Source organism: Helianthus annuus, chromosome 3, assembly GCF_002127325.2.
Source record: "Helianthus annuus cultivar XRQ/B chromosome 3, HanXRQr2.0-SUNRISE, whole genome shotgun sequence".
Classification (NCBI taxonomy): Eukaryota; Viridiplantae; Streptophyta; class Magnoliopsida; order Asterales; family Asteraceae; genus Helianthus; species Helianthus annuus.
Window position 1 is genome coordinate 66,373,061 of NC_035435.2, and position 72,089 is coordinate 66,445,149.

General features: G+C 39.0%; 3 protein-coding genes, 2 long non-coding RNA genes and 1 other non-coding gene across 6 annotated transcripts; 3 read left to right on the plus strand and 3 right to left on the minus strand.

Annotated features, from left to right (window-relative positions):
* The first annotated feature begins 4,408 nt into the window (after nt 1-4,408).
* Nucleotides 4,409-7,406, plus strand: LOC110943417 (putative kinase-like protein TMKL1). The gene is made up of 2 exons (XM_022185167.1): nt 4,409-4,940; nt 7,015-7,406. The coding sequence occupies exons 1-2, from the start codon at nt 4,409-4,411 to the stop codon at nt 7,404-7,406; spliced, it is 924 nt and encodes a 307-aa protein (XP_022040859.1).
* Nucleotides 7,407-10,508: 3,102 nt separating this feature from the next.
* On the minus strand, nt 10,509-21,136 carry LOC110940967. The gene is made up of 3 exons (XM_022182535.2): nt 20,304-21,136; nt 13,452-13,765; nt 10,509-11,106 (listed from the first exon to the last, which is right to left on the minus strand). The coding sequence occupies exons 1-3, from the start codon at nt 21,125-21,127 to the stop codon at nt 10,751-10,753; spliced, it is 1,494 nt and encodes a 497-aa protein (XP_022038227.1). The 5' UTR covers nt 21,128-21,136; the 3' UTR covers nt 10,509-10,750.
* A 1,740-nt stretch (nt 21,137-22,876) lies between these two features.
* LOC118490313 lies at nt 22,877-23,556 on the minus strand. Its single transcript, XR_004889192.1, has 3 exons — nt 23,444-23,556; nt 23,175-23,362; nt 22,877-23,054 (listed from the first exon to the last, which is right to left on the minus strand). It is a non-coding gene; the product is annotated as an uncharacterized LOC118490313 (long non-coding RNA).
* On the minus strand, nt 23,556-24,096 carry LOC110939005. The gene is made up of 3 exons (XR_002591884.2): nt 23,986-24,096; nt 23,748-23,911; nt 23,556-23,645 (listed from the first exon to the last, which is right to left on the minus strand). It is a non-coding gene; the product is annotated as an uncharacterized LOC110939005 (long non-coding RNA).
* Nucleotides 24,097-36,722: 12,626 nt separating this feature from the next.
* Nucleotides 36,723-36,829, plus strand: LOC118490817. Its single transcript, XR_004890042.1, has one exon. It is a non-coding gene; the product is annotated as a small nucleolar RNA R71 (small nucleolar RNA).
* A 16,023-nt stretch (nt 36,830-52,852) lies between these two features.
* LOC118490314 lies at nt 52,853-54,433 on the plus strand. Its single transcript, XM_035987854.1, has 2 exons — nt 52,853-53,775; nt 54,362-54,433. Exons 1-2 carry the CDS (start codon nt 52,879-52,881, stop codon nt 54,377-54,379), a joined length of 915 nt encoding a protein of 304 aa, XP_035843747.1. The 5' UTR covers nt 52,853-52,878; the 3' UTR covers nt 54,380-54,433.
* Nucleotides 54,434-72,089: the final 17,656 nt, after the last annotated feature.

The window sequence follows — 72,089 nt, forward strand, 5'->3', positions numbered from 1 at the left end:
ATTTTTTCAGAAATTTTACCACTACTCTTCCATTATTTGTTGGAAGAGCCTCGGCCTCCGCCCATTTAGACAAGTAATCGACTGCCACAAGTATATATTTGTTTCCTTTTGACGGCGGGAAAGGTCCCATAAAATCGAGTCCCCACACATCAAAGATTTCACAAACGAGAATGCCATTTTGAGGCATTTCGTTTTTGGTAGAAATATTACCTGATCTTTGGCAGGCATCACATGTCTTTACAAGGGTTTGTGCATCCTTGTAAATGGTTGGCCAATAAAACCCTGAATCAAATACCTTTCGTGCGGTACTTGCGGCACCATGATGTCCTCCGTATGGACCTTCATGACAATGACGGAGAATTCTTCGTGCTTCATTACCATGGACACACCTTCGGATAAGCTGGTCGGCACACATTTTGAAAAGATAGGGGTCTTCCCAAAAGTAATGCTTTACATCAGCAAAGAATTTCTTTCTTTGATGATGTGGCCATCCTTTGGTGACTATACCACTAGCTAGGTAATTAGCATAGTCGGCATACCATGGTTCTTGTCTACATTCCATCATCTCCAAGGATTCTGTCGGAAATTTCTCATTGATTTGCTCGTCCCTGGTTGTTTCCAAAGCTGGGTCTTCTAGGCGCGAGAGATGATCTGCAGCAGTGTTTTCTGCTCCTCTTTTGTCCTTGATTTCGATGTCGAATTCTTGGAGGAGTAGAATCCATCTGATCAAACGGGGTTTTGCGTCTTGTTTCTTGAAGAGGTACCTGATGGCTGCATGGTCTGTATAGACTACAGTTTTAGAAAGAACAAGGTAAGAACGGAATTTATCAAAAGCAAATACTACTGCTAGTAATTCTTTTTCTGTAGTTGTATAATTTTCTTGTGCATCATTAAGCGTTTTACTAGCATAATAGATTGGGTGAAAATACTTTTCTTTTCTTTGTCCCAAGACTGCTCCAACAGCAAAGTCACTTGCATCACACATGATTTCGAAAGGAAATTTCCAATCGGGCGCTATCATGATGGGTGCATTGACTAGCATTTCTTTGAGGGTTAGAAATGCTTGATTGCATTCCTTGTCAAAGATGAAGGGTGCATCTTTTTCAAGTAATTTTGTTAGAGGTCTTGAAATTTTTGAAAAGTCCTTGATAAACCTTCTATAAAATCCGGCATGTCCTAAGAAACTTCTGATTGCTCTTACGGAGGATGGTGGAGGTAATCGAGAAATAGTTTCTATTTTTGCTCGATCAACTTCCATTCCTTCGCTTGAGATTTTGTGACCGAGTACTATTCCCTCTGTTACCATGAAATGGCATTTTTCCCAGTTAAGGGCGAGGTTAGTTTCCTCACATCGGGATAGCATTCGTTCAAGATTATCGAGGCATTGGTCATATGAATCTCCAAAGATGGAAAAGTCGTCCATGAAGACTTCCATTGTCTTTTCTATCATATCATGGAAAATGGCCACCATACAACGTTGGAATGTTGCGGGCGCATTACATAGACCGAATGGCATGCGTCGATATGCGAAAGTTCCGTAGGGACATGTGAAAGTTGTTTTCTCTTGGTCTTCTGGTGCTATCGGTATTTGAAAGTAACCTGAAAAACCATCTAAGAAACAATAAAATTTATGACCGGATAGTCGTTCTAACATTTGATCAATGAAGGGTAAAGGAAAGTGGTCTTTCCTTGTTGCTTCATTTAATCGCCTATAATCTATACAAACTCTCAATCCTGTGACGGTTCTCGTTGGTATTAATTCATTTTTCTCATTAGTTATTACCGTCATACCTCCTTTCTTTGGGACTACTTGGACGGGACTTACCCACGGACTATCAGAGATAGGGTAGATTAGTCCGGCGTCAAGCAGCTTGATGACTTCATTTTTAACCACTTCTTGAACATTGGGATTCACTCTTCGTTGTGGTTGAATTACTGTTTTGTAGTCATCATTCATTAAAATTTTGTGCGTGCACATGGAAGGGCTTATTCCTTTAATATCTACAAGCTTCCAAGCGATCGCGTTTTTATGTTTTTTAAGTAGATTAACTAACTTCTCTTTTTCTATGTTACTTAATTTGGAAGAAATAATTACAGGTAAACTACCATCCTTGCCTAGGAAAGCATATTCCAAACCTTTAGGAAGTTCTTTGAGCTCAATGGGCGGGTCTTTAGAAGACACCTTATTTTGTGGCTCATCTAGATCAAGAACCTTAAAGGTTTGTTCTATAGCTATTTCTCCTCGACAAAGTGGTCATCTTCTTTAGTTGTATCGGGTGGTTCAGCTTCATCTTCAATTAGGGGGTCATTATTGCCAAAAGGATATTTCATTGAACGCTCAAGATCTATACTCCTTTTGAATGCCCCTAATTGAAGAGGTAGATTGTTGAATTTCCGGTTTTTCAATGCTTTATGAGTTTGTACAAAAGGTTTTCCCAAGACTAGAGGGGCGTCATCAAGGATGACGAAGTCGGTTGGGATTACCAATTGATTTGTGTGAACCAAAACATCTTCAACTACACCGATTGATCTTATCACTTTTCGATCGGATAGAAAAATGGGTATTTGAAGTGGAGTAAAATCACTAATACTTAATTTTTCAAAAATGTAGTTAGGCATTATGTTAACACAAAGATCTTTATCAATGGTGATATTACTAATAAATGAATTTTGAAAGAAACATGAAACCGGTGTAATGCTAATTTCAAAAGGGTCTTCTTTTATTAGCGAAGTTTGATCATTAGTTAACTTAACACTTACTAATTCTTTGATTTTAGCACTAGTGTTTAACTCTTTTAAAAACTTGGCATGAGGGGTTACTAAACAATGATTCTCGAAAGTAGGTAACAAGAGATTAATTTCTTCAAAATTAGACTCTTCTTGAATTTTAACATTATTGACTCACCTTTTTCGTTGTTTAACTCATGTGTCGGTTTTTCACTTTCTTGTTCTTCCATTTTTACATTTTCAACTATCTCTACGTTATTATTACTATTTTTACATTTTCAACTATCTCTACCTTTTTCGTTGTTTAACTCATGTGTCGGTTTTTCACTATATATATATTATTCATATAGGTGAAATTGAAGAAATTGTACTCGGTATGTGTTCGGAGATTAAGTTTACCTTGCTTTTGCTTCGTGTTTATTTACTGGTAGTTTGTTTGACTTCAAACGTATAAACAGTAATATCAAACGTACGGAAAATAAACATTTAATAAATGTTATACCTGATCAGTTGTGAACTCATTAGGTTCCTGGTCAACGTTTGGACCCTCAGGCGGTCCACCACTACCGGGAGGAGATTCAAAACTATCGAAAGGAGATTCAAAACTACCGGGAGGAGGTTGAAAACCAACGGGCGGCGGTGGATAATAACCAGCCTAATTAGGTTGAAAGTCATCCAACGCAAGGTTGAGATCGAACGGAACATTTAGATCAAGCACACCTGGATTGTTATTCTGATTGTTTTGATCACTCTCCTGATTCGACTCGTTAGCCGAGTCATTACCGAAAATGTTCCACCACGACATTGATAACGTAATATAATTTGAATACAGAGAAATATAGAAGAAACGAATAGAAGTTGAATGAAAATGAATCAGATTAGTTCGTTTATATAGACGTTTCTACGGAATATTACATCGTATCAAATGATTAACACGCGGATCGAGGAATATAACGCCGAATCAAATAACTCGCACGAATATTGAGAAATCTAACGTTTAATTCGGACGAAATTGGACATATACGGGTCGTATAACGTTATACGGCCCGTATAAATCGTCGTATACATTATATACGACCAGAAAAAAAATCTTATTCTCACATGGTGTATATGGGCCGTATAAAGTTAGACGTCCCGTATAGAACTGATAAAGGTTGTCAGCAGCTGGTGTTTGTCCTTTCGTGACTAGTGCTGGTGTTTGAATAATTATTGACCCCTCTTCATATTACTTTCTACCTAATTGAACCAATCACTAACATTCTATCATAAATAAAGGTGGTAAAATGGGTTAGTTTGGCAAGTTTAGGTAATAGGTTAGGATAGATTTCAGTTAGGATAGGTTTATTAAGAAAAATAGATTTCAGTTAGGATAGGTTTATTAAGAAAAAGAGTTAAATGCTTGGTTGGTCCCTATGGTTTGTCAAAATTGCAGACTTGGTCCTAGTGGTTTACTAATTACACGCTTGGTCCCAAAAGTTGTCAAAAATGCACTCGGTTGGTCCCCAGCCCTAACATCAGTTAAATATCTCAGTTAAGTCCATGTTAAATGACCAAAATACCCTTTCTTATTAACAAAACCCACTGCATATCACCATCATCATCTTCATCAGGTGTTTAAAAGCACACATATCTATACACACAACCACTTCACACTTCACACTCTCTCCCCCCCCCCCAATCAATGGCGGTACCTCCCTGGCTTCTTCTCACCTTCACCTTCTTCCTCACCATCACCACCACCCACTCTACCCCTTCCGACGACGTCGTTTTACTCCTCACCAAAATCAAACCCTCACTCCAAGGCCCCACCCAAAACCGCATCTTATCCTCATGGAACACCTCTGTTCCACTCTGCGAATGGCAAGGCCTCAAATGGGTTTTCACAAACGGAACCCAACTCATCTGCACACCTATTTCATCCCGAAATTGGTCAGACCTTTCTCTCTCTAAAAACCCAGCTCTCCACCTTCTCTCTCTTCAACTCCCGTCGGCGAATCTCTCTGGCAACCTCCCGCCGGAGCTCGGAGACCTCTCAAATCTCCAAAGTTTGTATCTTTCTTTCAATTCAATCATGGGTTCTATTCCTCTTGAACTTGGGTACAGTTCTTCTCTTCAAGATATTGATTTTAGTTACAATTTGTTAAACGGGTCGGTTCCGGTATCCGTTTGGAATTTGTGTGATAATAATAAACTGGTTTCTTTTAGGGTTCATGGTAATTTGTATCCGGGTCTATTCCTAAACCCGGGTTACCAATGCTAGTTGTGCTAATTTAACTGTTCTTGATTTTGGGCGTAATCTTTTTACTGGGGTTAAAAGAGTTTGATGTTAGTGAAAATAAGTTGTTTGGGTTGGTTCCTGAGGGATTAAGTAGATTAGGATTGGAAAATTTGAATCTTTCTTATAATAATTTTAGTGGGGTGTTACCTGATTTTGGTGGGTCAAGATTTGGGGTGGTTGTGTGTATCAATGTGTGTGCTTTTAAACACCTGATGAAGATGATGATGGTGATATGCAGTGGGTTTTGTTAATAAGAAAGGGTATTTTGGTCATTTAACATGGACTTAACTGAGATATTTAACTGATGTTAGGGCTGGGGACCAACCGAGTACATTTTTGACAACTTTTGGGACCAAGCGTGTAATTAGTAAACCACTAGGACCAAGTCTGCAATTTTGACAAACCACATGGACCAACCAAGTATTTAACTCTTAAGAAAAATATCAGGATAGGTATGGGTGAGTTTAGGTCAACATGAGTATCAGTCATGATAACCTAAACTAAAAGAAAACAAAACTTAAAAAAAATATTCAAAAATCTTCTTAAAAATAAAAAAAAAACTAAAAAATCAAAAAATTCAAAAAATCTAATAAACAAAAAAAATTTCTAAAAAATTTAAAATTTTTAAAAATCTATAAAATAAAAAAAAATTCTAAAATTAAAAAAATCAATAAATTCTAAAAAAATAAAAAAATTCAAAAAATTCAAAAGAATTCTAAAAAAAGTATAATAAAAAATTCAAAAAAATCAAAAATTCAAAAAGGCAAAAAAAAATCAAAAAATTTTAAAAATAAGAAATTCTAAAAAAGTCAAAAAAATCTAAAATTTCAAAATAATTCAAAAAAAATCTAAAAACTAAAACAAAATAAAAAAATAAACGACTCAGAATTTAAAAGAAAATCAAAAATTCTAAAAGAATTCTAAAAATTCTAAAAAAATATTAAAAATTAAAAATTCTAAAAAAAACAAAAACATTCTAAAAATAAAAAAAAATCAAAAACATTCAAGAGATTAAAATATATCAAAAATTCTAAAAGAATTCTTAAAAATCAAAAAAATCAAAAAACTCTAATAATCTACAAAATTCTTAAAAAGTTTTAAAAATAAAAAAATTCTAAAAATAAAAAAAACAAAAATTCTAAAAAATAGACTTTTTTTAATTTTTTGAATTTTTTATTATTTTATTTATTAATTTATTTTGAATTTTTTGATTTTTTTTGTCATTTTTTGAGATTTTTTATTATATTTTTTAATATGGATCGATCCAGACGGTGATCCATCCATTTAAAATTATTTGAGTTTTTTACTTAACTAAGTAATTTTAACCCATCCTGACCCGCTTGGGTTTTATCTTATACTCATCCTGACGTACTCACTTTTTCACCCAACACTTCACAACCTATTTTAACCTATTGACTAATTTTGTTTGGCTCATCTTTAACGCATCTTAAAATTTAGAGTTAAATGCTTGGTTGGTCCCCGTGGTTTGCCAAAATTGCAGACTTGGTCCTAGTGATTTACTAATTACACGCTTGGTCCCAAAAGTTGTCAAAAATGCACTCGGTTGGTCCCCAGCCCTAACATCAGTTAAATATCTCAGTTAAGTCCATGTTAAATGACCAAAATACCCTTTCTTATTAACAAAACCCACTGCATATCACCATCATCATCTTCATCAGGTGTTTAAAAGCACACATACCTATACACACAACCACTTCACACTTCACACTCTCTTTCTCTCCCCCCCCCCCAATCACTGGCGGTACCTCCCTGGCTTCTTCTGACCTTCACCTTCTTCCTCACCATCACCACCACCCACTCTACCCCTTCCGACGACGTCGTTTTACTCCTCACCAAAATCAAACCCTCACTCCAAGGCCCCACCCAAAACCGCATCTTATCCTCATGGAACACCTCTGTTCCACTCTGCCAATGGCAAGGCCTCAAATGGGTTTTCACAAACGGAACCCAACTCATCTGCACACCTATTTCATCCCCAAATTGGTCAGACCTTTCTCTCTCTAAAAACCCAGCTCTCCATCTTCTCTCTCTTCAACTCCCGTCGGCGAATCTCTCCGGCAACCTCCCGCCGGAGCTCGGAGACCTCTCAAATCTCCAAAGTTTGTATCTTTCTTTCAATTCAATCATGGGTTCTATTCCTCTTGAACTTGGGTACAGTTCTTCTCTTCAAGATATTGATTTTAGTTACAATTTGTTAAACGGGTCGGTTCCGGTATCCGTTTGGAATTTGTGTGATAATAATAAACTTGTTTCTTTTCGGGTTCATGGTAATTTGTTATCCGGGTCTATTCCTAAACCCGGGTTACCCAATGCTAGTTGTGCTAATTTAACTGTTCTTGATTTTGGGCGTAATCTTTTTACTGGGGTTAAAAGAGTTTGATGTTAGTGAAAATAAGTTGTTTGGGTTGGTTCATGAGGGATTAAGTAGATTAGGATTGGAAAAATTGAATCTTTCTTATAATAATTTTAGTGGGGTGTTACCTGATTTTGGTGGGTCAAGATTTGGGGTGGTTGTGTGTATCGATGTGTGTGCTTTTAAACACCTGATGAAGATGATGATGGTGATATGCAGTGGGTTTTGTTAATAAGAAAGGGTATTTTGGTCATTTAACATGGACTTAACTGAGATATTTAACTGATGTTAGGGCTGGGGACCAACCGAATACATTTTTGATAACTTTTGGGACCAAGCGTGTAATTAGTAAACCACTAGCACCAAGTCTGCAATTTTGGCAAACCACAGGAACCAACCAAGCATTTAACTCTTAAGAAAAATATCAGGATAGGTTTGGGTGAGTTTAGGTCAACATGAGTATTAGTCATGATAACCTAAACTAAAAGAAAACAAAACTTAAAAAAAAATATTCAAAAATCTTCTTAAAAATAAAAAAAAACTAAAAAAAAAACAAAAAAATTCAAAAAATCTAAAAAACAAAAAAATTTCTAAAAATTTTTAAAAATCTATAAAAATTAAAAAAAAATCTAAAATTAAAAAAATCAATAAATTCTAAAAAAATCAAAAAAAATCAAAAAATTCAAAAGAATTCTAAAAAAATATAATAAAAAATTCAAAAAATTCAAAAAGGCAAAAAGGCAAAAAAAATCAAAAAATTTAAAAATAAGAAATTCTAAATAAGTCAAAAAAACCTAAAAATTCAAAATAATTGAAAAAAAAATCTAAAAACTAAAACAAAATCTAAAAAATAAACGACTCAGAATTTAAAAGAAAATCAAAAATTCTAAAAGAATTCTAAAAATTCTAAAAAAATATTAAAAATAGAAAAAATTCTAAAAAAACAAAAACATTCTAATAATAAAAAAATCAAAAACATTCAAGAGATTAAAATATTTCAAAAATTCTAAAAGAATTCTAAAAAATAAAAAAAATCAAAAAACTCTAATAATCTACAAAATTCTTAAAAAGTTTTAAAAATAAAAAAATTCTAAAAAATAAAAAAAAAACAAAAATTCTAAAAAATAGACTTTTGTTAATTTTTTGAAATTTTTATTATTTTATTTATTTATTTATTTTGAATTTCTTGATTTTTTTTGTCATTTTTTTTTTGAGATTTTTTATTATATTTTTTAATATGGATCGATCCGGACGGTGATCCATCCATTTAAAATTATTTGAGTTTTTTACTTAACTAAGTAATTTTAACCCATCCTGACTCGCTTGGGTTTTATCTTATACTCATCCTGACTTACTCACTTTTTCACCCAACACTTCACAACCTATTTTAACCTATTGACTAATTTTGTTTGGCTCATCTTTAACGCATCTTAAAATTTAGAGTTAAATGCTTGTTTGTCCCCGTGGTTTGCCAAAATTGCAGACTTGGTCCTAGTGATTTATTAATTACACGTTTGGTCCCAAAAGTTGTCAAAAATGCACTCGGTTGGTCCCCAGCCCTAACATCAGTTAAATATCTCAGTTAAGTCCATGTTAAATGACCAAAATACCCTTTCTTATTAACAAAACCCACTGCATATCACCATCTTCATCTTCATCAGGTGTTTAAAAGCACACATATCTATACACACAACCACTTCACACTCTCTTTCTCCCCCCCCCCCAATCAATGGCGGTACCTCCCTGGCTTCTTCTCACCTTCACCTTCTTCCTCACCATCACCACCACCCACTCTACCCCTTCCGACGACGTCGTTTTACTCCTCACCAAAATCAAACCCTCACTCCAAGGCCCCACCCAAAACCGCATCTTATCCTCATGGAACACCTCTGTTCCACTCTGCCAATGGCAAGGCCTCAAATCGGTTTTCACAAACGGAACCCAACTCATCTGCACACCTAGTTCATCCCCAAATTGGTCAGACCTTTCTCTCTCTAAAAACCCAGCTCTCCACCTTCTCTCTCTTCAACTCCCGTCAGCGAATCTCTCCGGCAACCTCCCGCCGGAGCTCAGAGACCTCTCAAATCTCCAAAGTTTGTATCTTTCTTTCAATTCAATCATGGGTTCTATTCCTCTTGAACTTGGGTACAGTTCTTCTCTTCAAGATATTCATTTTAGTTACAATTTGTTAAACGGGTCGGTTCCGGTATCCGTTTGGAATTTGTGTGATAATAATAAACTTGTTTCTTTTCGGGTTCATGGTAATTTGTTATCCGGGTCTATTCCTAAACCCGGGTTACCCAATGCTAGTTGTGCTAATTTAACTGTTCTTGATTTTGGGCGTAATCTTTTTACTGGGGTTAAAAGAGTTTGATGTTAGTGAAAATAAGTTGTTTGGGTTGGTTCATGAGGGATTAAGTAGATTAGGATTGGAAAAATTGAATCTTTCTTATAATAATTTTAGTGGGGTGTTACCTGATTTTGGTGGGTCAAGATTTGGGGTGGTTGTGTGTATCGATGTGTGTGCTTTTAAACTGATGTGTGTGCTTTTAAACACCTGATAAAGATGATGATGGTGATATGCAGTGGGTTTTGTTAATAAGAAAGGGTATTTTGGTCATTTAACATGGACTTAACTGAGATATTTAACTGATGTTAGGGCTGGGGACCAACCGAGTACATTTTTGACAACTTTTGGGACCAAGCGTGTAATTAGTAAACCACTAGGACCAAGTCTGCAATTTTGGCAAACCACAAGGACCAACCAAACATTTAACTCTAAAATTTAAAATACCAATATCAACCTAAAATGGAATGGATAGGCTTGTTTTACCGGACCTAATAATAAATAGTAGGCGGCGTGCTAATGGTGTTTGTATTTCCTAAAGTTGATCAATGTGAAAAATACTAGGTTAATGATGTGATCTTTGGAATAACCCTGCGTTGACAAGTGAATTTATAAACTTTTTCTACGCTTGACGCTATATGAACACCCCTTTTTTGGGGGTTCCACTGATTGTATCCTCTCCCATCATCGCATCTGATGGATACATATAACCTTGATACACAGGCCTAGAGTTTTTGAATACCTCCTCGCTATAGGGCGCCTATGTACACCAACTAATTATATGAATAATAGTCAACTTTTGATGTTGTTTTTCAGTTGACAAAAATATATATGTTTATGAAACACACGCATTTGCTAAGACTTGACACGGGTGCCACCGAACGGGTCAGTTCACAATAATCATACCAGAGAACACCAAGACATAAATATATCCAAAGACAAGATCTACCATTACTTTCAATCCAAAGTGTATAAGCAAGCAGATAACGCAAACCTTAAATCAAACAATCCAACCCCTGGTGCATCAGCTATGATGTGCTTTCTCTCTCTTGCTTTCAATGGTCACCTTTCTCCTAGTATCAAAATCCACAATCTCCATATCAGACACAGTTCCTAGATACCCATACAAGATTCTCTCTTTCTGCCCATTTTTATCCAGTTTCACAAAGTTAGGATCTTTCTCATCCTCATTCCCTTGTCTGTACATGGGCTGCACGGAGGCCCATGACCCGCGCCCGCGCTTTTGTTTCTCAAAGTAATCTGCAAGCCTCATCGCGTCTGTCAGGCCCGATTGGTCACCCGCAAACTTCACAGCTGTTGTGCCCATGTGGCCTTCTCTCCCATACATCGACTTTGACTTTCCAGTGGTGAATCCCAAATCTGAAGAGAAAATAATGGTGGATTTACCCAAACCCTAGTTAATTAGTAGCTTCACCAACTGTGACGAATCACAAATACTTTAATGTGAGATCATGGATAGAAAGATCAATTGGCAGCCATAGTTATAGATATCAAATAGCCACAACGTACCTATATGCTTGCGATGAAATAGCGCTCGCTATTTCGTGTTTAGCGATAAGGTAGTTCAAAATTTAAGAAATAAAAAATAGCCATCTATATAATATTTTTATATATATAATGTTGCGTTTATACCTTTTTATGTATAAATTTATAAGTTTAAGGACCAAATGTAAGCTAGTGAAAATAGGGGGGGGGGGGGGGGGGGTTAGTGTTAAAATACACAAACTAATTTTACACTTTTAATGTAAATTTTACAAGTTTTAGGGACTAAATGTAACTTAATGAAAGTTAAAATCCATAAACTTATTTAACCCTAAAAAGGCTCAAACGTAACAAAAACGCAGCCGCTCTTATTCCTAGTTTCTGGCAGAAATTGCAGGTTTCCAGCCGGAATTTGTCGTCGGAATCCGCTATAATCACGCTATGGGGTCGCTACTTAATTGATTGCGAGACATGGGCACTTCGCTACGAAGCGCGCGATAACAAGCGCGCGATAACGAGCGCTATCGATAACTATGTTGACAGCCAATAGTAAAAGCGCAAACTAGGGTCATGAAAACCCTACCTAGATCCATATGTCGGTAACTAGAACCATTCCATAAGCACAGATGAGCCTTTTCAGATTATTATATATCCTGAATTCTTTTCTCCAAGATCGACCCAACTTTAATAATCGATATCAAACTATCATTTCCGAAAACAAGTCTCTAATGCTAACTACCACTTTTAGCTTCTGTTACAAAGCATCCTGTGTGTTCCACATTGCCACTAGTGCAATGATTTATTTTTTAAGTCATGGAGTTCTATGTATTACAAACAAGCCTTTTAAAATTTTAAAATACTTATTATATTACGCAGAGTCAGGTTAATAACAATAACACATATTTTTGGGTAGAAAAGGATGTATCACATAGAATGTACATCTCTGAAGTGCACTTAAGTGATTTAAGTATGAATTACTAATTTAAAACATATGCCTCGCTATGAATCTACCAAGAATTACTAATTTACGTATCTAACACACATATAGTGAACTGAAGTAAAATGAAGGGGCATTGTTTCCTAGAAATATTATGCGAGTATCAAAGGGAATGAGATAATCCTCGAAAAATTATCTGGTTATTCAAATGACATGATCAAGAATAGATTGATTCAGATGTACTCTGAAGTACTACTATATATGCATTGCCATGGTTGTAAAGGTTCACCGAGTAATTTTCATCTAATCGGCAAATTAATTGCTAGGCGGTCAACAATGGTCAAATGTGGTCCTAATCGACCAAAATCGGTGGCAGCCTAGCGATTTCAGCCAAATTCTGGCCATAACGTGTAAATTCCGGCAATTAATCCCATCTACAAAATATGGGTCGAAGAAGGTGTTAAAATATGTCTACTTAAAAAACTACATATAAAACTGAATATTATTACATATAAAATCCCAATCTAATTAATCCTGATTAATTGTTAGCCACTACCCCACCGGCCAACTAGCACCTAGCGATTCTTACAACATTGTGCATCGTTATTAATTTAATGCCAAAGGAGACCCTTGCCTACATAACTGACACATAGAGAGAAGGCTAATGCAACTGGTGGATGTTAAACACATGCTTTAAAGATAGATACAAAAGTAATAGAAAACTATTTGCTCTAAAAAGAGGAAGATGGGAAAAGAAACCAAATTCATGACAGGTAACAAAATATTCTAAAGACCAACAGTCAGAGTCAAAGTCAGAATCAGAATCGTGAGCATGACCTAAGGAACAGCAACCACTAGAATAGTGTCCACTAGCTAAAACCAACATCCATGAGACGAAAACAAAAACCAAGACAAGTAATAGGATATCGTCTTACCAGCCCAGCATGTGTTCGCTTCCATGGTTTTGTTGGGGTTTCTGTATGTTTCCACTATTTGACGACTTTCTACTCTATCCATCTCCGATTTGAAGAATACAATTCTAGACACAAACCCTAGCCCTATTAAAACACTTACCATACATGTGCTCGGCAAAACTGCACATGTCACACACCACACAGCCAAGGCTGGGACATCTAACTCTATAGTTAAGGTATATGCATATTGTGGGAAGATTTTTTTCCACTTTATTGGAATTAGTATTCCAATAACAAATTAAAATTACCTGCAGATGGATTAAAAAAAAAAAAAGGCAACATAGAGGGCAAAGGAAGACGTGCATATATACCTCTAAGCTTCATGTCCATTGCTTTATTGCCTAATCCCTCCATACGTCCATCTTTACCCTTTCCCGTAGAGGTGTTGCGTATGATGACATGAGGTGGCCACATAATTAAATCATCCAGATTAGCAGCAATTTCGTCTGCAGATAACCGCTGGTACACCTTCGAGTTATCAGGTGGCATCAAGTAGTTCCAACCCATCAAAATGCACAATGCCTTGTGTAAACCCAAATGATTAGGAACTTGGTCACTAGTTGACGTTTCTGGGTTGTATGTGTGCATGATAAGACTATGTACATCTGGAAAATCTTTTGACGACCTGAATTTGCATCAAATGACTCGTTCATCATTTCCATTTCGTTCGAGCTTAAATCAAGTTTAACAGGTCCATAAGAAAGAAGAAAACTATAGTATTTGATGTGAACACGACTCCATATTACTTCCATGTTAAATTGTTACACGAGAATGATTACTCTGGACAGTTGAAGGCTAAAAATGATTTAACATGAACTTAAAGTCCATTTCTACATATGAAAAAATATACAACCAAATAATTTGGCACATATGAAGAAAGTTGCACATTATATATAAAAATAAGAGATACACATGACATTCAAATATATGAACTTTAGCATATCAGTTACTGAGTTACTTTAAGAGATTTAACTCTTGCAGGAGATGAACATCAGTACATTATGTAACTAATTGAAAAGCTAACTCTATACTGCCCTTTGAAAATGATACCAACCATCAATCAAGATAATATGTATTCCATTTTACTTCAAAGTTTTTATTTTTGTATAGTAAAGACCACTATGACCATAAATATCCTATGCATAGATGTTACCACACTACACTGAATCATGGCGGTAACCAACCGCCACAACGCCATGTCATACATACAGCTAAAAGACTTCGGCAAGTGTTATTTCTAGATATATACATCAGTATAATGTAAGTTTTGTAAACCACTATTGTTTCAATATCATAATAAAATGTTAGATACTGAAACTAAATACCATATATATCAGATGGATCAGTAAATAATTAACTAAGTCGCTGGCAATAAAATAGATAATAATACTATTTTGTGAAACCAAAGTAGTCAATGTCGCAAGGTGCAAAGAACTCGCCTAAGACAAAACAGCGGAATAATAAGAAGAAAAGAAAAAACTGAACAATATGCGAAGATATTTAATAAAATAATACTCAAATGTCCCCTATATTAGTAGAGATCAAATAATCATCTAACTGGTTATGATTATACTTTAGGGTACAAATTATCTAGCTAACCTTAACTTCGATCATTTGATTATACTTACGAAGCTGTAAGTAATAAGAGCATTCACAGTAGAATCTCCATCTCTATAATTTAAATTATATCACCATTTACTAAATTTTGTCTAACCTACCACATCTCATTCTCCATCTCTATTTCTCTCACTCACAAACACTTATCTTATTATTTTTTTTCTTTCTTATATACTCACAAACATTTATAAAGATGATGAATAGTGGATCTCTATATTTGGAGAATCACAATTTATAAAAATCTAAATTTCGGAAAGAGAGATGGAGATGCAAAAGTAGAGAAAATCTCCAATCTTCTGGAGATGAAGACCCAAATGTGATTGATCTAATCTAACACCTTAATAACACACCCAAATACTGCATAAAGCTAAAAGAGGACAAAGAATCAGAATGTAACAATAAATCTAGAGAAATTCTATTTTGATTCTTTCAAAAATAAAAAGAGCGCACATAAGCTATGAGAGTAAACAGAAGACCAAGAATACACGTGGGCGCACAAACGCACACACACACACAAATATATATATATATATATATATATAGAGAGAGAGAGAGAGAGAGAGACTACACTTTCACTCGATCCCAAACAATCTTAATTGACTTTTAATTGTCATAACTATAGAAGCCTCCAACTACAAGCTAAAAAGAGAGCGCTGAATACAAAAAATGAAAAGACATTTATACCTTGTACTTAACATTCAAGTCACATACCTATAAGATTATTAACAAATATGACGATGGACAAATAGCACATACCCATGCTTATGTGGTATCCAATATCCATGCATACTCTCAAGTGTCAAGTATTAAGATTTAAGATCAATATGCATGCAACCATTACACCTCGAATGGTGGAGAAACAAATAAGTGTGCTTGCCAAAGACTGTCACACAAGTCATATGCATTGTTCTTTGGTAATAACAGAAAAAAGATTAACCAAATTAATTATGCTAATATAATAGCAAAATTCTCCAACACTTTCAAATTGGCATATCTATGTTTTTCCACATGACAAGTATAAAACCTACTTAGCAACTTGTGAGGTAGAATCAGCCAGAAATTCCTGATTGTCAGACTCTGAACAACTATAAATCAATAACCATGTATCAGCGCAACAATTGCCATAGAGCTAAAGCATCTGCAGTTATTTATACAATGTGGATGTGAACAATGTTAGGGGTATCGGATCAGAGTAGGCTCGAGCGGAAGCGGAACAAACACACACACACACTAGCAAAAATTAAGGAACACGAGAATTTACGTGGTTCGGTCAAGGTGACCTACGTCCACGGGTTGCAACTAGGGTTTTACTTTATTAGATGCTCACAACTGTTTTCAGAATGATACATACTATAGGTACATAATAGGTATTTATAGAACAAGATTAGGGTTTCCTACTTGGTCAACAAATTCACTAAGTGGGCCTAATAACTAGGGCCGGCTAACCCTAACTAGGGCAGGCTAACCCTAATTAGGGCCGGCTACCCTAAAGCCTACGAACCCAACAATCTCCCACTCGGAGGCTTTGCATAGTCCACAAAGTGCATCCAAGAAACCCATCACCAGTAACTTCAGTAATCTTTACGTTCAATTCTTCCCAGCCTCCAGTTCCAAGAACAAGCTAAGACTTCAGTCACATCCAAGCCACCTAGTTGCAACCACACATCTCATCAAGTAACTGAGAGACCAATTGAAGCTCCCACAAGCTCCAACCCAACAGTCTTATCAGACCCATTCTCTATCTCAACCAGCTTCCACGATCCACCAGCTCCAGAGATACACCGAGAATTAATACCACTCTCCACATTTTGCAAACTATTTCCAGGAGAGCTTTTTTCTTCAGTCGGAATCTTCGTCTTCAAAACCCAACGGTTCTTTGTGATTGTACCCGGAACACGACCCATGCTCCCACTATCACCAAATCCCCTGACTGGCTTAAACTTAGACCCCCGACCACATTCAATTGACATCCCCAAAGCACCAGGATTCAAGTTCGCAAATTGAACCCTCTTCCGCTTACTAGATTTAGTGAACCAGACTTTATGTTGTACAGGGACGGCTACTCCCTCAACAGGTATCTCAACTAGATACAACGATCCTCGTCTCCTCCCACAGGCAACAACAAGATTTCTATCAATCACCTTCCACTTCCCACCACCAAACTTAACATCTAGTCCCTGTTTATCCAGTTGACTAACAGAAATAAGTTTCTTCGTTAAACCTGGAATTACCCTGACGTTCTTTAAGTTCCATGTAGTGCCCAGTGGAGTCTTCAGATTGACATCTCCCATACCCGTAACATTAAGAACATGACCGTTAGCTAATCGTACCTTTCCAAAGTCTCCTTTTTTCAGATTCACCATCGTCTCTCCGCTGTGCATGGCGTGAAGCGAAGAACCAGAATCCATAGCCCAAGAATCTATAGACTCTTCACAGCAAACCAGTACGTCACCGTCAGATTCATCTGACACAACACTGTTTACATGCTGCTTACCATCCTCTTTCTTAGGATCAGGACACTCGTTTTTAACATGCCCCTTTTCACCACAGTTCCAGCACCTCACACTCTTCCCAGCTTTAGACAAGCTTTTCCCACGACTCCCACTGCTTCTGTTTTTACCTCTTCCCCTGCTAACACTAAGCATACCAGAAGTAGATCCTCCACTAGTGTTCCTCCGGCGAACGTCTTCACCCAAAACACTATCCCGGACCCGATCAAACTTCAAATTTCCAGTTCCAGCAGTTTCAGTGACCGTTGTCACAAATCCTGACCAGCTATCAGGTAAGGAAGATAACAAAACCACAACCTGAGTGTCATCATCCAACTTCATGCCCACAGTTGCTAACCTGGACAAAACTGAATTGACTTCGTTAATGTGATCAGCAACTGAACTGCCCTCGTTCATCCTCATATTAAACAGTTCCCTCATCAAGAACACCCTATTACCGGCAGACGGCTTCTCATACATATTTGACAGAGCTTCTAACATATCACGAGCAGTTGTTTCTTTCATGATATTAAATGCAACGCTCCTCGTCAAAGCCAATGTAATTTTACCTCTTGCCTTTTTGTCCTTTGAGTTCCAAATTGCCTTGGCAGCTTTATCCATTCCAACAGGTTTTTCTTCCAGTACCACATCCAAATCGCATTCACCAAGCAACGCCTCTATTTGCATTCTCCACCATGCAAAATCAGTACCGTTGAACTTCTCGATTCGGAACTTCCCGTCTTCAGCCATAGCAAACAAGAAAAAACTAGAAAAAACCACAAGGAACTAAGCAACCGAAACCTGAGCAACTTTCAATAAACCAGAAACCCGAAGTACCCGAACCAGCGACTTCTCCTGCAAACCCGAGCGTAAACCAGCGAATAACCAGGGTTCAAGAACCGAAACCCTAATCGCCAAACACCTCAAAACCACCAGATCTGCAACAGCAAACCCTACGGCGCAAACCCTAGACCTTACGAGCCGTAACCAGAGAATAGGTACGGGTCGTAAACAAGTCAGCGGCGACGACAGCAACAGCAGATCAAGATCTCTCGTCCAGCTCTCTCCCTTTCCTGCGATAACCGTGTGAACCGTGTGTTTAACTGAACCTATGGCTCTGATACCACTTGTTAGGGGTATCGGATCAGAGTAGGCTCGAGCGGAAGCGGAACAAACACACACACACACTAGCAAAAATTAAGGAACACGAGAATTTACGTGGTTCGGTCAAGGTGACCTACGTCCACGGGTTGCAACTAGGGTTTTACTTTATTAGATGCTCACAACTGTTTTCAGAATGATACAGACTATAGTTACATAATAGGTATTTATAGAACAAGATTAGGGTTTCCTACTTGGTCAACAAGTTAACTAAGTGGGCCTAATAACTAGGGCCGGCTAACCCTAACTAGGGCAGGCTAACCCTAATTAGGGCCGGCTACCCTAAAGCCTACGAACCCAACAAACAAATGATGGATGATTCTGCAGAAGACATCATACAATATCTTCTGCAGATTCTTCCAAGAATTAACCCAACTCTAAATCCTAATAAATAGAACTTCAACCTAACATTCATCACCATGCCATTGACATGACATCCTTGTTCCTAAAAACAACCGGTAAAAGAGACTCATAAAAAAAATATGTCCATAGTAGTGAAATAAATAGCCCAAAAAGTGACCATACCGTTCAGAGAACAAAAGAATCATAAAGCACATACTAAGCAATAAGCATAAAGGTAATAACTTAGGTTTTCCCTGCATGGTAAGTTTGCTTGTCCTTTCAAGCAACGTTTTGAAAGCCGGATCAGTGGTCGAACCGATCGCTCTACCGGTTTACTAGTCAGATCGGTTGGACTGGTCTTAGAAACCGGATGACGTAATAATTAACTATTTATTATAAATATTAAAGATATAGAAATATATATGGCCAAACATGCCTGATTAGTAGTGATTACATACATAATAATTCAATAAACGTAAAAGGGCTTAGTCAGACTTCAGAATACTAGTCTCCTGGTGCACCAAAAGCAGCTCAATAACAAGGGATTCATGAGAAGCACCAACTAACTGCTGATAAACAAAATTGACAAACGAATTCTACCAACAAATCATCTAAAACATTTTGACTTTGAGGTCAAATCCGCATTCAAAATTTTCATATGAAAAATTATAAATTATATATACCACCATTTTACGAATTTAACCCTCACAATACAAAAAAAACCTATCCTTTCAAGTTTAGTATATCGAAGAAAGTACACAAAAAGAATATAAAAAAAATATCATGAAGTTGGCGCATAAGAGACAAACATTCCTAATAATTACATTACATAAATGATAAACTCAATGAACGTAAAAGAGGTTAGCCTTCTGACAAAAAACTATATATACCACACCATTAGAAGCACTCGAGCACAAACTGCCTTCTTATAAATATTTAGTTAACAAATGATTTGTATTCAGAATTTATCTAAAACATTTTGGCTTTGAGATTGAAATCACCCTCACAATTTTCATTTGAAAATTATACATACCACCATCTAACAGATCCAAGTTTCAACCCTCGTAACATTTCAACAAAACATCTTATATTTCTAATGCTAACATTCCTATACAGTCTAATTCAAATAATGATAAATATCTTAATACCTCATGACAATAGGTATACAAACTTAGTAAGAGGCTGTTTGCCAACTTCTGAATGGTTAAGTGCTGAACCAGTAAGAGGTCTGAACCAGTAAGAGCCAGTATAATGCTTAATCGTTCAGAGGCAAATGTCTGACCAATTCAGATTAGAGATCTTAACCACTCAGACTCTATATAATTCTTAACCATTCAGAGGCAAATATGTGAACCATTCAGACATTTGCTCGCGAAACAAACAGTCTGAACCATTAAGTGCTGAACCAGTAAGAGATCTGAACCATTAAGAGCCCCATTAAGAGGTAAACAAACAGCCCCTAAGTATGAAATATGCATATATAACAAGAATCATATAGATTAGCAAAGCAATCAAACACACATCTACAACAAAAGATAATAATTCAATCCAAACCTGCCACAGGCGAGACACTGAAGAGCACCTTGCTTCCCATCAGCCAAATACTTGTTCTTCTGATTTGCATTCTCAGTAATCGCCCGAACAAAATTCAAAAACGAACTTTTGACCTTCTCTTGATCAACCTCACTAACCCTACCCTGCCAACTCCTATAATCCCCTTCGGGTTTAATAACCTTAGCCTCATTAGTCCTACGCTTCATATTCTTATTAGCTTCCGCCTTGATCATCTTAGCCGACTTCTCATCCTGACTACTTGGCCCAGCCACATGCGATCCAACCGTATTCCCATACTGCAACAACTGTTGCCTCTGTCTAGCAAACTCATCATTCAATTCATCTCTCTCATCACCAAACTTCCTCTTTCTAGAACCTTCTACCCCTAGCGAGTTCCAATACTCCTGATTCTGCTGCCGATAACTATCGCGGTCCAACCCTAGCCACGGATCGGGACCGGGAGGCCGAATCGGAAACCGAGGGAGCTGCAGAGGGAGGTCCTGGTAGTCCGGTGGTAACGCCAAGTACGATCGGGCGCTGCCGTCGGCCAGGACGATTGTTCTGCGATCGAGCATGTGGAATCCATACGCCGGCGGTGGTTGTGGTGGTGGTGCGAGGGGTTCCGGTCGAGGATTAGGGTTGAGTTTGGGGGAGGGTTTATTAGATTGGGGATTTGAAGGTGAGGGTTTGTTAGGATTGTTGGTGGTGGGTTTACGGTGGTGAGAGGAGGAAGATGATGGGTGGTGGTTGTTCTTTTGAGGGTTACCTCCGGCCATCGGTAAACAATCCCTAAGCAGTATGTGTTGACCCCAACTCCAGCTCATGACATGAGTTAGTTTATCATCTATATATTACTACTAGCCGTTTACCCGCGCGATGCGGCGGGAAACATATCAATTAGGTTAAGGAGTTTAGGGCTATGTACGGGGCGGTTCGATTTTGAGCCATAACGAAAACCAAATTTGTGATGCAAAGGAAAACACAACACTTGTTAGTAATTTTAAGGGTGTGCATTAGAAGGTTCAGTTCAGTTGGGTCATAACTAAAATCTAAATCGGTTAATCGGGTATTTGAACTGAAATATATATCCAAATTGATTTCTATTAGTTTATCAGTCCTCCCGTGATAGTATAATACTTCTTTTACTTTCCTAATTCGTATAACATTTTACAAAATTTTATTATGTTTATTGTTTTATTTTTTTAAATATTCGAGTTAATAGCATCGGTGTGGTCTGCGGGTCTATCTATGTAATAAGCCTTACACATCTAAATAGTATAATATTAAAAATATCGACTACTACCCGAAACATTGATGTACAATAAACAAATAGAAAAATAAGAAAATATCAATATTAAACATAATAATTTAAAATAAAATGAGATAGTTATGGTTTCTCATCTACATGGTTTCACCTTCATTTAGTTTCTAGTATCTTTTCATCCTTGATTGCTATAGCAACTCAAGAATAAGTTTCTTGTATCTTCTCCTCATTAACTTCTATATGTAGTGAAGCACGTCTGGGCATGGAGAAAAATAACGTACAACCTACACTTTGTTACATTTTTTACATCTATTTTATGAAACCAAGATCATGGATGGGATCATATGCTAAAGCATTCATTTTCTTTATTTTAGTTTAGGTTTTTTTTTTTTTGGTTAAAAATGATGTTAGGAATTTCTTTATTCCAAAATCTATTGGTCAATTGATTCATTAGTATCAATACATATTTGCACTTGGCTTGCTATATACAAGTGAAGCGCCTATGCTAAATTCATTTATGATTCATACAAATATAACATTTATAATATGAAATCCTTAATATTAGATGAGGCCAGTTTTTTTTGGTATTGAAAATAACTTTGTAAAAGGTTGATAACGATACAGTTAACCTAATGGGGCAACACATCAACTTTGTTGTTAGAAATGATAAAACTGCTCTAGTTTACATGATTGAATAACTTTGCATCATCCCAGTCAGTGAACCCTTAATTACTTAGCTTTGTTTACCATTTCACCGTCTTTTTGTCGAAGACCCGTCATCATATGCTTGGTCTACTTCCCTTACAAAGTTGCACCAGACCAGAAAAATGGTTCGGAATTGTATGTATACAGAAACAGTCTTTATATGAAACTGGCATATATTATTTGTAATAATGTTATCCTGTTGTTGTAATCATAAGTGATGCTTTATATCTAAATTAAAGGAATACATATCTAAATTAAAATTTGAAATAATAACATAGATTTGAATGTTCATCATATTGAACTAAATCACTTAAGATAGCGAGCCTTGTAACCGGACCAAGCGGTTAAAAAAATTTAAAAGCAGAAACATCAGTTACAGCTACCAATTTCTAAACCAACCGATTGATTCTTATTCACCTCTAGATGACGCATGGCAAACCTATAACTGAAAACCTTGAACATGAATGCATAATTACCTTCAAAGGAACTTTACAAGTTTACAACCAGTTTATTATTTTTTTTTCTTACATTTTCTAGGTAGATGCATATGCAAAGTCTAATAGAGCTTTACCAGTCATATTTGACCCGCTGTAGAAACACATGCTTCAATATATTTACGCAGATGCGACTCATCACAGGAGCCTTCAGTTAAACAATCTGAAATATGTAACGGATATGACTGAATGAGTTAAATACTCAGCAAATGACAGAAACGCCAATATCATTTCGCATTGAACCTTGCTCCACGTGCTTTGATTGAACAGGTTCATGCCAGAAAAACCCTGCAGATATTTAAACGTCAGGTACATTTCAAATAGATTGTGTTTAGTGACATTACATGGTGGGCCACCATTGATGATGGGCCACCGTTGGTGAAATCCAAAAAAACATAGAATTAGTACCTGGCATGGTGGGCCACCGTTGATGAAATCCACTTGCCCAGGTCGAGGCAGATTTTTTTATCTCATCTTCGTCGAGTTTCGCAGCCATTTCTTCAGGATGATTAAGTCTAAATGCATCAGGATGATTAAGTCAAAATGCATCACCAGCAGGTTCTTCGTATTCAATTGCCCATTTGGATTTTGATGCGCTTGTAAGTAAGCATGTTGACATGTCAGTAGAGATCCAAAAAAAGCAAATAAAAGAAAAAAATCAAGTAGTTACCACTTACCAGCTTTTTGTAAACCCTCAGATAAGCCACCACCACCAGCAAAAATATCCAATGTGGCTAGACGATTCTGTGAAGCAGAACTCTGTTGGTTGGTGGCTGTATCAATATCACTTTCTCCTTTAGACCTCCCTTTTCTCTTTCTGATTGCAGGCTCGTTGACAAAGTTTTCTTTCGGGGGACTAAGCTTAATGTTAACAGGCAGCTGCAGAAAGATGTTCGTAATATTAAATGTCAAGGCAAAAAGACAATAGAAATTGTAAAGACTTGTTACATTATTATACATAGAATGGATAGGTGAAACTACCTGCTTGAGAGATCCCTTATCGGGATCATAAAGCCGTTCACAGAAGAACACATGATCAGCTATGTAAGTGCTGTCCAAAGAGGAAAGGTCATTCTTCCTTCTAACTTCACACTTTCCTCTATTGCTGACACTGAAAACTTATGTGTCTCTTCACTGTAATACACCTGGAAATCCAATTAAAAATTATCATCAAAACACATTCAAGTGAACTAATATTATAAGTGCATTTAAACCCTACCTCTTGAATGTCAGACCGGTTACGCTTTGTCTGCAGAATCAGGGTCAACCCATTTTGAAGTCTTGGGAGATTCGATCTGCAGCAACTGACAAACGACATACGCTTTAAGCCCGATATTTCTACCACTCTTATGAGTTCCGTTACCCCTTTCATCTGAGTCGAAGTGACTTGCTGCAAACCAATGTATAAGAGAGATAATAATAAAAATCCCACATAAACATCAGAACAAATACAAAATTCAACCATCAGAACAATAATTACAAGCTCATTAGTAGTAAAAACACCATTTGCGTGCAGACAACTCTAAATGGTGTTTGCTTTACGGCTGCATGTAAAAGTAAGTCTCGTTAGTAGTAAAAACACCATTTGCGTGCAGCAGTAAAACTTGACAGCTGTAAACTGCTTCTCTATTTAACTGGCCAGGGTATTACTTGACTGGTCACTCTATAATCTCTCACTCCTAATCTTATTGGTTAATATAAATTTAAGCATTATTTTAATAATAAATTTATAAAAAACGAAGCTTCAAAAATTGTCAATTGGGAAATTCATAGCAAGATCAGACTTCAAATATTGTTTGGCTCTATTCAAAACTGGAAATTAATGTGAAATTTATAGGTTCGAAGTCGTTTTAAAAGCCGAATTTGGAATTCAATTCATATAAACACAGTTCTTTTTATTTTCTTAACCAACTCAACATATAACTTTTATATGATAAACAGACCTCAAATGTTGTTTGTGTCTCTTTAAGACCGTTCAAACGACCTAAAGAGTTCTCTGACCAGCTTAGGACCATCCCCAAGATACTCTTGAATCAACTCACTTCCAACAACACGTAAGAACGTTGCTGATGTGGAGTTTGCCATAGCCTGAACAACATACAAAAGTTTCAAATACAAAAAATAAAGCAAAAAGGAAGACTTCTTAAATATGTTTGGTTGTTTTTAACATGAAATTGTCTAAATGGAAGCTTAAAATGCACACCTTTGCAAGCAATGTCTTGCATGTTCCCGGTTCTCCGTAAAGTATAACGCCCTTTGGAGGTTTAATACCGATGTCTTCATATAACTCAGGGTGAGTTAAAGGATACTCAACTGCCTCCTTGATTTCACCTGCTATAGGAGACGGATAAAGTTTAGGTATGTAAAAATTCGGATCTAATCTACTACATTCAAATCAGAAACAGCTAGCATCAAATCATCATAAAACCAAAAAATTCAAATCCATCTATCACTTTAATTAACTGAAAAACCAATTGAATCACAAAAAATGAATATTGAATAAGTATATAATCACAGCTACAACTCAAGTAGAGTTCACTAATCTTTATTGCAAACACAACAATTACATATTACTGTTTATCGTAAATTAAAGTCTAATATATATAACATTTACAGACCGTATGCAAAAATACATCACATATTAAATCAAATCACTCATAAAACACCGTGAATAATTATATAACATCACAACTGGTAACTTGAAGTCACAAAAACCGAACCTGACGAGAGAAAATCAGCCGAATCTAAAAATGTTGCAAAGTTTCCCCCAAAGTGAAAACCCTAATTCATTGTCACACTAACTGCACAGATTAAGACCAAACAATATGAAATACAAAAGCACAATCAGTTATAAAGAACATATACGCACCTGTGATGGTATGAGGTGAAGAGAAAGGAGGTGAAAAAAAGATTTCGTAACCCTAGATCTGGCGATGTGCATCTTAAAAACCCTAAAATCGAATTCGAACCCTTCACACCTTCAAACTCAGTCAATTGGGTGTCGTATAGAGTGAGATTCATTGATCTGGTGTCATTGAGAAAGCCAGATCTTGCTTCACCAAGAGAAACCCTAGATCCCCTTTTGAATCGCCTGGAGAGAAAGCAGCTCTATGGGGGGCGGATAAAATGCTACGAGAATGAGAAACCCTAAAATTGATTTGTGTACCCGTGTGTTTTTTTTTTTTAGTGAAGGGTATAATTGGGATTGTAAATTATATTGTGTTTTAGAGGGTTGTACATTATGTTTTAAAAGTGTTTTAAGGAAATTTTAATGACCTTAAGAAGTCCTTTGGATATGTATATTATATATAGTATAGATATTACTAGGGGCTGTTTGGTAGCCTCTGAATGGTCATTAAGAGGCTACCTCTTAATGGAACCATTAAGAATTTTACGAATGAGAAGGTAGAAGAATGTGACATGAGATGATTTATCATTCAGAGGTTGCCTCTTAACCATCCAGACTTGAGGTTACCTCTTATTCATTCAGAGGTTTTAAACCATTAAGAGGTAGCATCTGAATGGTCATTAAGAGGCTACCAAACAGCCCCTAGGTTATCACCCGGGATTGTTTTCCGGGCTAGAGAAATTATTAATATATTTATTATTTATGAGTAATACATACTTAAAATGATACAAAATGTATGACATGTTAATGGAATCAAAAGTCAACAGTTTACATTACAAGCTACCAAAAACTTCTTTATATACGACATTAGAAGTCTTATTTGTTGTTTTTCCATCGGCGTCGAATATCAATATTTTAACTCGCTCTCTGGTCTTGACCCTTGATAATGCAACATACAACTGATCATGAGTGAAGACAGGATCTTTCAAATACAGACTAACTTTTGATAAGGATTGTCCTTAACTCTTGTTAATTGTCATGGCAAAACAAACTGATAAAGGAAATTGTCTTCGTTGAAATTCAAAAGGTATTTTTTTGTCGGACGAAATCATATTAAGCCTTGGAATAAAAACTCTTGTGCCGATATTACCGCCGAATACAAAAACTTTCCCTCCAAACGGAACATCCGAACGAATACTCCTACTGTCGGAAAATACGTTAGACATCGTCCTATCTAAAGCTTCAAAGGCATGTTTGTGGACCATCGGTGCTTCGTCCCATATGATCAATTGTGTTTCCTTTAATAATTTGGAGATATCACTATTTGGCTTAATATGACACATTGAATCTTCTATGAGATTAATTGGGATATGGAAGCGAGAATGGGTTGTCCTTCCACGAGAAAGTAATAACGAAGCAATACCACTTGAAGCCACGTTTAAAACTATCTCACCTCTACATCTAACAGCTGAAGCCAAAGTCTTCCATAAGAACGTTTTTCCAGTTCCACCGTAACCATAGACGAAAAATAGGCCTCCTTTACGGCCTGCAACTGCTGCCATTATTTCGTCAAAAACCGCTCGTTGTTCATCCGTTAGAGATTGATGCAACTTAGTAAACTCAGCTTCTACTTCATCTACATCATGTGATAGCTCTTCATTGATTAGACGATTAGTAGCATCACGTAACGAATCATCATCAGGGTAAGGCATCGTGCTAAATCCTCGTAACGACGAACCATTGGAAATTAAATATTTTTCAATTTCTAACAAAGTGAGGTTCTTAATCTGATGTTCAAGAAGCTAAACGTAACAAATGAAAAAAATAACATCGTTAATAATCAAATCGAAATGTAGAATGTCAAATAAAAAGACAGCTCAGAACCTGAAATATTTGTTTCTTTTTGACGTCTGTATACAATATCATCTGCTAAGTATTTCCACGTGTTCTCCCACACAAACTCTGGTCGTAAAAGTGTATTTGACAACAACAAGGTAGCAAATAACGCTCGGAGATAGCCAGCATGTCCTTCGAAACTTGCTTCTTTAATGGCCTCAACGTATTCATTGTCGTCATCTAAGAGCCCCATTGCGTAGCAAGCATCTCTAAAAGTCGGGAATAACTGGCCGTTAATGGTACTTATTTCCTCGAACGATTTGGGCCCTTTAACTTTATTCAGAAGTATCCTCAAAAAATAAGGTTCGCCTAATGCGAGAGACACAGAATGTATACGGCCAACAATCTGGTAACATACCTGCCTGTCACACCCCGACCACGTAAAACAACAAAACATGGCGGAAACGTCGGGGAGTGTTGTAACAGAATCATTGTTTCACAACCATGGATTTAAACAGTTTCGTTTTATTGAATTAAATGAGTTACAATGTCTTAACAACAAAGAAACATAATATAATTAACTAGTCTTGCATCTTTTAATGTCACTAAGGCCTCGTCCATTCCTATGTGAGCATTCACCAATATCATCATCATATATCACCAACTATTGTACCTGAAACACATGTGAAAATACGTCAGCATAAAAAATGTCGGCGAGTACATAGGTTTTATGTGAGTGTCAGATTCATGGCTCGTTTTACATGTTGCAACGCTTGTTTAAAAACCTTATTTTGAAAAGTATAGCATTGCGACATAATTAACCAACTCAAATCAAGTTGATTATAATTTATAAAATCTCGTAACCATGATTCTTAACTCCAAAATATTTGTTTAATTAAACCCAGATTGTAAATCGTTTTTGAAATAAAACTCAAATGGTATATATATGTAACACCCCAAAATAGAATAACATGAAACTAAGTTCAAATAATTAAAAGAATTAACTTAGTTAGTAAAAATGTTGCAAAAGCTAGTTAAAGGGTGGAAAGTGTTTAATTAAAGAGATGAAATTCTATGGGGGTTAAACATGAGCAATTGTAAAGTATGGGTATTAGAGTCAGGAAAACCCCAAAAACACACATATGTGCGTTCTGGGGATCGATCAAAGCAAGGAAACCAAGGGTGAAATCCTTGGTCACCAAATTCAATCAAATTGGGTAGAGATTTAGAAGATAATCAACTGCATGAACTCGAATCTACACCCATCTAAGCTCGATTTTAAGGAGGTAAGTTCAATTTCTTGAAATCATGACTTGTAGGAAGTGGGTTATGACCCAATCTCGAATTTTATAAAAGAAAGTGTGTAGATTGGAGTTAGGACTTTTCTATAGAACAGGAATCATGTGTATTTATGCGTGAATCTGATCATTTGAAAAGATCATTGCATAACCCATTTGATATGAATTATTAGAGGTGTAGAATGGTGGAAAATTAGTAGTGATCATGTGTAAATTTGATATAAGATGATGTTGTAGTACTTGAATCTTAAATAAATTTGAATAGGACAAGAGAATATTATGAACTTGATTGTTTGTTGATGAATATTGAAATGAACTAGTAGGAATTATGCTTTAAAAGCTTGTACTTAGTGTCCCACAAATTCGAAACCCGCCAAGTGTTTGATGAAATGCTTGAAAGAATAAATATGTGTAATTTGCGAGATAATTGGATGAAATAGTGGGATACTAAATAAATGAATGAATGTGTTGATATAGGCGTGAAGGAAGAAGGTTCCAATAATAGGAAATCGGAAGGTTCACAAGATCGAGGTACGTTCGTGTACACCATATTTCCATTATGTTGTCATGTGAATGCTAATCCCAATTATTTTGTGTCGTTAGGATAAATTGTGATATTTGAATCTATAGTTGTCTGAAAGTAAAAAGTAAGATCCGTCATAAACGGGTCGTGAGAAATGAATAAGTCATGAAGGAGAATGCATCATATTCGGTTCCTTCTAGTCGAACCGGGTATGGGAAGTTAAGTATGTAACGAACGAAAGTCTACTCCATCCGTCCTTCTCGGATTGGAGTGTAAGTGTATGTAAAGAATATATTCGTTCGTCATGAACGAATCAAATGGAAGTTATGTTAGAAATGCTAGTACCCGTCGTTAGCGGGTAAGATAAGAAAGGTATGTTAGTCTCTACATTGAGGCAAGCATGTAATGAACCGTCTAACGGTTAGTAATGTAATTGAATGATGTAAGGCCGTGATTGAGAAGAATCAATTTATTAGATAAATTGGTTAGTGACGACATGCTAACTTATTTGTTTATGTTGAATGTAGGTAAATTCTCATCTTAGGCGACTTGGCAAGTTGGAGTGAACACATGCACATGCTATGACCATCAAGCGCTTCCGCTATTTTGTAGTAGTATTATGGGTCAAAATACTTGTTGTGTATAACCTTGTTAGTAGCTATACTTTTTAAACTTAATGTTAAGGTTTTTGGTCACGTCTGTCAAACGGGTTGTAGACTTTTTTTATAGATGATGGTTAAAACAGGGATACACTCGTCGTATGGACGGGCCATGCCCAAATTTTGTTAAAGTTGCGCATTAATGTTATTAGTATTTTTACCTTTCAATTGCGAAAAGTTTGGACGTTTTTAAAAGTTTATGTTTCCAATGTCTTTTGGATGTCATTTCTATTAGACGCAAATGCGGGCCTTACAAGTTGGTATCAGAACCGAGGTTTGAGGGATTCAAGCATATGTTGAGATGCTTGAACTCAAACTGACGGCTCGTTCGAAGGTGTGTTCACTCCAAGATCGCCAATGAGGTAACAATTTAAGTTTTTGGTAAAATGCTAGTATGTGTAATGTGCTTAGGATATAATATTTAAGTTAAGTACGCGAAGGAGTAAATATGGGGGCCATACGGGGATTCTAGGAACCGTATGGCTGAAAATGGACTCGGGAAATAGTCAAATCAACCAAAAATGAGCGCAACAACGTTTTAGCAATTGGGAGGCCGTCGCCGCCGGGCTGCCAGCCGTCGCCGACGCCCCCTTTGGGCCGACGCCCTAAATTGCTGTTTACAGACAAAGTGGTCGATGCCACATTTTTGGAGCCCGTCGCCGACGGGGTGTGAGACCGTCGTCGACGGCCAGTTGATGTGTGTAAAATGCAACATATAAATTACATCAAATGAGGCATAAAACTAACCCTTTTTAAGTACTAATGTTGGAAAAAGAGTGTTTTTGTCTTCCTTTTGTATTTTCAGGAATAAATGAGCTCAAATTAACAAAAGAAGCAAAAAGGCAGCTAAATCTAACATAAATACAAGAAAAGGAACAAAAGTGGATTGCCCAACCCCTCGACAGCATCCTCCCAAGCAAAACAGAGAAGGCAGAAGACTGAACACGCCCCATGCTCAGCCAGCACGGGGTCGTGCCCAAGAAGCAGCAGATAAGACAAACCTATAGAAGTTTCTATTGCCCACCACGAGGCCGTGCCCAGTGAACACGGGGGCGTGGCGAAAGTACTGCAGGCGCATTAATTGTAATTGCAAATTACAATTAATGAGGAGAGAGATTGTCAGACAGGCACGGGGCCGTGCCCAGCGGACACGGGGCCGTGCCCAGGCTTCTGTTCAGTCTATAAATAGGAGTGCTTGGCTTCATTGCAACTCATCCCTTGGCACACCACCTCTCTCACACTTCATCCACCATCCACCACCATCACAACACCATCATCCACCACCATCATCCATTGTTCATCATAGAGTGTGTGAGTCGTCTCGGGATCCAAGATTGATCGTAAGAGTTCTTGACAATCAAGGCTATGTTTGCCTAAGTCTCTTACATCACTTGGTGAAGACAAGTGTTTAGTATAATACCTTTTATTTTTAATCTTTTGCACTTTTTATTTGGTTTTGTATTAATGACTTTAATAACTAGTTGCTTATGTTGAATGTGATTCTTCCTTATCGTTTGTCCGTGGTGTCTTGGCATTATTTTACTGTCTATATAAAATAAAAGATTTTCACCATTCATATCTCCACGGTCTATATGGAGGTATGTTGGCTACCTGGTCGGGGGTTACGGGAACGGTTTGGTAAGGGTCTTGCCCTTGTTCAGCGTTTAGAGGTCCTTGATGCGTGTGTAGTGTAATATATTTTTAATATATAATTAAGCCCTTTTTACACCTTTAGCCAAGTTTTAAATTTATAAAACACGATATTTACTAACACTAGACACACATATGGGCAAGTGCACCCATCGTGGACGTAGTATAGTGTTGGTAAGATACCGAGGTCGTCCAAGGACACAAGAGCTTTTAATACCGGTTTATCCTCAACGTCTAATCAAATCAAAAAGTTAGAAAAATGTTTTTAAACTAAGAAAATAAAAACTAACTTAATGCTGAAAAATAAAAATAAAATAAAAACAGATAGACAAGATGAATCACTTGGATCTGACTCGTGTATTAGTATAACCTTTGATTATTTTCGCACTTTTGCACTTGTTTAAGAGATTATCTTAGTTATTGTAGTAGGCCCCTCTTTTGAAGGCGGCGTTACCCTCAACCCAGTAGTTTGAGTCAGCAAGGATACAATCCTAAAGGGCTGGATTATTGGAAGATAATGAATTAAGTTATTAATGCAAATTGTGGTAGGCCCCGCTTTTGGCGGTGACGTTACCCTCGGCTAAGTAGTCTGAGTCAGCAGGGATACAGTCCTAAATAGTCGGGTTATAGTATTAATAGTAGTTAACTTATGAGGGGGTCAAAGAGTTTGGATCCCCGCCATCCAATACCTATGGGCATTGAAGGAGATCCTACTAAATTTGACCCAGGTCCCTTGCAGGACCTCTAAACGCTGAACAAGGGCAAGACCCTTACCAAACCGTTCCCTTAACCCCCGACCAGGTAGCCAACATATCTCCATATAGACCGTGGAGATATGAATGGTGAAAATCTTTTATTTTATATAGACAGTAAAATAATGCCAAGACACCACAGACAAACGATAAGGAAAGATCACCTTCAACATAAGAAACTAGTTATTAAAGTCATTAATACAAAACCAAATAAAAAGTGCAAAAGATTAAAAATAAAAAGTATTATACTAAACACTTGTCTTCACCAAGTGATGTAAGAGACTTAGGCAAACATGGCCTTGATTGTCAAGAACTCTTACTATCAATCTTGGATCCCGAGACGACTCACACACTCTACGATGGACAATGGATGATGGTGGTGGATGATGGTGTTATGGTGGTGGTGGGTGGTGGATGAAGTGTGAGAGAGGTGGTGTGCCAAGGGATGAGTTGGAATGAAACCAAGCACTCCTATTTATAGGCTGAACAGAAGGCTGGGCACGGCCCCGTGTCCGCTGGACACGCCCCCGTGCCCGTCTGACACTCTCTCTCTTCATTAATTGTAATTCGCAATTACAATTAATGCGCCTGCTGTACTTTCGCCACGCCCCCGTGCTCACTAGACGCGGCCCCGTGGTGGGCAATAGAAGCTTCTACAGGTTTGTCTTTTCTGCTGCTTCTTGGGCACGACCCCTTGCTGGCTGAGCACGGGGCGTGTTCAGGCTTCTGTTTTCTCTTCTTTGCTTGGGAGGATGCCGTTGAGGGTTCGGGCAGTCTACTTTTATTCCTTTTCTTGTATTTATGTTAGAATTAGCTGTCTTTTTGCTTCTTTTGTGAATTTGAGCTCATTTCATCCTGAAAATACAAAAGGAAGACAAAAACACTCTTTTTCCAACATTAGTACTTAAAAAGGGTTAGTTTTATGCCTTATTTGATGTAATTTATATGTTGCATTTTACACACATCAAATACCCCCACACTTGAACTTTTGCTTGTCCTCAAGCAAAACTCTTTAAATGTGGCTTACACTCCCAAATGGAATGGGTAGAAGAGAAGGTTTTTGGCTTGTCATAGAGTGTCGGGAATCCAAGATTTTTTTGGGCTTTATTTTTATTTATTACAATCCTATTCGTTATGATTTATTTAGAACATTTCATAGGATAAATTACTTATTTGGGCATAACATGCCTTTTTTAAAATTTCATTTATATACAAGTTCACATACCTCACGGGAGAAATCACTCAACACTCGGCCGAAGGTGTATTTTTTTAGTGAATCACTCGAGAGCGGCATGGAACTTACGCCTACCATAGGCTTGCCAAGCAATCAATCCTCCTCCTTTTTAACTTTATACCTTTGTAAATATCAAGAGGACTTTTTGGGTGAAGGGTTAGGCTTGGGCTAAAGGTGGGTGGTTGGGTTAGTGGTTAGTAAAAGGGTGAAAAGCGTAAAAAGCGTCGGTTTTCGTAAAACACTTTGTTTTTAGTGACTTTTTATTTTGAAGTATTTCTCCAAACAAGCTTTTGTTTGCATAGCTTTGTTTGTTTTTTTTAACTTCATCATTTCATCATTTTTTTTTCATCACATAAAAGAACGAGCTTGCGAAAAACCGAGCTTATTACTAAAATAAAGGGTGAAAAATAAAAAGGGTTTTTGGTGGGTAAAAAGGGTTTAGGGTAAAGAAACGAAAGGTTTAGGCTCAAAGGGGTTAACTAGGGGGATTTTGGGTAGGTGGTAAAAAAAAATGAAAAATAATGGTGTAGAAAGAAAAATGGTTAGTCCTAATGCCTCCATCATTTACTTACTTGGGTTTAAGTTGGTAAGGACCGGGAATGAATCGTCGTGGCAAGTTCTAGAGTTGCAAGAACCAAGCGGTTATTCACACAAGAAACGAAAAATGAGCATTTAGTCTAAGGATGTAAATTTGTATGCTCAATAAAGGCTCAAAAACTCACTTTTGTGGGAATGGGTTTTTAATGTGATCAAGTATATATAATCAAATTTTAACTAGACTTGTTATGCCGTTTCATAATTTTCTTATGTTGGTTCTTGTTATCACGACGTTCTCGGTTGTAAATTTTATAAAAATATAACCTTATTAATCTTGGTATTCCTAACTTAAAATTTAGACAAGTAAAAAAAATGACAATTTTTTTGAAAAAATTTGGGGTGTTTAGCGGTTCCAATAGAGTTTTGTGTAAGGCTTGTTATTAGGACTTGCAAAATTTCAAGGTTTTAGCTTCCCCCCACACTTAAATTACACATTGTCCTCAATGTGTCCCAAAAATAAATTTTTAGGTTGATTTGATGTGTAATGAGGTGTTAAAAAGCAAAGATTTATGTTACTGGCAGTCTGGACACGGCCCCGTGGGGACCGGACACGGCCCCGTGTTCAGGTGCCAGTAACAAAAATTAAAGAAATGAGACAGAAGCCTGGACACGGGGGCGTGTCCGGTGAACACGGCCCGTGTCCAGTTACCTGAACTGGGCGTTTTTCTGCAGGTGGCTCAGCACGGGGCCGTGTTGGTTGAGCACGGCCCGTGTTGAGCCTTCTGTAATGGAGATTTGTGTCGGGTTGCTTCGTTCTTGTGCATGGGGCCATTTTTCTCGTTCCCTTTTTCATCCTTTATCACCACGAGTGTGTTTTATTCCTGCAAATTAAAACTAAAAGATTAAACTAAACTAAGGATAGTTCCGCGGAATGCCTCCGTGGTGCGCCACATTTATAAGGGTCCTTGGCTAGACCCAATGTGAGGTTATATATTTTCTGAGTGGGATGCTTGGTGTCCCATGTTACACCGTCGGAGAGCAGCATCCAAGCTCGAATCAATAACCTTCATGTAGTTGACCGGGTCGTCGTCCTCTATTCTCTTCCCAACTCCGAATTTTACTTCATCATCCCCATACCTCAAGGTGAGTGTTCCGTCATTCATATCTACCACCGCTTGTGCGGTGGCAAGAAATGGTCTCCCTAGTATGAGGGGGACCTCGGTGTCTTCCTCCATATCGAGTATGACAAAGTCGGCGGGATAGACGAATCTGCTTACCTTTACTAAGACATTTTCAATGACACCTTGTGGGAATTTGACGGATCGATCAGCGAGTTGTATGCTCATTTTTGTAGGACTCGTGGTTCCCAAGCCGAGTCTTTTAAACATTGATGAGGGCATGAGGTTAATGCTAGCCCCGAGGTCGACTAGTGCATTACGAACGGGGGACTCCCCGATTGAGCAGGGAATCGTGAAGCTTCCGGGATCGATTTTCTTTTGGGGAAGTTTATTGAGTACGAGGGCAGAGCATTCTTCGCCTAAGTTAACTAATTGCAAAGTTTCAATTTTTTTTTTATGAGTGAGGAAGTCCTTCATGAATTTAGAGTATTTGGGCATTTGGGTTAGGACATCAATAAAAGGAATATTGACATGCAATTGTTTTAATAGACTTTCGAACTTTGCGAATTGCTCATTGGTCTTTTGACGAATTAACCTACCGGGGTACGGGACTCGAGGAGCCTTGGTAGGCTCTGGAGACGGAGGGGAGTCCTTCTCTTGCAGAGGCGGGGGTACCGTTTCTTCTGTCGGTGGTGGTGCTTCTGCAGGCCCCACGATGCGGTTTCGTAGCGTGATGAGATGAACTTGCGCTTTTGGGTTTGTTTCGGTATTGCTAGGTAATGCACCTTGTGGTCTCTCGGCAAAATTTTGAGCTATTTGATTCAATTGTTTTTCTATGTTTTGAATACTAGCTTGTTGATTTCTAAAATTTGATTCTAATTGTAGAAATCTTTCCGAGTTTTTCTTTTCAGTGTCGGAGACGAGGCGAGATACAGTATCTTCAAGCCTTTCTCGTCCACTTTGTTGTTGAGTGAAATTTTGTGACTCATTTATTGGTTGTTGAAAGTTTGTTCGTTGGGTTTGTTGGTTACTACCATTGCCGGGGTCTCTCCAACCAAGGTTTGGGTGATTTCGCCATCCTTGGTTGTAAGTGCCCGTTGGAGGACCCGACGGCCTAGGTCTATTATCAAGGTAGCTTACCGATTCCTGTTGATCGTCCGTTTCTTTCATACAACTCCAATTTTCATGTGGCCCGCCACACCCTTTACAAGCCATAACCGAGACTGTTTTTGTCATTTCTAATTTTTTTATTTTTGAAGAAAGGGCATCGATTTGGGCTTGTAAAGAAGTGCTTTCATCGACCTTATGGGCGCCCGGGGCAATAGATTTATTGCCTCGGGGGGTGTGCCATTGAAAATTGGTTTGAGCAATTTCCTCAATTTGGTTATATATTTCATGCAGGCGTCGATTACCTAAAAGTCCCCTGGAGCTAGAATCAAGTGTCTGCCTTGTGTGTGGCAACAGTCCATTATAGAAAGTGGATACTTGTTGCCATATCGCAAGACCATGATGTGGACACTCGCGTAATAACTCCTTGAACCTTTCCCAAGTTTCATATAAGGATTCCCCGTCCTCTTGTGAATATGTATTAATTTCAGTCATTAATTTAGCCGTTTTAGCGGGAGGGAAATACTTATATAGAAATTTTTGGGCTAGTTCATCCCAGGTGTTTACCGATCCAGCTGGGAGGGCGTTGAGCCAAGCTTTCGCTCGGTCTTTTAGTGAGAAAGGAAACATTCGGAGGTGGATGGCGTCATTTGATGCTCCGTTGATCCGAAAGGTATCACATATTTCTAAGAAATTAGTGATATGTAGATGGGGATCCTCGTCCGCAAGCCCATGGAAGGTTGCGGAGTTTTGGAGCATTTGTATCAGATGCGGCCGAAGTTTGAAGTTATTAGCTTCAACATTCGGAGCATTGATAGCGGCGCCTAGGTTACCTACAGTGGGTCGTAGATAATCCATGAGGGTACGTTGGTCCGCCATTGGAGGTGGATCACCCGAAACTTTCTCTTGGTTTTTAGCTTTTAATCTTTTTCTGAGAAAGCGTTCGAGTTCTTCTAGAGGTTCTTTTATGTCCTTATTAGAACTGGAGCTCATACACTATGTAAGATTGGCGTCTGGTTCCAAGTCCTGCAATAAAAACAGAAAAGAATGCTGGTTAGAAGGTTCACCACGGCCCCTTGTTCAGCGAACACGGCCCGTGGTCGGAGTTACAGTGATTGTTTTCCAGATCCCATTTATTGGAAGTTGGACACGACCCCGTGTTGCACCGACACGGCCCCGTGGTCAGCCTTCTGTAACTTGGAAAACATAAAAACTGCCGGTAACGATGCTGGGCACGGCCCGTGTCCGACCAGGCACGGCCCGTGCTGAGCTCTGCAGAAGCTGAAAAACTAAGAAAATCCTAAAAAATTAAAAAGAAAAATAAAAATATGATTAGGCCGTTGACTCCTAACTTTCTTAAAATCCTTGTGTCCCCGGCAGCGGCGCCAAAAACTTGATGCGTGTGTAGTGTAATATATTTTTAATATATAATTAAGCCCTTTTTACACCTTTAGCCAAGTTTTAAATTTATGAAACACGATATTTACTAACACTAAACACACATATGGGCAAGTGCACCCATCGTGGACGTAGTATAGTGTTGGTAAGATACCGAGGTCGTCCAAGGACACAAGAGCTTTTAATACCGGTTTATCCTCAACGTCTAATCAAATCAAAAAGTTAGAAAAATGTTTTTAAACTAAGAAAATAAAAACTAACTAAATGCTGAAAAATAAAAATAAAATAAAAACAGATAGACAAGATGAATCACTTGGATCCGACTCGTGTATTAGTATAACCTTTGATTATTTTCGCACTTTTGCACTTGTTTAAGAGATTATCTTAGTTATTGTAGTAGGCCCCTCTTTTGAAGGTGGCGTTACCCTCAACCCAGTAGTTTGAGTCAGCAAGGATACAATCCTAAAGGGCTGGATTATTGGAAGATAATGAATTAAGTTATTAATGCAAATTGTGGTAGGCCCCGATTTTGGCGGTGACGTTACCCTCGGCTAAGTAGTCTGAGTCAGCAGGGATACAGTCCTAAATAGCCGGGTTATAGTATTAATAGTAGTTAACTTATGAGGGGGTCAAAGAGTTTGGATCCCCGCCATCCAATACCTATGGGCATTGAAGGAGATCCTACTAAATTTGACCCAGGTCCCTTGCAGGACCTCTAAACGCTGAACAAGGGCAAGACCCTTACCAAACCGTTCCCTTAACCCCCGACCAGGTAGCCAACATATCTCCATATAGACCGTGGAGATATGAATGGTGAAAATCTTTTATTTTATATAGACAGTAAAATAATGCCAAGACACCACGGACAAACGATAAGGAAAGATCACCTTCAACATAAGAAACTAGTTATTAAAGTCATTAATACAAAAACAAATAAAAAGTGCAAAAGATTAAAAATAAAAAGTATTATACTAAACACTTAGTCTTCACCAGGTGATGTAAGAGACTTAGGCAAACATGGCCTTGATTGTCAAGAACTCTTAGTATCAATCTTGGATCCCGAGACGACTCACACACTCTACGATGGACAATGGATGATGGTGATGGATGATGGTGTTATGGTGGTGGTGGGTGGTGGATGAAGTGTGAGAGAGGTGGTGTGCCAAGGGATGAGTTGGAATGAAACCAAGCACTCCTATTTATAGGCTGAACAGAAGGCTGGGCACGGCCCCGTGTCCGCTGGACACGCCCCCGTGCCCGTCTGACACTCTCTCTCTCTTCATTAATTGTAATTCGCAATTACAATTAATGCGCCTGCTGTACTTTCGCCACGCCCCCGTGCTCACTGGACACGACCCCGTGGTGGGCAATAGAAGCTTCTACAGGTTTGTCTTTTCTGCTGCTTCTTGGGCACGGCCCCGTGCTGGCTAAGCATGGGGCGTGTTCAGGCTTCTGTTTTCTCTTCTTTGCTTGGGAGGATGCCGTTGAGGGTTCGGGCAGTCTACTTTTATTCCTTTTCTTGTATTTATGTTAGAATTAGCTGTCTTTTTGCTTCTTTTGTGAATTTGAGCTCATTTCATCCTGAAAATACAAAAGGAAGACAAAAACACTCTTTTTCCAACATTAGTACTTAAAAATGGTTAGTTTTATGCCTTATTTGATGTAATTTATATGTTGCATTTTACACACATCAGTCCTGCAAGGGACCTGGATCAAATTTAGTAGGATCTCTTTCAATACCCAAAGGTATTGGATGGCGGGGATCCAAACTCTTTGACCCCCTCATAAGTTAACTACTATTAATACTATAGCCCGGCTATTTAGGACTGTATCCCTGCTGACTCAGACTACTTAGTCGAGGGTAACGTCACTTCCAAAAGAGGGGCCTACCATAATTTGCATTAATAACTTAATTCATTATCTTTCAATAATCCGACCCTTTAGGATTATATCCTTGCTGACTCAAACTACTGGGTTGAGGGTAACGTCGCCTTCAAAAGAGGGGCCTACTACAATAACTAAGATAATCTCTTAAACAAGTGCAAAAGTGCGAAAATAATCAAAGGTTATACTAATACACGAGTCGGATCCAAGTGATTCATCTTGTCTATCTATTTTTATTTTTATTTTATTTTTCAGCATTTAGTTAGTTTTATTTTCTTAGTTTAAAAATCTTTTCTAACATTTTGATTTGATTAGACGTTGAGGATAAACCGGTACTAAAAGCTCTTGTGTCCTTGGACGACCTCGGTATCTTACCAACACTATACTACGTCCACGATGGGTGCACTTGCCCATATGTGTGTTTAGTGTTAGTAAATATCGTGTTTTATAAATTTAAAACTTGGCTAAAAGTGTAAAAAGGGCTTAAAATATACATCTAAAATATAACACACTTCACGCAGATCACCAGTGGAAATTAAGTCCGCTGAAAATTTTTGTTTTGTATTATTTTCGCATTTTGGGTTTCCGAATTGTCCGAAAGGCTATACAATGTTTATGTAGGGTCCATATAAGGCCTAACAAGATACAAGTAATCACAATTAGTGGTTACGATGGAAAGAAAATTGTAAAAGTCGAAAGGAATGTGTCGAATGACACAAATGTATGATGAAAGTTTAAAAAGGGAGTAAAATTCAAAATGTAAAAATGCGAATGAAGTAATTACGGACTAATGAACTATAATATATTGAAAAGTTTATGATTCGTATTAAACATAAAACATGATGTTGTGTAAAGGCAGTCCGCCAAAATTTCCATATTTTTCATAATTAGTTATATACACTTCTCGAAAGCCTCATTCGCGGTCCCGTTGAGTCTTTATGAGGCAAATTAAGCTATGCAGGATAAAATAAATGATAGTATCGGGATAAAATTTCTAAAAGTCGAATGTAACATATGGAATGGCATGAAATGAATGACGAATGTATAAAGTGGAGTTAGAAACGCATGATAATGAATAATGAAGGAAGTAAATATAGACTAAAGTACTTGGATATGTGAAGGAACCTGAATTGTTAATAAATGAATATAAAAATGATGAGATTAGTGGTGAAAATAATTTGAAGAATGTGAGTTAGATAGAATTCGTATGAAAATTCGGATGAATGTATGCTTTGATCAGAATTATGCATTAGAGGTTTGTACCTTGTACTTGAATGGTGTGACGCTTATGTGTATTTAATGATTTGCCTTGTTATGATTAAGAGGCGAATATGTGCTAAATGCGAATCATACGAGCTTATTAGTAAAGGATATGTTGGAATTATGTTACATAGTTAACTTGAATTATATTTACTATTTGTAGAATCATGAAGCATTAGCATGTGAAAGTACGTGAAAGTGAATGTATATATGTGTATTGTTTGGAGGATTACGTAAATTGTATGTATGAAATACGTAGAATATTAATATTACGGTCTATCTTATTTAGATGATTACATGTTCAAAAGTTTGAAGTGTGTAAGCAAGACAGTTGACTATCTAAAAGTCAACAGTATAGGGATATCATAGAATGGCCATTAGACACAAATGTTAAAGTAAAGAGTTAATGTGTTATGTATTAAGTGATTTACGTGTTATGCTTGACGATAGTTTAGTTGTATGGATTGGAAATGAGATAACTAATAATAAATGTCTCGTTCATACGAAATTTGACTCATGAAAGTCCATTAACGTATGAATAGAAAGAAAATGAATAGTTGTATGTATGCTCACATAAGCTAACAATGTTACGAATGTAATAATATGTAAGGATGGAAATCTTGTCAGTTGATTCAAGTTTGGATGGCAAACGGGGTAAGAGGAAGCAATGAGGCAAGCATGAACATGAACACTAAAGGTAAGTGATTTCGCAATCACTTCGAATTTATCTACATGAAGGTGTATACGTGTTTGAATATTCGAAATCAAAGTAAAATGTATAAATAAATGAGAAATGTTATGGTACGTTTTGTTGAAATTGTTGGCATAATGTTAATCCGATAAGACCTCATTATAAGGGTAAATCGGTCATAAATTTTAGTTGAGAAGTTCTAAGGCGGAAATGAGAACTTGGTAATGTTGATGAAAGGTATGGAAAGAATATTAGTTGGGATGTTAGCTAAAGACATTTTGTAAATATGTTCAAATTGAAAGTAAGTACAACGCGTACAACAATACTTGTATACAATAAGTACTAAGTGTGATTAACTTTAAAAGGTTAAATCGTAGAAGTCAGCAAATAATAATTATTTACAAATTTTGGAAACGTTACGTAAGAAATGCAACGTGTAATGTAGGATACTCATTAGTAAGAGACATGTTAGAGAACGTAGGTGAATTAACACCAAATACGGTGAACGAACAAATGGAAATGGTATATTGAGGGATGGTCATGTATTGACCGAAGCTCGAGAAAAACACGAGAATCATCTCACATATGTCCGGTCAAGCTAGTAAAAAGGGGTCTAACGATTCTTAAAGGATCAGATCAATATAAGAAAGAAAGATAAGAATGAAAAGTTTAAGCTTACGATTGAATGTAAAACAAACTTAAGAAAGAAGGGTGGGAACACCACTAGAAATAGGATGTAGAGTGTTGCGTTGAGACGCGCTACATGAATTAGGGCATGGAATTAAGTGCTAGGACCCAACACTTGATGTTGAATGTAGAAGATTAATACGAAAACATATCATAAGAAATGACATGGTAAATGATACGACAGAAGAACGAAAGGTACGGATGAAAATGTTTGAATATGAGAAATGGATTCAACCATGTAAGGAATGAAAGGTTGGATCCGTAAGCAAGCACGGATCAAACTAGTAAGAATGAAAGGTAATAAATTAAAAGTTCCAATCCGTAAGTGAAGACGGATTAAACAAATAAGAATAAAAACTAAAAACGAAACTCAAATGAGTCATATGGGTCAAATGGTGATTGCCATTTGGACCCGGTATTTAATGTTCGGTTTGTCAAGTTTGTTACTTGTAAGTGAGCATAATGTATGGGCATGCATTGTCGCAGTTTGGAAAGTATTAACCGTCGCAAAGTATAAATAACGAGTCAAGGGATTTGACCCGTGCCAGGTATGTATAAAAGATTATATTTTTAATAGGAGCTTAGGGCTCAACTAGAGAATGACGTGTCAGAATAGGATAACTGATTCATATAAGTAAGAATGTATTTACAATTAGACTTCCGAAAAGTCAAACGAAGTGAATGAAGTCCTTGCAAGTATGCAAGTATAAAGTACGAACGTGTACCTCGGTACGACCACAATAAGTAAGGGGTGTTAGTCTGACCTTGAAAGGTCAAACTGCGAAAGTTGGCGAAATGACCAATAAAATGAAGGGATAGTATGTAAGAAATGAAATGTATGATACGTTTTAGCATGTACGTAAGAAAATTGTGAAAGAGACAATAGGCGAACAAACACCATGTAGGACGCAATTATGAAAGGTTATGTGCCAACTATTTATTTATAGATCAATATGATGGAATTCTTAGTGAGATGATAGTAATAAAGCTAGTGGAAGGATGCTCACGAGTGGGAGCATATTTCATGAATGAATGAGACCAATTCTAGTACGGAAGGTACATATAAAGAAGCGGATCGATCCGGCACACGGATAACTGATTTATGCAATAAAGTCGAGGTTACCATAATAAGTAGATCATGCAAAGAGCTAATAATAAAGTGTTGCGAAGGATTATTTTTGAGGCTAAACTCAAAGTTGTAATTAGTTCAAGTAACAGTAATAACCGTAGAACGATGCTTTATGCTCATAGTAAGCATGAGAAAGTAATTAGGAAGAGGGTAGCTTTGTTTTAATACTACTAAGTCATTAAAGGTTTATAGTATGCGTATAATGATATGCTAAGCCCTCATACGAATAAGAAAGTAATTAGAAGAACGTTAGTAATGGGATGATAGGGTTTTCTCATGGTTACAATAATGAATTATATCGTGTATGATACGTGAGTGGAATGAAATATATCGATTTATTTTTGTTAGCAAATGTATGAATATGTTATGCTGAATTAGAAAGATAGAAACAAGCCGTAAACATAGGCTTGTACGACCAATAGTATACATTTGAAATAAATTTCAATGAACGAACCGCTAGTGATAATGTATGCTAGGAACTGGATTATAAGGTGAAAACGACACTAATAAGAGCTCTGGATCAGATTCTGACTTATATGCGATTATGAAAGTAATTTACTCAATTTAAGAACGGAGGGACAATGCGTACAAATATGTTTGTGCATAAATGAAACTTTTGCCAAGATCCCGAATGCATCTAGGTTGTAGTAAGCATCGTGAATGAATAGATGAAAAAGTAAGGGTAGAATTGGTCTAGTTGGAATGAGAAGGGTTTCGGGGACGAAACCTCTTTTAAGGGGGGGTAGACTTGTAACACCCCAAAATAGAATAACATGAAACTAAGTTCAAATAATTAAAAGAATTAACTTAGTTAGTAAAAATGTTGCAAAAGCTAGTTAAAGGGTGGAAAGTGTTTAATTAAAGAGATGAAATTTTATGGGGGTTAAACATGAGCAATTGTAAAGTATGGGTATTAGAGGTAGGAAAACCCCAAAAACACACATATGTGCGTTCTGGGGATCGATCAAAGCAGGGAAACCAAGGGTGAAACCCTTGGTCACCAAATTCAATCAAATTGGGTAGAGATTTAGAAGATAATCAACTGCATGAACTCGAATCTACACCCATCTAAGCTCTATTTTAAGGAGGTAAGTTCAATTTCTTGAAATCATGACTTGTAGGAAGTGGGTTATGACCCAATCTCGAATTTTATAAAAGAAAGTGTGTAGATTGGAGTTAGGACTTTTCTATAGAACAGGAATCATGTGTATTTATGCGTGAATCCGATCATTTGAAAAGATCATTGCATAACCCATTTGATATGAATTATTAGAGGTGTAGAATGGTGGAAAATTAGTAGTGATCATGTGTAAATTTGATATAAGATGATGTTGTAGTACATGAATCTTAAATAAATTTGAATAGGACAAGAGAATGTTATGAACTTGATTGTTTGTTGATGAATATTGAAATGAACTAGTAAGAATTATGCTTTAAAAGCTTGTACTTAGTGTCCCACAAATACGAAACCCGCTAAGTGTTTGATGAAATGCTTGAAAGAATAAATATGTGTAATTTGCGAGATAATTGAATGAAATAGTGGGATACTAAATAAATGAATGAATGTGTTGATATAGGCGTGAAGGAAGAAGGTTCCAATACTAGGAAATCGGAAGGTTCACAAGATCGAGGTACGTTCGTGTACACCATATTTCCATTATGTTGTCATGTGAATGCTAATCCCAATTATTTTGTGTCGTTAGGATAAATTATGAGAAATGAATAAGTCATGAAGGAGAATGCATCATATTCGGTTCCTTCTAGTCGAACCGGGTATGGGAAGTTAAGTATGTAACGAAGAAAGTCTACTCCATCCGTCCTTCTCGGATTGGAGTGTAAGTGTATGTAAAGAATATATTCGTTCGTCATGAACGAATCGAATGGAAGTTATGTTAGAAAGGAAACATAAATCAAATGAGTATAGAAACTCGTGTAATATGATTTAGTAAAGCCTACATTCTAAAAGGAAACCTATCCTAAGTGCTTACGACCCATTACGACTCGTTTAGGTAGCTTACGCTACTTTAACGCGTCGTTCGCGTAAAACGCGTTTGGACTGCCTAACTAGCCCTATGACAAGTATTATATGCCTTAACATGTCTAATAATGTTGCCTAATCAGTTTAGATGTCAAAAATTATGTTACATATGCTTAAAATGAATTTATGCGTAAAAAGGGCATTTTGGTAATTTTCCTTAGGCATATAAACTACCTATCATACAACTATTTAAACGAAGTGACCATAAGGTATAATCTCAGAAGGTTATTCCCTGTACAACTATGGTCACCTAAAGTGTTTGGTCGGATCTTAACGATCGACCAAATGGGTCGGGTTCGAAAGTATAAGCGATTGTTTAGATCGCTTACCTTACGACCCTACATAAGCACAAATCTAAAAGTGACGAGTTAAACATGTTAAAACATGTTTAACGAGGTTAGAAAACAGGTTTGGTATAAAAAAAACGGTTTTGATATCTAAAAGTAGTTTGGTTACAAAATACGCAAGAATACGCATTTTGGCCGAAACTACGACTCGTCACTACGCCTAAAATAACGTGGTAATCAGTAGGTATAGTTACTAGGGATGTGACAACCCTCAAAATCCCATGTATTCCGTACAAATTATTAATGATAATTAAAGTGTCTGACGACTGTATGGAATTACTTAACTGCTTTCTGATATCTGTGTTATGCTCACACGTATTTGTTAATATGCTAAGGAATATGCTAAGGAATATCCTAAGGAATATGCTAGGAATATGCTAGGAATATGCTAAGGAATATGCTAAGGAAGATGCTAAGGAATATGCTAAGGAATATGCTAAGGAATATGCTAAGGAATATCCTAAGGAATATGCTAGGAATATGCTAGGAATATGCTAGGAATATGCTAGGAATATGCTTGGAATATGCTAGGAATATGCTATATGGAAGATCTTATAAATACCACCATTCCACCAAAACTCTCTTTCTCTCCTCTCCTCCCTAGCTCACGGCCGAGACCCCCCTTGAACACACCACCATTTTCGGCTCTTGATCTCCTCATTCCAAAGTTATACAAGTGTTACGGGTCACGCATAAGGAGTCTTGGAGCTAACGGAAGGCGAAGGACCTCTCTATCTTGCTTTTATCCACCTCTTTTTCGCATAGTTTCTTCCCTAGCCTTGTGCTAGTTGTAAGTGCTTCTAATCAACTTCTTGTTCATGTTTGATGTGGTTAATAAGAGATTAGTCGGTTAAAAATTGTGAACATACAAGATCAAAATCTAAAAGTCTACTAAAATGATGAACAAGGTGGTTAATGGATGAATATTAGTGTAAAGCATGTAGATCTTGTGTGATTATGATTATTGGTTGATTATCTGATGTGTTGCTGGATAATATTAATGTTTGATGTTGTTGTGAATACTAAACTTGTTAACGGTAACGATCGAACACGATTTAGAAGGTTAAACACTAAAAATCAGAATCTGTCCAAGTTTTACAGCCAACTTCAGTTGGCTGTAAACAGGTCATAAACCTAACGAAAAACTGATATTTTGACTCTAAAATGTGATATTAGGAAATACGGTTCTAATGGCACCGGAATCGTAATTTTTGGACTCCGTTTACTATTTTTAAAGTATTAATTTGTAACAGCAACTTAAGCTGGATTTTGACAGCAATAAATGGGTGTCGTACTTTCAGTCATAACCTGAGTTTTGTGATGAATCGGACCATGAAATTTGTACAGTAGATGACAACCGATGATGTGTAATTACCCCACTGGAATTTCGTAAATCGGACTCTCGATGAATTTTTAATAAATTGTTCCGTGGACTGTGGTCAGAAATTCATAAATCTGAGTTTAGTCCGGAATATGATTTTTTATAAAATACTGGTAGTGAACCGGACCCCGATATTTTTACACAATAAAATATGGAACGTTTAAGACATCTTGTAAAAATTTGGGAATTTTTGGAATAATTTAACTATTTTATTAAAACGTCCGAAAACAGCCGGTTTTGAATATTAATGCTGAATTGATACAAGTTGTGACTTGCGTGTCTAAATGTCGAGTATGCTATCCGTGAATGATCTAACATGGTATATATGTTATGTGCATTATCGTATGTTTGATTTTGAGTGGGGAATGGATGGGAAACTTAGAGGGGCATAAACCGTTAAAACAATGCATGTTGTGTGATAGATACGTGTAGGAACTTTGTGTTCTATTTGAAAGCCACTAAATGACTAACTGGTAAATTATATTAGGACGTGATTGACCGACCTTGACTGTTAGCTATATTGAGAATCTAACCGAGCAAACCAAGGTGAGTTCACACACTTTCTAAGGCATGGGATTCCCGGTGGTTTGGGAATGGGTTAAAGAACTTAAAAATTGAATCTACATATCCTCCTTGGGTAGGATATGTACGGCCATCCTCCTTGGGTAGGATGCCAATATTATTCCTGCGTATTCTCCTTGGGTAGAACTACGTACGTTCATCCTCCTTGGGTAGGACAACAACTTTAAAACTTACTAGACAAAACTCTATCATAAGTCCCTCATTTTTATATCGACTTAATCGCCGAGGCCAATGGCGAGCGGGTCATTAGTTAATAGCGCTATTAGGTTTAACAAACCTCACACCGTGCCAGTCGGACGGGCGTGTACTAATGGACTATGGCAAACCGTCAGTGATGATAGACACTGATGTAGGGCACAACTTATTTGCGTAGTAGTCGATATGGTACAGTCTAGTGGTTCACATGGGGAAGCCCCCACTAATCATGGAAATGGTTTGGGTAATAAAGAATGAACTGGTTAATCTTACTTTCAACTACGGGGTAACCCCCACGGCAATTACGCCAACGAAAGACAAACCACGTTTTCGGAAAACAACTTAAAACTAAACAACCAAACGTGAACTCACTCAACTTTGTTGTTGACTCGTTGTTACATGCCTTACAGGTCGTTAAATGCTTGGAGCTTGCATATGGAGGTGGTCGTTGTGGGATGCGAACTGATATGTCCCGTATTTAATAAATAAACTTTATGAACTTATTAAACCTACGTTTTGGACTTTAAACTTATGAACCATGGACTATGAACTTATATTCTGGTATCACGTATTATGCTTCCGCTGTTTAAATTTAAAACTTGGTTAACTGGCTTTTGGTCACCAATTGTATTGTGGTTGGTTTTATTTACTTAAATACATTGTTCAATATGATTGGTGGCTCGATCCTGGTCACGTCACGCCTCCAAGCGGTGGTACTCCGCATGGTGGATTTTGGGGGTGTGACAGATTGGTATCAGAGCCATTGGTTATAGTGAACTTGGTTTTAAAATGGGAAAAGATTTTTGATAAAACCAGACTATAACCTGTACAGTACTCAACGATCCACAACGACGCTTCGCTCCACGTGCAAGACTCGACACCATAAGTGGTATGATTTATGTTATATTGTCGGTTAGATAGCTCACACTGTGCATTAGTTAACGTGATAACTTCTACTTGAACCTTGTGTGCTTACTCTCTACTGTCGTCCCACACTTACGCACTTTCACGACACTTTTCTCACTTACGTTGCTTCGTGATGAAGATCATGAGCGGACGCGGAGGACGTATCAACCTCACTCAAGCCCAGTTGACAGCTCTAATCAACGAACGAGTTGCTGAGGCACTCGCAGCTGTTCCTGCAGGAGGTATAACCTGCTACTCCGACCTATCTTAGAACGTTTAGATCCCACCTTCGCAAATCAACCCTCGTGCCTAACCTTGTCATTTATTCTCGCACCATAGGTCAACATGCTCAGCCTCCTGTGTGTACGTTCAAAACCTTCATGGATTGCCGACTAAGCACTTTCAGCGGCACAGAAGGTGTTGTAGGCCTTCTTCACTGGTTCGAGAAGCTCGAGTCTGTTTTCGAGATGTGTGATTGCCCGGAAGATCGTAAGGTGAAGTATGCTACTGGAACACTCGAAGGAGCTGCGTTAACCTGGTGGAAAGCACAGGTCCAATTGCTTGGGTTGGCGGTTGCTAATGCCACCCCATGGAACGACTTCAAGGAACTGATTAGAGAAGAGTATTGCAGTCGTGACGACATCCACAAGCTAGAGGTGGAATTTTTCAACATGAAGATGACGGGGTCTGAGATTGAGGCGTATACTAAGAGGTCAAACGAACTGGCCATCCTGTGTCCTACTATGGTGGACCCTCCCTACAAACGCATTGAGCTGTACCTTAAGGGCTTGGTGCCGGAAATTCAAAGCCACGTAACCTCAGCTAACCTTGGCACTATACAGCAAATCGTCAAGTTGGCTCATCGTCTCACTGATCAGGCGGTTGAGCAGAACAAGCTGCCCAAACGTATTAGCGCCACTACTTCTGATGCTCCCAACGACAATAAGCGCAAGTGGGATGGAAATTTGGGCAAGGGTTCTACTTCAGCTCAATCTCAGCAGCGAAAGACAGATGAGTACAAGAGCCCCAGTCAGCAGTCATCTGGAAATCAAGGTCAGGGTGGGTACAAGGGAAATCACCCTAAGTGCAATCGATGTAATCTGCACCACAGCGGCCAGTGCAACAAGGGTCATTGTCAGAGGTGTCACAAGCTGGGTCATGAAGCAAAGGATTGCAGGAGCCCACGTCCTGTGAATCAGAATCGCCAACAACAGCAACAAGCTCCGCAGAACCACCAACAGCAGCATCAGCAGGGCAATAAAGGATGCTTTCAGTGTGGCGCTGAGGGCCACTTTAAGAGGAACTGCCCCCAGCTGAACCAAAACCAGAACAATACCCAAAGAAACGGGAACCACAATGGAAACAACAACGGAGGCAACAATGGAGGTAACAATAATGGAAATGGCGCCCAAAGTCGTGTGTTCGTGATTGGTCAGGGAGAAGCAAGGAACGATCCCAACGTTGTGATGGGTAAGTTTCTTCTGGACGACTTCTTTGTTACTGTTTTGTTCGATTCGGGTGCCGATACTAGTTATGTGTTCGTAAAAGTTAGCCAAATGCTTAAGCACACTCCAACACTTCTGAACACCAAACACACGGTAGAACTAGCTAACGGTAAAAGTCTAGAAGCCACACACGTAGTTAAAGGTTGTAACCTCGTCTTAGCTGGTCAGACTTTCTCTATCGATCTTATTCCTATCACACTGGGTAGTTTCGACGTCGTTATTGGGATGGATTGGCTATCTCATCATCGAGCGGAGATTGTTTGTAAGGAGAAAATCGTCCGCATTCCTCGTTCTGGTGAAAAACCTCTCGTGATTCGTGGCGACAAGAGTGGTGTTGTCGAAGGCATCATCTCTTTCCTTAAGGCCCAGAAGTGTTTGCGAAAGGGCCACACTGCCATTTTAGCACTCGTTACTGACACATCAATGGAAGAGAAGAGAATTGAAGACATTCCTATTGTACGCAACGTTCCTGAGGTATTTCCTGAGGAATTGTCTGGACTTCCGCCTCATCGTCAGGTCGAGTTTCAAATCGAGCTAGCTCCTAGAGCAGCGCCCATAGCTCGAGCACCATATCGTCTAGCTCCATCAGAACTCGAAGAACTGTCTACGCAACTACAAGAGCTCTTGGAAAAGGGTTTTATACGTCCTAGCTCTTCGCCCTGGGGAGCTCCAGTCTTGTTCGTAAAGAAGAAAGATGGTACTTTCAGGAGGTGTATTGACTATCACGAGCTTAACATGTTGGAACCTGAAGGTTTATTCATGTAGGTTAACAATGTTTAGGGGTTGATTTTGTAATTAGTTTGTTTATGTTTTGGGTTAAACACTTGTGGGTTGGGCTAGATGGTAGTCGCATGGGCCTAGGATTCGGCCTACATGTTTAGTATTTAAACACCCTTAATCTATTGATTAAGGGTTGTTGATCAATAGTAGAAGGCAGGCGACACCAAGCAAGTGGAACCGAGTTCCATCCGATCTTGTATCAGTCATCATTCAGTTGAATGCAAGTTTCGGTTTGATTCATCTTTATTGTTTGTTATTTGATCTTTATATTGTTTCTTGAATCACCTTGTGTTTGGTTTCCGCACTCTCACAAGGTTAGATTGATATCATTGTGATCCTCACGAGTTTTACAATTGGTATCAGAGCCATTGAAGCTATTCAAGGGCTCGGTTTTGATATCAATCGGATTCAAGAAGTTTCATATATTACTGATCCGGTTTGTTGAAGTGTTTTTGCAGATCTGTTCATCGACTGTTCTTAAAAAATTCATTGAAAAATCACTGATTTTGGTTCTGTTGATTTCAGCATTGGTGTTTGCTGATTTTTCGGGATTTCGGTGCAACAGATTCAAAGATTACAATATCTTTGAATTTTGGAATTTGCTGAAAAGTCGGGATTGCGAGTAAACAGTTCTTATCACTTTTGTTTTGCAGGTTACGACTCGCAATCTCTTAGTTGCGGTTCATCACGTTTCAGTTACGACTCGCAACAGTTGCTGGTTTCGGTTCATCCTGCCCAGTTACGACTCGCAATCAGTCTTGGTTTCGGTTCATCTTGCCCAGTTACGACTCGCAACCAGCTGTTTGACCTTCACTCGCAACCGTGGTTTCGGCTCATCCTGTTTTGTTACGACTCGCAACCACTTCGGTTACGACTCGCATCCACAGTTTGACTTGACTCGCAACCATCGTCATTACGACTCGCAATCAACAGAAGTTTTTGACTCGCAACCCCGTTTCGACTCGCAACGACACATTGTGACGGACATTTGGACTGTTGACTTTGGACTAAATAAAATTAATTAATTAATTAACTGATTAATTAACAATGTCAACCACCAACAGTGAATTGTCTACCCTAACTCAGCAACAAGAACTTGATTCGAAGCTTGGGACCACATCACGCATTCCTAGGCTAACTGATGCCAACGACTTTCCCGAGTGGAAGTGGCGCTTTGAACAGCATCTTAAGGTTAAAGATTACAAGCTATGGCGCAGCATCTTGAGGGGACCTAGGGAAATTATGATGGAAAGTCCTACTGAACCTGATGTTAAAGTAAAGAAGCCTCGAGAACAATACACTGAAGATGATTTGCTTATTGTTGAAGAAGATGATCGAGCTTTCTCTTACTTGACCATGGGTTTGGGTCCTAATATTGCCATGGGCTTTCGCACCTGCAAATCTGCCAAGGAACTGTGGGACTCTCTGGTAGAAGTGTATGAAGGTAACGAAGATATGAAAGAAAGTCGAAGGAACTTGCTGCAACAAAATTTCAACAATTTCAACCATATTTATGGTGAAACAGTAGATAATCAGATCCAAAGGTTTGTCAAGCTGGTGACTCAAATGCAGATGGAAGAAATTCATACCACAAACGCCTCCACCAACAGACAACTTCTCAATGCTTTGCCCAAGAGTTGGGATCATCATGTTGCCATGATCAAGAAGACCAAAGATCTTGCAAGATGCACCCTGTCTGAGATGATCTCGCATATCAAAGCTTGTGAATTGGATGACAAGCAGAGAGAGACTAACTACAAGAACAGCATGCTGGCTGCCGGTTTCTCAATAGCTCCAACCACGTCTAGCGACAGCAACACAGCTCTTCTATCACAAGGAGGATTTCAGATGTTTCGCAATAATTCCTCTGTCTCTCAATCTGGATCCTCAAATCAAATCGTCTCTTCAGCTTCTCCAGCTTCAGTTCAAAATGCTGGAAAGGCTTCTGCTGCTGCCTCTGCTTCTGCTCACTCTACGAACAATGAGATGATGGCATTTTTCGCAAGTCAGTCAAAGGAAAAGCTAGACATAGCAGCTTCTGTAATCAACTGTTTGAATGCTTTTCTTGCAGGGAAGCTTGATCCACCAAAGTGGAGTCAAGATGATTTGTCACAGATTCATCCAGATGATGTTGAAGAAATGGATATCACCTGGCAAATGGCAATGGCGGCATTCAGAGCTCAAAAGTTTGTGAAGAAAACGGGTAAAAACAGGTGGGGTAACGCTTGGAATGGAGCCTCTAAAGTGCCCTTCAATCTTCGCTGTTTCAACTGTCATGAGGAAGGACACTATGCTAGGAACTGCCCGAAGCCACCCATGAACAGAGATCAGAATCCTACTACTCCTGCACAACCAGCTACTCCTAATCGAGAAAGGGCTCTTGTGTCTACTACAAGTATAGCAGATGCAGCTGCCTCTGGAAGTCCACAGCCGCAGGGATTAGCACAAGCGCTAGTGGTGCAGCCAAATGTCAACTTTGACTGGTCTTCTGAGATTGAGCGTCTGAACATATCAGCTCCAGATAATCAAGCTGCAACTTCTAACATTGCTTTCATGACCTCAAACGAGCATGACCCTGAGCCACAGGAAGAGACTGCTGCTGACGATTTCGCTTTCATGACTCAAATCCTGTCAGCACCTGTCAAAGGTCTCACCAAAGAAGAGGTAATTTCAGTTTTCTGCACTCCTGAATGTAGGGAACGTGTTGAGGCTTATAGAATACACAACGCTGAGCTAATCGAAGATTACAATGAAATTAAAAGAAAAAAATTCACTTTAACGAAAAATGAAAAACTTTTCAAAGAGAAAGTGGAAGCTCAGCGTAAGGACATCGTTCAACTAAAGGACGATGTCAGTGTAGCTAAAGCCCAACTCATGATAGTCAAAGAAAAATTATGTGAAGTAACTAAGGAACTGGAGAATGTAAGAGACAAATATCAAATCAATCAATTAAACATCAAGAAATTTGATTCCTCCAGTAAGTTAGTAAAAAATCTGTGTGATGAACAATTGGCTTACTCTAAAAAGAAAGGGTCGGGTTTGGGTTACAATCAGACTCCTCCTCCATACAATAACAATTACACTTATTTGCCAATGTCTGAGGAGGAGATCTTGAATGAAAGCAAAATGACTTATGGCTCGTCTAGCAAATCGTCTGTTCACAACAAACCTGTTGAGCCACAAAAGTCCTCGCCTTTAAAGTTTATTCCTAAAGGCACAATTGATCCTAACATCTCGTTGTCATGTGCAGATGATAGCTCAGAAGTAAGATGTGATGATGTTCATGGGAGTGAACCAGTTATTGTTTCAAACGTTTCTGAACCTTGTTTTGAATATTATTCTGAACCAACTGAGTCTGACATTGCTTTTACTAATTCTTTGTTTGCGTCGTTTTCTGCGTTTGTTTCATCTTGTGAGCCTGCTGTTTTGGGCAAAACTGATAATGTTTGTGTGGATGATTTGAACAATATGTGTGGTGATGATTGTTTTTCAACTAATGTTTGTGATGATTACATATCAAATGTTTCAGCTTGTGATAATGTTACAGGTGCGGTCCCCAAGGATGCATTCAGTGAAACCACTGAAACTATTTCTCAAGAAAATCAAGTGTATCCTGATTCTTCTTCTGAACCTGTCTCAGTGGGTGTCCCTAATGTTGAATCTAGTGGGACCCCATTGGAAACCGAATTACCAAATGAATCAGAACCTGTGTCACAAAGTAAATGCTCTGAGGAAATGCATGTTGATGAAACTTCTTCAGGATCAGAAAGTGAACCTGAATCAGTTTCACTCAAGAAATGCATTAAGGAAGTGCATGTTGATGAAACTTCTTCAGGATCAGAAAGTGAACCTGAATCAGTTTCACTCGAGAAATGCATTAAGGAAGAGCATACTGTTGAAACTTCTTCTTGTTCGGAAAGTGAACCTGAATCAGTTTCAGATGATAAATGTGTTGATAAAACACATTTGGATGAAGCTCATACATGTTCAAATTCGGAATCAAGAGTAAGTGAAAAGGAAAAGGGGGTTGGTAAAAGGGTGAAATCATCAGCAGAAAAGTTGATTAAAGAAAAACCACAAATCAAACATGGTCAGAAAACTAAAACGTTGAATCACATGAAATCGAACAAGCAGAGACCTAATGTCAAAAATGTTCAAAATGTGAAGCGTCAAACTTGTTTTAACTGTGGCATTGCCGGCCACATTGCCAGAAATTGTGGTAAACTCCCAAGGACACCAGACAAGAAATCATCAGGGCGAAATCAGAAAGTTACGTCTAATCGATCTAAATGTTCGGAGTCTATGAAGTCTGCTCGGACTAAGACGATGAAGAGCAAAGATCATCATAGGACTAGACCTTCTGATCAGGATTGGAATGCAGCCAAACGCCATAATCAGAACCGACAAACAAATTTTCAGCGTAATCAGAGAAATTATTTTGGTAACGCTTTTGAAAGTTTAAATTCTAACTGGTCAAGACAGTTTTGGAAACCTAAGGTCAATGGCATGCAATCCAATCCAATGAAGTCATATCATCAAAAGGCCGCACACAGAAATGTTTCAAAATTTCTAAACAAAGAGAATTTAGTGTGGCAAAGAGTAACGTATTTCGATGCTCAAGGGAAACCCAGATCCACTATGGGCTGGGTTCCTAAATCTAACTAATCCCGCTACTCGTGCAGGAACAGCTGTGGAGGACTACCGTGCGCCTCTGGTACATGGATAGTGGTTGTTCCAGGCACATGACAGGAGACTTATCCCAACTTGTGAATGTCAAAGAATTTAATGGTGGATATGTCTCATTTGCGGGAGGTGAATCTGGCAGAATCACTTTGAAAGGAACTGTTCAAAACGGTGTTCTCAGCTTTGAAAATGTCAATTATGTTCCAGAACTGAAACACAATCTGTTGAGCATTTCGCAGATTTGTGATAGAGGGAATTCAGTTCATTTTACGAAGAAGGGATGTCATGTTCTGAAGCCTGGGATCGTTATTCCAGAAGACTGGTTCTTGATGACAGCTGAAAGAAAAGGAAACGCTTACGTCATTGATATGAACAAGAAGCCGTGTGAAGAGATCACCTGCTTATTCTCGAAGATTTCAGAGCATGATGGTCTATTGTGGCACCGTCGACTTGGGCACGTGAATATGAAAAATCTGAATCGTCTAGCTAAAGGTCAATTGGTACGAGATCTTCCGATCAAGGATTTCATGTTGGTGGAGAAGTGTGTTGCTTGTGCGAAAGGGAAGGCTCATCGAAAACCTCACAAGTCTAAACCAGTACCCTCGACAAAAGCTGTACTCGAACTACTTCACATGGATCTTTTTGGTCCAGTGAATGTGCTGAGTATCGGGAGGAAAGCCTACTGTCTAGTAATCGTCGATGACTACTCTCGCTATACTTGGGTGTATTTTCTCAGTCACAAAAACGAAACTGCTGCACTGGTGAAACAGTTCATTACATTGGCTGAAAATCAAGCGAGTACTAAGGTGAAGGTTATTCGATCAGACAATGGGACAGAATTCAAGAATGTTACTTTGGATACGTTCTGCAGTGAAAAGGGAATTGATCGACAGTTCAGTGCGCCTCGCACTCCACAACAGAATGGAGTGGCTGAAAGAAGGAATCGTACTCTAATTGAGGCAGCACGTACCATGCTGGCTGATTCAAAGCTTCCTAGCTTCTTTTGGGCCGAAGCTGTTAGCACGGCTTGTTATATCCAGAATCATGCTTTAGTTAATAAACGTCACATGAAAACCCCTTATGAGATTCTGGAAGGACATAAACCTTCGGTTTCACACTTTCGTATTTTTGGTTGTCCATGTGTATTATTACTAATGGACTCAAATGGAAAGTTTGAAGTCAAAGGTGACGAATGTTACTTTGTTGGATATGCTAAAGGCTCTGCTTATAGGGTATACAACAAAGTAACTAGGAAAGTCGTTGAGTCGTGCAACATCGAATGGCTTGAAGAGAATGCTACGGACGCTAGAGTCGGTCCAGATTGGTTATATGATTATTCTGCTCTGTTTAAATCATTTAACATTTTGTCAAGTGATGTTTCAGTTGCAGGTGAATCAGTTCCAAAACAACCATTGTCGTTTGAAGATACAGAGGACGAAGTATAGATGGAAGAAATTGTGAAGCATCATACTGTTGATCTACCGGGAATGGTGTTCACGCAACATCCTACACCGACACCGGTGGTCAATCAATCCCCTGAAGGTGCATCAACTAGTGACTCTGCAATGTTTCCTGATCCAATCCCTGAGGATTGTACAGTCACTTCTCCTGTAATTCACACTACAAGTGCACCTGATGAGGGGGAGTGTAGCAACACCACCACTGAAGAGGAGACGGTACCAGATTTGGCCATACCGACGAGCGTTCAACGCAATCACCCAATCGAAAATGTGATTGGTCCTGTAAATGCAGGAATTTTGACCAGGAGTCAATCAGGGACCATTAACACTTGCTTATATTCTAGTTATCTTTCTCAAATCGAACCTAAAACCATTGATATAGCTTTGCAGGAACCTGGCTGGGTAGATGCTATGCACGAAGAGCTGAACCAGTTTGAAAAACTTGGAGTATGGAAGCTTGTCAAGTTGCCAGCAGGAAAGCGTAAGCTTGGAACTAGATGGGTATTTCGAAACAAGCAGGATTCTGCAGGAGTCATCGTTCGAAACAAAGCAAGACTGGTGGTTCAGGGATTTAGGCAAATCGAAGGACTGGATTATGATGAAGTATATGCTCCGGTTGCACGACTTGAAGCCATCCGGATCTTTTTGGCGTACGCGTCATACATGGGATTCACTGTTTATCAGATGGATGTCAAGACCGCGTTTCTCTATGGAGATGTGAAGGAAGAAATTTTTGTCGAGCAACCGCCAGGATTCGTGCATCCAGATCATCCTGATTATGCCTACAAGTTAGACAAGGCACTGTATGGGTTACACCAGGCTCCTCGAGCTTGGTATGCCACCCTAACAGAACATCTGTTGGCTCATGGATATACACGTGGCACTATTGACCAGACTCTGTTCATCAAGAGAGTAGGCAGTGATCAAATCTTGGTTCAAATCTACGTTGATGATATTATTTTCGGATCAACAAGCGAGGATCTATGCAAGGAATTCGAGAAAGTTATGAAGAAAAAGTTTGAAATGAGTGCTCTGGGGGAGATGACTCTGTTTTTGGGCCTTCAAGTCAAGCAGAGTTCGCAAGGAATTCTGATTCATCAAGGGAAGTATGTGGATGATGTGCTGGCAAAGTTCAAGTTCACGGATGCAAAGCCTGCTGAGACACCTATGGCTGAGAGACCATTGTTGACTGAAGATGAAGAAGGAGAGTCTGTAAATCAACGTCAATATAGGTCAATGATTGGGTCATTGATGTATCTCACAGCTAGCCGTCCGGACATCATGTTCGCTGTTTGCAACTGTGCACGCTATCAGGCTAATCCTAAAACTTCTCATCTTATTGCTGTTAAACGGATCTTTCGGTATCTAAAAGGCCGACCTCGGTTTGGTCTGTGGTATCCGAGAGATTCCAATTTTGACTTGTTTGCTTTCTCTGACAGCAATTTTGGAGGTACTGACAGTGACAGGAAATCCACTTCTGCGGGATGTCAATTTTTGGGTGATCGGCTCATTTCTTGGCAGTGCAAGAAACAACAAACGGTGGCGATATCCACAGCTGAAGCTGAGTATGTTGCTGCTTCTGCTTCTTGCTCTCAAGTGGTGTGGATGTGATCGGAGTGTCGCGCTCCGGTCAAAGATAATATTTATATACCCTAATTACCCTTAACAAATAGCTAGTGGTAGCAAGGGGTCGAACCACGAAGAGTATGTGGTTTGTGTGCGGATTTGATTGAATTATGAAAAGTTGTCACTTTTATGAAGCTTGCTAACTTATTTTTTTTAATATTTTGGTTTGATTGAAAGATGTGAGTTGAAATTACTAAAACGATTAACTAAAATTAACTACTAATTGCAAGAAGTGAAAATGATTGTTTAAACAATAATAAGAAAACAAGGCTCACACCCGGTTTCAACAATTGCAAGACCTAGGGTTACTATGTATTTTAATTAGCTTTACTTGAATTAGTTCGTTAACGGGTCGCAATCACAAAGCTTAGGTGTCAATCGCTATCAACGTTGTAAACAACGGACCATGATACACTTCGTTACTTTGGACTAACAAATCCTACCAAAAGACAAAGCATAAATACGTGCATTCATTTCACAAAGTCAAATTTAATCATTCACTCGACAATTTGCAAATTCAATACCAACGTAGGACAATTGTCTAAGATTCAAACGCAATTCAAGTTGTCACAAAACAATCAACAAAACATAGTAAACCCTAAATCTTACAAACGTCTACACCGGGGTGAAACCTCCAAGAAATTAGCCGCTCATGGTGTAAACGGTACAATCAACGGATGCACAAGACTTCAATTGGATCATCTTGGAGCTTGAGGATGGATGGTGGAATGATTCGGGTTTAGGAATGGTTGGTGATGATGGATGGATTGAATGTGGAAGGATGATTGTGATGGTGATGAGCTAGGGTTTTGATTCGGATCGTGATTCGGTTGTTGAAAAGATGGAGTATGGATCGGAGATCAATTGGTAGTCAAGGGATAATGAATAATGGCTCCAAAGATGTTTTTCAAACTCCAAAAATGTTGTAACCCCCGAATTGATGGCCAACAACCCCCTTTTGCTCGTTCCAAACCCCAAAACAAGAAAATTCGCGATCCAAAGATTGAAGAGCCGTCGCCGACGGCCTGAAGCCCCGTCGGCGACGGTGCCTGCATGTTTATTTTTGCCCTACGGTCTAACTTCCTGTCTACGGACATTTTCTGGCGACGGTGATGTATGAAGACCGTCGGCGACGGCCCAAATGGGCGTCGGCGACGGTGCCTGGATGTTGATTTTTCTGCTTTATCGCATTTCTTGCTTCCGGTTGACCCTTGTCGCTTCCCGATGGTTCCGTTTTCGCTCCGGTGACCCGTAAAGCTCCCGAAAAGCTCCTTAAACTCCCATAGACCTGTAGAACACAAATCTAATCAAGAGTAGGCAATTCGAAACTAAAACTTGCGTAAAAACATCAAATTAAACAATTACAATCACCGGCTTTCAACCACGTATCACATCCCCACACTTGTCTTTTGCTTGCCCTCAAGCAAATCTGTTTTTCACTTTCACGTGTGTCAAACAACGAACATACATCCCATTCCCGAGACAAAGGTTAAGGTCTAATGTCATACAAAAGTTCAAACTCTTTACAATGTTCAATGTATTTAACGGTGACGTGATTTAGATACACTAATGGTTACCCAAGATTAACCCGCCCTCAAAACTAACAACTCATGCATATCCCTCACAATGTGCTCTCCACTCGGCTTAAAGTTTGCTAACGTGTGTAATGTGTTAGCTTTTCGACAATTAATCGCTCAAAACCAAATAGAACACGTACCCGCATAAGCTTGCAACTCAATCATTCTCCACTATCGCACACAAATACTAAGCACAAGTCAAAAGGTCTTTGAAGGGTTGTAACGGGGCTAGGCGAAGGGTAGGAATAGGATAATTTTAAGTGGCTATGGTGATGAGGAATTCGAATTTTATTACAAAAGACTATCCTAAACAAAAGCACTATAAACATCCAACATGGGCAAAAAACTTTCGCCTTTTATTCAACAACTACTAACACATCTTTTTGTGTTTTTCTCACTGCTTTTTCATTCTTTTTCGCAATATTTTCTGATTTTTTTTTTTTTTTTTTTTTTTTTTTTTTTTTTTTTTTTTTTACACATAAACCATAACTATACAAACAAATAATCCTAAAATCGAATTTCTCATCACACGGGTTTAAACGAAAAAGGTTTACGGTTATGGGCTATAGGGTGGTCAAATGAAAGGAATAGGCTCAAAGTGGGCGACTAGGGGATTTATTTGGGTAAAGGTAAGCAAATGGTGTAAAAGAAAAAGGTTTACCTAATGCCTTAATCATTCTCGTGCTTGTATTCGGTCTATAGTCTCGAATGTATCAAAAGTTGCAAGTTCTACAATACGCGACTAATGGCCCACTCAACAAAGAAACATGTAAATGTGAATCTATGATGTAGAAAGGCTCAAACCTCACGTATAAGGGTATGATATGTGATATGCATACATTGCTAGTTCCTTAAGCGAATTATTCTCAAATAACCACCCACTAAATACCCGATTGGTTTGTGACATCCCTCGTTGACTTGGTTACTTGTGCTTTTGAGATTGCTTTGAAAACAAGACATCTTTGAAAAATTTTTGAAATTTTCCCCCATCCCCACACTTGAGGTACATATTGTCCTCAATATGTAAGAACTAGAGTTTGTAAAGCACAAGGGATGTGACACGGCTATCCTCCCCAAAATTACACCCCGGAAAATAAAATACAGAATACAATCCACTTATTTGCTAAAAAAAAATCAAAGGTAAAAAGAAACGTATGCACCTGGTTTTTCATTAGTTCCTCGTGTGCTCTTCATCTTTTCAATCAAGCGGTCGTCTCACGAACATAGCGTACCTACAAATCTTAACCCTCGTGTAGAAGCATGCTTCTCACAACCATCAAAACTTGTTAGTTACCTAGTTCTACCACTTTTATGAAATTATTACCAAGCCATACATTATTGTACCTTTAACTTTATGTGGAAAAATAATTTACAACAATAACAATCCTAACTCACTTTCGTAGGAATCACGGTTGCATTTAGCGTATGCAACAAGCCCTTTAAACCTCCCGATAGCTCGGGAGGACGAGTCGGTCTCGTGAGGGTTATATAGGGAACACACCCACAAAGTTCATTTAACTAGGCAATAATTTAAATAATCAAAAAAAAAATGAAACTAAACTAAAAATATACAACAACAACAACAAAAAACGTACCTTGCCTCTACCGCTGATATCTCTCATTGGGGTTCACGGGCGGGTTCGGCTGGTACGGATAACCAGTAAGGGCCTCAAGCATATCCCTATAGTTATCCAACGGGCTTGACTCTTGTTGGGGTGGCGGTTGGTATGGCATGGGAACAAAACTCGAGCCAACTGCTTCGGGCCAGTGAGGGATTGGATCGGCTGGCCCTCGCGGATGAGGAAGGTTGGGGTAATCAGTCCACCCCGAATGTTCAGCATATGGAAGCCCGGCTTGATAATCTCGTTGATGGCGTTCTTGGTCATGGAGTACCTTGAAATTGTTGATTGCCATCTGATTGGAGAAAGCCAACGCCCCCCATCGGCGTTGGTCCAACTCTGCCTGTGCATTCCGGCGTCTAGCATCCTCTTCCTCCCACGCTTGTCTGTGGGCCCTTTCCTCTTCTTGCAACTGTATCATGCGTTCCATTTGAGATTGTTGTAACGCATGTTGCAGTTGCTGTTCCTCCAACTGTTTTTCCACCCTCTCGCGGAAAGATGATTGAAAACCCCATTGTTGTTGAGAGTACGCCCCTTGCGCCTCTTCCCATTCTTTCCGACTAGCATGGTACTCTCTTGCTTCACCAATACATGCCGACACATTGTCGTAGATCCCTTGATCCGCACGGTTCCACAACCGATATGACGGTGTTTGTCTTTGATTCACAAAATCTGCCACATTGGCAGAGATTTCCCTATGCTTTTTTCGGTACCTACGCCTCGGTCCCCGTGGACCGGAAGGATCAATGTCCTCCTCAACATCGGGCATCTCCTCATCGCCCCCTTCTTCCTCACCTTCTTCATCAACCTCCTCGTCGTTGAACCGATAGCTATCCCCTTGGTCATCTTCAACCGTGTGCAAATGCCCAAAGGATTTCACGGTTATATTCCAATGTCGCCTCATAGAGGCAAAGTTGAATTGATCAATGGGTTTGGATACCCATAGTGAGTCTTGAGGTAATGCGTTTTGTTGGAGAATCATGGCGCTGATCAATCTTGGGTAAGGAATCATTTTGCGTTTAAATGATTCCCGTGTATCCCATGTGTTAATCATGACAATTTGACGCCACGAGAGCTTGGGCGTCCCATATAATAATGCACGCACCACCCGACAGTCGGGTGCCTTCACCGTCCCACGGTCTCCAAACCGTACCATGATGTTCTCCAACGAGATACCTTGCAATATTTTTCCCATCAGAGACAAATCTGCCCTTGCATTACCTGAACCCCCAGAGCCGGGTAATGTATCCTCCAAGAGAGTCACTGGGTCAGCATCATTCCTCTTGTTATCCAAAAACTGATCATACCCATAATAATCGTATGCATCGACCCCAAGCGAGTCAAACCTCGCTATAGCATTCATATGCTCGAAGGACATCACCATTTGATTTTTCCCAATGTTTCCAATTAACTTCCACATATGGGCTGGTCTATCGGAATGTTCAAAACGAAGAGTGGATAGCCACTCACAAACTGCCGCCAAGTATACCCGATTGGTAATGTCATCACACCAATCAATCACTCGCTCCCAACCGAGTTTCTCGAACCTCTGCACTATCCCAATCTTCCTAAACTCTTCGATATCCACCGTACGTTCACAAACCGCCCTGTCAGGTACGGGTTTCGAAATGCCCGTAACCATTTTCATCTTCCACATCTTGGCTTCCAGCTTCTTGTTCTTGTATCTAGAAAGAGCCTTTGTTTTCTCTTCCTTCCATTTCGAAGCCGACCCACTATTCTTCGCCTCTTCCCAAGCCCAATCTTGTCTTTCAAGTTGACCATCACCTTCTTCTACATTACTAAGTTGCTCCCATCGTCTTTGATAAACCCCAGAGCCCGAACCGGCTCCCGAAGATGAACCTTGACCGGAGGTCTTTGCCTTTTTGCTCCCACGCAACATGGCTACAATCATAAGACAAAGACAACAACAATTAGTATATTCTAACCTTCAACATTCTCAAACTTTGAACATGATATGTGATGTTGAACTTTTAATCCAATTTTAGATGTAAAATCGCCTTTTTAAACTTTTCAAAGTCGCTCATTTTATCATCCATATTGACTAACACGGTTATTCCTAAGATTTTTCAATAGAGAATCATGGTTTAACAATGTTCAACATCACTCTTATGTTCAATCATGCCAAAATCTTAGTGTAATCATATCACTAAAGCTAAGCATGCTCAAATCCCACCCAAATCACGTAAACACCCTTGAATTTATGCTTACACATCCTACATTGTGATAAACAACCTACTCTTAAACAATAAGTCTAAAATTTCGGAAGAAATCACAACAAAATATGAAAATCATGCATAAAGAGAGTGAAAGTTCATACCTTTAGTGAAGAATGACAAGAATAACCAAAGAAAAGTGTAAAGACAAGAACTTGGATGAACACTCTTCAAGAACCCTAACACACACGTCCAGAAATCTTACAATCAAGCAAGAATTGATGAAATTGGTTATGGGGGTTTTGTTCTTCTCTGAAAATCACTCAAGATGTACTCAAGAATCACGCTATTTGGTGGAGAATTGAGAGAGTTATGAAGAAGAAAAGGTTTAGGGTTTTAGAAGGAAGTTAGGGAAGAAGATGAAGCTAGAGGGCAAAAGAATGGAAGAAGAATCGTATGGATCTGAATTGGGGGTGATGTTAGGTTAACTTCGGGTCAAATGTGTGGTAAAAACTCGTTCCGGGTCAAATTCAAGTACCATTTATGAGTTTGGATACAAATATTAACCCCAAAGAACGAATCAGCGTCGGATAGTAATTGGCGCACCGTCGGCGACGGTGGGTATATCCGTCGGCGACGGTCTCTCAAATTGGACCCTGAGCCGACGGCTTATCTTCCTGTCTACGGTGAAAAGTGAGCTACGGACAAATGGGAGGACCGTGGGCGACGCCTGAACCAGCCGTCGGCGACGGCACTTATCGGCGACGGCACTTATATTGTTTATTTCTTTATTTTTCACTTTTTTATTTTATTTTATTTTATTTTATTTTTTTTTTTTATTTTTTATTTTTATTTAGAGAAAGGAAAATTATTATTTACTTTTATTGAAAAGGACTATGTACACTAGAAATTCCTAAAAATTAATAAAAATCTTTTTGTGACATTTTATAAGTTCAAATTTTTAAACAAAATAACCGTTAACGGCCCTACCACCCCCCAAAAATTCGTGTATTGTCCTCAATGCACCAAATCAAGTCTAAAAACTTACCTTGTATCTTCATGACCGTTTGTAGTGCCCGAACTTCACACAATCAAGAAAGGTTAGTATGACCCGGAAACGATTCACATCCAATTACGCAAACAATTAAATAAGTATACATAACTTTACAAATCGTGTTACCGGTCCTTTTAATTCACCTCATATGTTGGTACACTTCCCAAGAAGCATATCAACTCCACATTTGCATCCTTTTTCTCTTCATTACCATCGAGGAATGGTTTAAGGCGGTGACCGTTAACCGTTTGCTTCGACCCGTCCTTCGGGTCCTCGATTGTGACATCTCCAAGTTTCCCGACCCGTGTTATCACATACGGGCCCATCCACTTGCTCTTGAGCTTTCCCGGGAAGTATTTAATCCTCGAATTGTAGAGCCAAACCTTTTGGCCTACTTCAAACTCTTTTGGCTTCAACTTTGCATCGTGTGCTCTCTTCATGTCATCCTTGTACTTTGAAGCACACTCGTACGCTTCTTCCCTAAGCTCCTCCAACTCACAAAGCTTCAACTTTCGCTCCTTTCCTGCATCGTCATATTTCATGTTAACCTCTTTTATAGCCCACCAAGCACGATGCACAAGTTCCACCGGCAAGTGACAATTTCGCCCATAAACTAAGCGATAAGGAGTAGTTCCAATAGGTGTTTTATGAGCCGTTCTATAGGCCCATAAAGCATCATTCAACTTTGTTGACCAATCCTTTCGGTCGGGTCGAACAGTCTTTTGCAAAATTTCTTTTATTTGCCTATTGGAAACCTCAACTTGACCGCTTGTTTGTGGGTGGTAGGGAGTAGCAATTCGATGGTCAACACCATACCGTTTCAAGAGTTTGCCAAAATTAAAGTTCTTGAAATGAGATCCCCCATCACTAATGATTACCCGGGGAACCCCAAATCGAGAAATTATATTCGTTTGAACAAAATTACAAACAACGGTATGGTCATTTGTTTTGGTGGCAATCGCTTCGACCCATTTGGATACATAATCGACCGCCACCAAAATGTATAAGTTGCCATGTGAATTAGGGAATGGGCCCATGAAATCGATCCCCCATACATCAAAAATATCTACAATAAGGATCGGTTGCATGGGCATTTCATCCCTTTTAGAGATACTCCCCAACTTTTGACACTCAACACAGTTTTTAGCGAAATGAAAAGCATCCTTAAAAATAGTCGGCCAATAAAGGCCGCTATTTAGCACTTTGTGCCCTGTTTTGTGACCACTAAAATGGCCCCCACAAGCAAATGAATGCAAGTGCATCAAGACGCTAGGAATCTCCTCGTCGGGTATGCATCTTCGAACGACTTGATCCGGACAGATCTTGAATAAGTCCGGTTCTTCCAACGTGTAGTACTTGATTTGAGACAGGAAATGCAACCTCTTCCTTCTATCCCAATGAGCCGGCAAGTCACCTGTAACCAAATAGTTAACAATGTTAGCATACCATGGTAAGATGCCAATTTTTAAGATGTGCTCATCTGGAAAAGTCTCATTAATTTCTTCACGGGAAGAATCCTCTACACTCAACCGAGATAAATGGTCCGCGACCACATTCTCACTCCCTTTCTTATCTCGAATCTCCAAATCAAACTCTTGTAATAAGAGTACCCATCGAATCAACCGCGGCTTAGCATCCTTTTTCTCCATGAGGTACCTGACAGCACTGTGGTCAGAATAAATAATAACTTTGCTACCCCATATGTAAGCCCGGAATTTATCTAATGCATAAACTACCGCAAGTAGCTCTTTCTCAGTTGTTGTATAGTTAAGTTGTGCATCCGAAAGAGTCTTACTTGCGTAGTAAATGGCAACCGGCTTTTTGTCTACCCGTTGACCCAACACGGCCCCAACCGCATAGTCGCTTGCATCACACATAATTTCAAATGGTAATGACCAATTTGGTGATTGCAAGATTGGGGCTTCAACCAATTTCTGTTTCAACACATTAAAGGCATTTTCACACTGTTTGTCAAAATTAAAGTCTCGGTCTTTTAACAAAAGATTACATAGAGGTTTTGTAATATCACTAAACCCTTTTATAAACCTCCTATAAAATCCCGCATGACCTAAAAACGACCTAACACCTTTAACGGTCGTGGGATAAGGTAGAGTAGATATGACTTGTACCTTAGCACGATCAACCTCTATCCCACGACTTGACACCACGTGCCCCAACACAATTCCCTCTTGAACCATAAAATGGCTCTTTTCCCAACTTAGGACCAAGCTAGTTTCAACACATCTTTTTAACACTCTATCTAGTTGGTCCAAACAAGTCTCAAACGATGATCCAAAAATTGAGAAATCATCCATGAAGATTTCTAAAGACTCTCCCACCATATCGGAGAAGATACTCATCATGCACCTTTGAAAGGTGGCGGGAGCATTACATAATCCAAACGGCATCCGCCTAAATGCGAAGGTACCGTAAGGACATGTAAAGGTAGTCTTTGCTTGATCTTCCGGATGGATGGCAATTTGGTTATAACCAGAATAACCATCTAGGAAGCAATAAAATTTTTGCCCCGATAATTTCTCAACAATTTGATCAATAAACGGTAAAGGAAAATGATCTTTAGAAGTTGCGTTATTCAACTTCCTATAATCAATACAAATTCGCCACCCGGTTACCGGCCGGGTAGCTACCTCTTCACCTGCGTCATTTTTGACGACTTGTATGCCGGCTTTCTTGGGAACCGTTTGTGTTGGGCTTACCCATTGGCTATCCGAGATCGGGTAAATGATACCCGCATCAAGCCACTTCAACACCTCCTTCTTCACGACCTCCCTCATGTTCGGATTTAACCGTCTTTGCGCATCTCTAACGGGAGTCACATTCTCCTCCGTGATGATTTTGTGCATCACCACCGAGGGACTAATACCTTTCAAATCCGCAATAGTCCACCCAATCGCCGCCCGATTGGTGACCAACACCTCCATCAACTTCTTCTCTTGCTCTCCGGTTAAATTTGATGCAATGATAACCGGGAGAGTATTGCCCTTTCCAACATAAGCATACTTGAGATGCTTTGGCAATGCTTTCAACTCAACTTCCGGGGGCTCCACTAAAGACGGCTTCAATTTAGTATCAATGCTCTCCGGTAAGCTCTCAACTTGGTGCGTCCATGTCGGTTTTCCTTCTCTAACCGCAAGCACCTCTAAGCTCCTCACTTCCTCGTCCATGCTTCGTTCCACCTCCACCTGTGACCTGTCAAACACATAACAATCCTCCATTGTGTTTTCCCCATAAACGACTGTGTCGCAAAGAGGTATGCACGTGTCAACAATGTCTGCCATAAAGCATTCATCATCAACTGGAGGGTTCATAAGTCCGGAAAAAACATGCAACCTCAACCTCCGGTTTCCAAATGTCATGTCAACCGTCCCCGTTCTGCAATCAATTTGAGCATTTGCAGTCGCTAAGAACGGTCGACCCAAAATCACCGTAGGTTGCTTGGTTGGGTCCTTGGCCACATAGTCAAGTACAAGAAAGTCCACCGGATAGTAAAAATCCTCGATTTTCACTATCACATCCGAAACAACTCCACGGGGTAGTTTAGGTGTCAAATCGGCTAACACCACGGTGGTGTTTGACGATTGAAGTGGACCAAACTCATATTGGTCATATAAACTACCCGGTAGGATGCTTACACTAGCACCAAGATCTAGAAGTGCCCGGTTGATTTTAAAATCGCCCACTTGAATTGAAATGATAGGCGCACCCGGATCTTGGAGCTTAGGTGGAAGTGTACCCGAAAGGATCGAACTCACATTTTCGGTTAAATCTAATTTCTTTGGAAATTTGTGAGTGCGTTTTTGAGTACACAAATCTTTCAAGTACTTAGCATAAGACGGTACTTGTTTGATTGCATCCAAAAGAGGTAAATTGATTTTTACTTGTTTGAAAATTTCCAACAACTCTTCTTGTTGTGGACCTCTTTTGTTTACAACCTTTTTCGTCGGTCCCTTCAATGCTTCGGGATAAGGGGCGGTATTAACCTCCACACCCGTTTCCTTAGCCTTGGGGACGGGGATGGCCACAACGGGGGTAACATTATTCTTTTTCAAATCGTTTTTGTTTTGACCCGTTTTGCCATCTTCAAGCTCATCATCACTAGCATCTTCCACCACCCCTTCAACAAATTGGGGTGGTGGTGTTTTGACACCATTATCAACAACTCTACCACTACGTAAAGTAACTTTATTAATTGGTACCTCACGTGTGTTCCTTGAATTCGACCCTTGATGCTTAGGGTTTACGGTGGTGTCACTCGGAAGCTTTCCCGTGCCTCCCTTGATTTGGGCTACTTCTTCCGCTAGTTGGCCCACTTGCTTTGCTAATGCCTCATGTGCTTTGTCTCGAATCTCATTCTCCTTCTTAGATTCTTGCATCATCGAGAGCATCACATCCATCTTTGTATTCAAGTCATTGCCACCGGTTTGGTTGTTTGACCCACCTCCGTTACCGCCTTGGTTGTTGTAATTCTTTTGGTATCCACCTTGGTACCCTTGATTGTAATTTCGTTGGTAGCCTCCTTGGTTACCACCTTGGCGGTTTTGGTATGATGACCCGCTTCCCCCTTGATTACCCGCTTGGAAATTCGGGTTCATTTGATTTGAAGCATTACCATACCGAAAGTTGGGGTGATTTCTCAAACCCGGATGGTAAGTGTTGGAGTTCATGTCATACTGCTTCCTATCTCCATACACTTGATTGACTTCTTCGGGGTAACCACTCGAACCCATTGAACATTGCTCGGTCGCATGTCCAATATCACCACATTCCTCACATACTTCGAATTGAACCGCGTTCACCTCTTTTTTCTTTTTCAATTGAGCTATCTCCCTTTCTAACGAGGAAATCCGATCCTTAGAATCGAGATCGGGGAGTGACCGGGAAACTGGATGCCTTTTCGCTCTATCGGCCGATTCTTTTTGTTTGGACCGTTTGCTCATTCTCTCCAAAAATTCCCAATCGTCATCCTCATGGTTGCTCAAAAGTGTGCCATTGCTTGTCGTCTCAAGCCGATTCCAAGTCGCATCATCTAAGCCCCGTACGAAACATTTCACCAATTCCCATTTTTCTATTTGGTGATGTGGGCATCTCCTCATTAGTTCCTTGAATCGGGTAAAGGCTTCATGTAAGGGCTCACTTGAAAGTTGACGAAATGAACGAATTTCATCTCTAGCATCATCGGTCTTGGCCATGGAATAGTACTCGTCCAAAAATGCTTGTTGCATTTGTTCCCAAGTTCGAATACTATTAGGCGGAAGTGTAAAGAACCACTGCTTTGCCTTATCCTTCAATGAGAATTGAAAAAGGCGAAGCTTCACTTCCTCCAATGCGAAGTTGTGTCCTCCAATAGTATCACAAATGGATGAGAACTCCGTTAAGTGGTTGTACGGCTCATCGTTAGACCTTCCGTTGAAATGAGGAAGGATGTTGATGTAATGAGGTTTACAATCAAACATCCTCCTTTCACATACTATTGGAGAATTGTTTTCGGTCACGATCGGTCGGAAACGGTCATTGACTCCCCGTGGAGGTTGTTGACGACGTTGTGGCCCGTTGACTTCTTGATCGACTTGTCTCCGATTATCCCGTCTTTCATCCCTTCGCTCCTCTCTTCGATTATCTCTCGGGTTACCACCTCCCACAAAACGAGGAATCCGGTTAGGGTTTACATTGTTGTTGTTATTGTTGTTGTTGTAAAACCCTTCATTCCGGTTTCGTCGGTTGTTGTTTTGTGGTTGACGGTTGTTCCCATAACCCTCATTTCTTCCACCTCCATAACCATATTCATCTTCCCCAACGTAATTGGCGTTTTGAGACCCAAACTCCTCATCATCATACCTCCGAGCATTATATACGTTTCCCCTATTCAAGTAACCCCAATCTTCATCATCATTGGCTCGATCATCATAATAACCCCCATCGTCCGAATTTTCCGTATGAATACTCACGTGTTCCGGCGATTGATAACCGGGAACACTATACGGTTCGTCATCGGGAATTGCATTCCTTAAATCGTCAATGTTGAAGAATGGGTCTTCATTCACGGGATTGCCGTGATCACGGTTACCTCTTCGATCGGAGTTGACATTCCGATCATCAAGGTTAATAGGCAACGATGCTTGTCGGTGAATAGGTTGTTGCTGAGGTGTTCGTTGGGTGTTGTTGGTGTTTTGGTTTCGGAAAGGTGGAGTGGGTGGTCTTGCATTGGTGTTACCACCCGGTAACTCTTGAGCAGGGAAAAAGGTTCCTCGGGTTTGGAATTGATTTGGGTGGAGGTTTTGGTTTGGGTTAAATTCTTGGTTGGAATTGTGGTTCGCCATTGAATCGGTTTCAATGGTCGGTGTGAGTGGTGGTGTTCGGTTGGTTTGATTAGAAGCAAGAGTTGCTTCTAACCGGCTTGCTAAGTTTCTTCTTGCGAGTCTTTCAATTTCCGGTTCGTAGACTAGAGGTGAAGTCCTCCCGGAATTTCGTGTACGCATGCACTACCTGTAACCTGCACAAGTAACACACCCCGCGTAACAAGGAAAAAGACAAGACAAAAAGAAAGCAAAACAATTTAAACAGTTAATCACACAAATTCAAACAATATCCAAACACAAAGCGCACGCACTCCCCGGCAACGGCGCCAAAATTTGATCGGAGTGTCGCGCTCCGGTCAAAGATAATATTTATATACCCTAATTACCCTTAACAAATAGCTAGTGGTAGCAAGGGGTCGAACCACGAAGAGTATGTGGTTTGTGTGCGGATTTGATTGAATTATGAAA

Bases quoted from the DNA above. Each gene is read 5' to 3' on its own strand.
- LOC110943417 (XM_022185167.1), top strand. From the start codon at position 4,409: ATGGCGGTACCTCCCTGGCTTCTTCTCACCTTCACCTTCTTCCTCACC. The intron at 4,941-7,014 runs GTAATTTGTATC...CAAATTGGTCAG, and splicing joins GGTTTCTTTTAGGGTTCATG to ACCTTTCTCTCTCTAAAAAC.
- LOC110940967 (XM_022182535.2), bottom strand. From the start codon at position 21,127: ATGAGCTGGAGTTGGGGTCAACACATACTGCTTAGGGATTGTTTACCG. The intron at 13,766-20,303 runs GTTTGGATTGAA...ATGCAAATTCAG, and splicing joins CAGTGTCTCGCCTGTGGCAG to GTCGTCAAAAGATTTTCCAG. The intron at 11,107-13,451 runs GTATATATGCAC...TTTTCTCTTCAG, and splicing joins AATGGACATGAAGCTTAGAG to ATTTGGGATTCACCACTGGA.
- LOC118490314 (XM_035987854.1), top strand. From the start codon at position 52,879: ATGCTGGCTGCCGGTTTCTCAATAGCTCCAACCACGTCTAGCGACAGC.